Below are 72,089 nucleotides of genomic sequence, written 5' to 3'. Positions count from 1 at the left end.
CATTCAGAAGATGAAGTAAAACTAAAAGATAACGTTGCTGAGTATCAGAAATCCGGAAGTTTTAGTAGCACAGAATATGAAATCATCGGTGCTGAAGAAATATCAGATAGAAGCCGATTAGCAGCAAATGAAAATACAAAAGAGAAAGTAAATCATCAAGATAAATTCTCTGCCCATGAAGTGAAACCGGGAGAAGTAGAATTTTCAGTCACGGACAAAAAACATTATGGCGAAGCAACTAAGGTCGTTGTAGAGGAACATGAAGAAGTAAGAAAGGAACCGAAAATTTCCCAGTTACGAAAGATTCAAACCAAATTATGTAATAGGGGAAATGAATATTGTTGTATCTGTAATGGAGAACGGAGTGATTGCCATCGATGCTCCTGGAAACACCTAGGCAACTCTATAAATGAGAGAAACAAGGAAAGAAAGCTTGCCATATTGGAGAGTCGATATAGAGTAGGAAAATTTTATAAAGTGCGGGAAAAGAGAATTGACAGAATCCATGTCAAATTTAAAACTGAAGTGACTCTCTTTGTCTGGAAGAGAAAAAGAAAGAAATATAATGTAAAACTGTCCAATGGAAGACATTACAATGGACGGAGCTTGAAAAGGAAACAACTCTGCTTACACTGGAAAGAAGTGAGGAAGAAAACTGTTGTAGGAAAGGCAAATGCGGAAGTCCGAAGAAGGAAGACATACGGCGGGAAGAAGATCAAAAGTCATCGTAAAACTACGAGAAGAAAAGAAATGAGGAATTTTCAAACAAAAGCACGATATGTACCATGGACAAATCGAAGAAGGAATTTGGTGCATGATTGTAGATTTAACAAAAAGAAGAGAGAAAAGGAAAAAAGATTCCGCGACACAGGCTAATCGGAATTGGAAATTCAGCGGAACTTAATTCCATATTTCGTTTTGTTCGTTCTAATTGTTTCTGTTCAAGTTTATTCTCTGTTACTATTGGAACTTTGTTAATAGAGAAATCAGCTTATTATTCGTTATTTGTTATTACCATGTTCAAAAATATTAAAATAACACATTTTAAGAATTCTGAAAACAATTACGGAAAGTTAAAAAAAACTTATTTGGACCTTATATAGTAACAAAGGTCAACCGAAATTGTGTGGTGTAAAATATTAATGTTTATGAAAAGTTATCTTCAAAATTTTATCTTGCGATAAAATTTTTAGTCACCACCGGTAAATTGTAATGCCCCACGTTTCGTGATGGCATTACAAAACTCCTAGATAGCAGTATGATTATTCAACATATTTTATTTGTTTACAATAATAATGACTAAATTATGTTCTTAATTTTATTCTAAAATTTCAACGTAATCTCAAAACTACATAAATTCTATGTATTGACGAAAAGTGCACAAATCTGCACCCGAAAATTTTAGCACAAAAGAAGAAAATAATAAGACTTCGAAAAAGGTAGATGTTCTAGAGTTTTCGACAATCAACAAACAAATATAAAGAAGCAGTTTTAATTTGCAATATCGAAGCAGAATATTGAATTGTTTAAAGTAATTATTTGTGAATTTTAGACAGTCAATTGGAAGAAGTAAGCTTCAAACAAAAAGTAAAACTGAAAAGTATTTATATTTTGATGTTGGTTATGTTATTATTAAAGTGAAATGGCATTTGAAGGTATGGAACACTAATAAGTGAACCCGCTCCGGGTTCTCGTCAGCAATATTCCGATGATCAGCTAATTGTATTAATTTCTAAATCTTGATCAAAATTCTCAGTAAACAAATCTATTATCTATGTATGTGGTATCGGATGACGTAACATTTGGAAGTATCTGCTGTTTTAACAGGCATCTATTGGTATTCTACCAGGATATGCTGCATATATTTTGTAATATCATACTTATTAGAAAACCATAGGATGTGCTTGAGCGTGCTGTCGATTAAAATTTAGTGACATGGGCGTATATCATCAGGTATGTTTAGTTACGAATAATGTGGAAGAAGTAAAATGAAAGATACTCAAAGAATTAATTAGATTTTTATTAGTAATGTCGACGAGAATGTATGAGGGTAAAATACTACATGTTTTAATAAATATAATTATAAAGATAAATACAAATATAATGAGACAGTTATGAAGAAAGAGTAATCTACGAACTACTATTCATAAACCTGATTAGATATTAAGAAGTGTTGCTAATTAAACTCAATCAACGCACAATAATAACACATAAACAAAATAGGCAGCCATGGAATAAAACAAATATGCTAGCATATATCTAGATCCATAATTACATTTAAATATACTATAGTTACTGAAAGTAAAATAAAACGATACCATAGGATGAAGATAGTCCCAGGCATATCATGAATGGAAGACAGGATGGATCATTGAAAAACAACTACAATCCGGAAGAAATGGGAAATAAGAATAATATGTAAATTACAGATAATAAGTTTGAATGTGAATTTATACATGTATTATGTATATTCTGCGTTAATTTGTGTCAGACCTGTTTGTAATAATAATTTGAATTGTTTTTGGTCATATTAATCTTATTATTGTATCAAGTTTTTTTTCCAGCTTTTTATGTTCGATTCCTTGGGTACAGACTCTCCCCATTCCGTATCTGGAAGCGTTTGTTTGTGTTTTCTTGCTTGGGATGTCATCCTAAGCTGGCGACTCGGGCCGTTCACGTCGCCTTCGTGAGTGCTTAAACGTTCACGCAGTGTGACGTGTTCTATTTCTTCCGTTGCGTATTACATACTTACCCTACTCTTCGTCTTCTGCTGCTTTGAAGAAAGTCCACTGATAATGATTATAGAAGATGCATCGAAAGAAGATCACGTGACTACATCGCAGTGATGACGACGAGAGAGGAGCGTGTCACTCTATAACTCGAAGTTTTATTCATTCAATCTCTATAACTCGAAGTTTTATTCATTCAATCTCTATAACTCGAAGTTTTATTCCTTCAACCTCCATAACTCGAAGTTTTATTCATTCAACCTCTATAACTCGAAGTTTTATAGATTCAACCTCTATAACTCAAAGGTTTATTCGTTCAACCTCTATAACTCGAAGTTTTATTCATTCAACCTCTATAACTCGAAGTTTTATACATTCAACCTCTGTAACTCTCAAGTTGTGAACGTTCCTTAAGTTAAATAAGATGATTAATAAAAAATAAAGTACTAGACATGAGTAAAACACAATTTACAGTACACATTAGCAACAATGACAGGATTAGCAACAATGACAATTACGTAAAAGCATAGAGCTATAGCTTTGAGTTATCGAGGTCACATCAAGAGAAATTCGAATCATAGAGGTAAACTTCGACTCGTACAGGTTCTCAGATACAAAAGTTTGAGTTACTGAGGTTTTCAAATATAATTATGAAACTCTTAAAATTTGACTCATTGATATTATAATGTTTAAACATTCGATTTACAGAGGTTATTTTAACATTGAATGTTATGGAGAGTCTAAGAGAATGTGAAAAAAAATTCGAGTTATCGATATCCAACTGTATAACATACATAATTTGGAAACGCTACCGTGTATATATATTCTTTATTTGTGCTATTCATACTGTGTAGTATCACATGTAACTTTAGTGTGACATGTACTCAAATTTGTGAAAATAAGCAAAAATATATTTTTTAAATAAATAAACAAATAAATATTTTACAATATATTTTTTTTTAACAGGTGGCGCTGTTGAATGTTACGTGTGCAGTTGGCATCCGTCTGATAACAAGACAGATGTGTGCACAAAAGAGAAATTTAACGCTGATAAGGTTCCCCGAGAAGATTGTGAGAAAGGTTGTGAGGTTGTAGCTATGTGGGACGCCAATGGTTAGTAACGTACAATAATGAACAAGGAATAGTACTGTCATACCATATAAAAAAATTGAACTCAATTGTTTATGATTTTACTATGACTAACTATAAATTTATTTTCAATCACGCATTTATATGTTCCTAACGCTTTACTTCCATTAAACTTTCCAGGATATAACTTGGCCCATTTTTAAGTTCAGAGATGTAACGCCCCTTTCCAGAGCTTGAAACAGCTACAGGCTTTCCAATGCTCCTATATTTCCTATTTTCCCTATATATTTGCGTCTCTTCCTATAAACTACTATATTTCCTACATTTTAACGAAACCTCCTAATATTTTTGTGGCATTGCTACTTCCACTTGTAAAAATAACATAAGGAAATAAGGTGTGGATGGTTGGGGGACCTTTTGTCTCCACAGTAAGGTGGTTGAATGGAGACTTTTCTGTGTTTCGTCCTTTCTTGCTTATTGTCTAAAGATAATTACACCAAACAATATACAGTTAGTGCAAAAAGTATTCCTACACCTACAAAATAGAACAAAAAAATAAACTAGTTTCATCATATTCATTAAAAAGTTCTATGGAGTAGTGATTTTAAAGACTTATAAATAATTTATTTAGGTGTATCAATACTTTTTGAGCTAATTGTAGGCAAATAATTGTAGAATATGTTACACATAGTCAAATCTTACCTTAAAAGTGCCAGCTGCAGAATGTTTACATTTTACATTTTATTTTACATTTGAGAAATGGTATTTCTGCGTCCTCCCCTTAGCGCTTTTAGTATTCCATTGTCATTCCTGTTCTGATATCCAATTTTCTGTTTCAGTGATATCTATTTAGCGTATATCTATATATATTTTTTTACTTCCATCTATTGGATAATTGAAATGTTCCTTTTTCACATCTTCACGAAACTTCCTATATTTTTTCGTCGTGATTTCCTATACTTTTTTCATTAGCATTGGAAACCCTGCAACTATAAACGAAACCAAAACCACTTGGCATAACAGCTCATTTGAGAGCCTGAGCCTCTACAACGCCATCTGTCAGCAACTGGCTGAACCACGTCCAGCCTAGCGACCAGCACGTGGTCTTCTATCGGGATCTTTCTTGACCTAGTGGCCGTCACGTCTTTCATTCACGTGACCCCAGTTTGCCTCACGACGCTGGGTGGACGCCGAAAATTGGGAAGCACCGGCCGAGAATCGAACTCGGGACCAACCCTCTAGCCACTAGACTACGGTGTGCCCTGGAACAACTATAAAAAAAAAGAAAAAATAGGGCAGGAAAGAGGGTACTACTAAAGTTCCGTGCTTTTCGTAATGATCAAGTTTCCGAAAAGTAAGCTGGGATCGTGCGTCTCGAAACCCACTGAAGCGTTTTATTCCCAGATACAATAAAGTGTGGAATAAGGAAGCTCTCTTTGTTCTCAATTATACGGCCAGTCTCCAGTAATAGCGTGTTGTCCACAGTGGATTGATTTGTGCCATTGAAAACTTCGTGAAAGGGAAACGCATGGTTCTCGAGGGGACATTTGTAAACTAAGTTTCAACTAAATGTTAAATCGAAAGTGAACTATTCCACCATGAAGAAAAGTCAATCATATACTTCCTTTTGTCAAAAATAGCTCACTTCAGTAATAAATTGTGATCATAGATGCATCGTATTTTTCTATCCAACGTTTTGTTTGCATTGCATTTCTATGAACTTGTTTAGTACCAAACTACGATCCGATTCCCACATTTTCAGTATATATGTAAATTAACAAGGGATATGTATGTGAGGTTACCAATGCTTAACTAAAAGTAGAATGAGCGTCTGGCAATGTCTATAGCGCATGGGGGACAAGAGAAAATTATACACACTGAAACGGCAAATAGAGCGATTGTGTCCAAACTGCTTTTACTGAGTCCCTGGACTAGAACACTGTAGGAAAGCAAGAAAGACATCAAAAACAGAATAATCGGTTAAACTTACTGAAATTAAAATAATAAAAATTTCGTTATCTGCATATAAGACGCACCCATTTTTGAAGTTGTTTTCATAAAACAAACTACGTCTTATGATGTTTACTTGTTTCCTCAGTGCTGCTGATTCCAATTGTTGCAGAGCGAACTGCATGAGAAATGTGTGCTTGGATTTTTGCTGATAATGGACCCCAGCCATTTAAAGACATAGTAATGGTTCTTAGAAATTAATAGAAGTAAAAACAATGTTTCAGTGCTATAATAGTTGGCAATAATGAAAGGGTAATTTTCGTTTCCTTCTTAATTTTTTCCTCCTTTTCTGATGATACATTTAGCGAAAGTACTTATAATTTGCTTTCATTTGTGCTGTGTGATTAAGGGTACCCACAGGTGAATTTTAGGACACAGGCTGCTTCCACGAAATTTTTTGGAGGTCTATTTTCCATTGCAAATGACACGATCAAACTTTAGTTATGTCACAATGATGGTTCTAAGAACGCTAACTATAAAGGAGAACTTAGCATAAATAACATTTTAAAATAATTACTTGCCATAGGAAAGAATACTTACATCCACTTATGATTGAAAGAACAAAATTGTGGCCTGAGGCATAAGCGACGGGCACGTACTACCAAGGGAAGTAACATCCTATGTATTTGACATGCTAAATCAGTGTTTGAACTCATTATGTGTTTTGCCGGTAGGGTGCAGAAAGTAAATTTCGGGGGGGGGGGGGATTGCGCCCAAGCATGTGATAGCCTCTTTACACTATATATATGAGAAACCTGTTAGCTTGGAACTTGGATGCATTTCCTGCGCTATTAACGTTAAAAATACTTCTGCATAATGTTGGACACCTATATGAACTTAATTTGTTAAAAACCCTTTGAGAACATCTTGTACTGGCATGTATATAGAAGGTCAATAAATCCACGGGGAAAAAAAAAAAACTTTTCCCAAAATGCAGCAGGGGCTGATACTGTTTATCATGTTTATGTCCTTTGTCGACGAGAATATGAAAAAATTGATGCCACTAAAGCTTCCCATGTTCTACACTGGAAAGTATTTGGTATCCAGATAGATTTATTGAGCTGTGGATGTCCTTTGTTTTTTATTAAGAATGGGCAAAACCGGTTTTTATAAAAACCGGAAATCGGTTTCTAGAAAAACCGAAATTCGAAAAACCTACATTTCAGTTTCCTCCAAAACCGATTCGGTTTTTCCACCGAAACCGGTTTCGGTTTTCTCCAAAAATCGGTTCGTTTTTTTTTTTTTTACCGAAACAAGTTTTCGATTTTCTTCAAAGCCGGTTCAGTTTTCACCGAAACTAGTGTTGGTGAAAACTTTTGGAAAACACATAAAACTATTTCTGCGGAAATGGAATCGGTTTCTGGAGAACAACGAAACACTATTCTGGTCAGAAATAAAACCAATTTTGGAAAAGAACCGGCACAGGTTTTGAAGAACACCGAAACTTGATTCGGTGAAAAACCGAACCGGTTTTGGAGAAAACAGTTTTTTTACAATTCTTAAAAACCGGTTTTGGAGAAAACAGTTTTTTTACAATTCTTAAAAACCGGTTTTGGTTTTCCTCAAAAACGAAACCGAAAAACCTGTTTTTGTGCCCACCACTAGTTTTTATCATAAGTTCGAATCCATTTCCGTTTGAAGAACTTGCAAAAAACAATGACGATTACATTCATGTAGTTGCAAAGTCCCAAAAAGAAAGAAAAGCAAGATATCAGGACAAGTCTTTTTATTTCGTTCCTCTGCTTGCTTGTCAACACACGTTAACAGCTGTTTCCAAATTCACAACATGGTCACTTTTGGTATTTCACTACTAAGAAAGGAGATATAATATGGATGTCCTGAATATTTCCTGAAACTGGTGATCTTATATGGGTCTATCGTCACAGGTGGAGGAGCGAGAAGAAAAGAATATAGTGTAGTTTTTTGTGGCTAATGAGTATATCGAAACCACAATATTTAAAACATAGTATGCGAATAACAAATTAATATTCATGTTTATTACATAAGGTGTTCTTATATTGTATAAATGATTTTTACTATATATATCCTATTTATAATATAAGAATAGATCAGTCTATGTGAAATGTTAATATCCTGGTGTGTAATGTTGGTTTGTAGAAAGACAAAGAGGCACTATGTAAATTCATTATAATATACGGCAATCGTCTTAATGCATCACGATAATTCCTAGTAAAGAGTCACGTTAATAGATGACGCTGCGTGTGCTATCACTTACGTGCCTGAAGCTAATTGTTTTACGGGTAGTATCACTTGCGTGCCTGAAGCTATTTGATGTTACAGGTAGTATCACTTGCCTGCCTGAAGCTAATGGATGTTGCGGGTAGTATCACTTGCGTGCCTGAAGCTAATAGATGTTACAGGTTGTATCACTTGCCTGCCTGAAACTAATTGATGATACAGGTAGTATCACTTGCCTGCCTGAAACTAATTGATGATACAGGTAGTATCATTTGCCTGCCTGAAACTAATTGATGATACAGGTAGTATCACTTGCCTGCCTGAAGCTAATGGATGTTACAGGTAGTATCACTTGTCTGCCTGAAACTAATTGATGTTACAGGTAGTATCACTTGCCTGCCTGAAACTAACTGATGTTACAGGTAGTATCACTTGCATGCCTGAAGCTAATTGATGATACAGGTAGTATCACTTGCGTGCTTGAAGCTAATATATGTCGCTACAGGTACTATCATTTGTCTGCCTGAAGCTAATTGATGATACAGGTAGTATCACTTGCGTGCTTGAAGCTACTTGCCTGCCTGAAGCTAATAGATGTCGCTACAGGTACTATCATTTGCCTGCCTGAAGCTAGGTAAAATAGGAAGAATAATAAATCAATCAATCGGCTTCAATCAATAATGAATAGAAGGTATCAATCAATTAATCAGCGTTAGAATTGGTTAATGACGAGTTAATCTCAATTTACGGGCTTAAGTTTATATGATAGACATTATTTGTAGTTTGCCGTGACGTTATTGGAAACCTTAAATACATCTTTTTTTTTCTAACATTGAAATGAAGAGTAAAGGTTTTTGTGCAGAATGAACAATGATGAAAATGGTCTATTACTTAGAAGTTATCACTTTGACAAAAATTATATTATCAATGATTTTTTTTCAAATATTTAAGATTCATCAACTTTGAACATACTAATTAATTCATATTACGTATAAATCCGTGGGCGTGATAGTGAATTAGTTAGTCATAATGGTTAATCGATAAGATCTACATGGGTTATATTCTGTTGTACAAATTGGAAGTTTCTGAAGTAAAGTTGCAACTGTAAAGTATGACGTTCCACAAGGAACAGTTCTACGCCCAGTTCTATTTCTTATTAATGATTTACGTAACCTAAAATAGATAGGGATTTTTTTTCTTTCAATAAAATTTCAAATTAAAAAAAAAAATAAAACTACATGGGTTATATTCTGTGAAATGACGGTTTGATAGTGGGTAAACTACAAGTTGAATTTTGGTGATTCAGTTATTGTGATATTTTTGCAGTATGTTGGTTAACATGTCATAATTTACGTTTTATTTTGTGTTAATTAAATACCTATAAATATGTGAGTTTAGTATATTGATCGTTGTTTGTACTTCGAGCAAGTGAGAATGAAAGCAGCAGCGTTTTTCGAAAATATTCTAGACTGCAATAAATACATTGACACTGTAAAGTTAATCATAACATTTAGTTAATAACTCTTCTCTTTCTTTCTAGGGGAACTGGAAATGTTTTTCAGAAACTGTCTCACAAAAGCAGGATCTACACACAAATACGAGAACATAAGTTCAAAACTGAATATGAAGTCTGCATATGCTTGTGATACCAGTTTGTGTAACAAAAGCACACGTATCAGCGTTCACACGGGGACATTAATCCTCCCTTTGTTGTTGGGAACCTATGTGTTCAAACGTGGATTGATGGAGTGAAAAATAACTATATATAAATAAAAAAATAAAAGTATCTTTCATAATTGTTAAGACAATGATACGGAAATGGGAACAGTTTGCTAGTGCACTAACATACACACAAAGTGTGTTAGTGTCAATGTGCCTATAGAAAGTATTAATTCCTAGAAGCCTGGTGTGTTCCTTCACTAACATTTGTGCAGCTATGGCTAATTCGTATTTTCAAAGTAAAAGAAGAGAAAGTCTTACGTGTGATACACTTCACTGGTGTTACAACTGCTGTCAAATAACTTAAAATGAAACATGTGTGCTGTGTTTAAAGAAAGTAATAATGTGCTTTACAATACTTGCAGAACTACAATACCATCACAATAAAGCTAAATTGCGCTTTGAAGTTTTGAAAGAATAAATCTTTGAACATGTGACAAAAATTACGAAGTGGCAAAATTGGGAAATAATTATGATAGAAATAATTATTTCTGAGGAAAACATGAAAACAGAACTTGAAAGTTGAACATGTTACATTTGTTTCTAACAGAAATTGCTTATATGAGTGGGTCAAGTCAATATTTATACCGGTAATAATTTACTGTATACCGGTATAAATCCCTATCATAATGTAACAGGAAAAAAAAATGTAGTTAGATATATCTTATGAACCAATAAATGTTATTTGTTAACTGTAAAGCAAGTACTGCCTTTTGATCTTAACGTACAGTAAATGTAAGATCAGATCCAGTGAAATGAATTACTATTTGATGACAGACTCGTCGGTTTCGTCTGTTAAGAACCACTAAAATTCACTGGAGTATAAAAATTATTTCTTTCAATATTTTTACATTGTCTTTATTTATATTTTCACATAACACAAAGAAAAATGTAGTTACCACTAGAATAGTATTATAGTTATTGTGCGGAATCTGTTCCAAATAAAGGCTTATAATGATATTGAATTTTATACTACTAAATATATATATATATATATATATATATATATATATATATATATATATATATATATATATATATATATATATATATATATATATATATATATATATTACTTGTACTATCGCTAGTATATTGTAAATACCAACAAATGAGAAACTAAGTTACCATACTGCCATTGCGGAAATATTTTTCCCACATTCTAAATTGTTTCTGTTATTTTCTATTATGTAAATATAATCTTTCGTCAGAGAAATTTGCACTGTGTTTTCCATTCTTTCCCTTAGAGATTAATTAATATCTGTATCTGAGACCCTTAATCCTGTACTAATAGATTAAGGGTAATTTGTAGTATGTCGCCCTTTTGCTTAAATGAAATTCTATTATGTTCGCAAAAAATATTTTGTACTAATACTGTCAAGTAGGTTTTTTTTTTTTTTTTTTTTCAGCAATGGTGACTTTACAAAGTGTTACTTATTACACATTGTTACACAGTGCTGACTATCTTTGAATTGATAAGCTTTTTTTTTTTTTTAAGTAGAATATTCCTTTACTATATCATACAAATGTTAACTGTGAAATGAAACAATTCGTAATTGAATGTTACTATCTAAAATATTTTCCAGAATCTGTGTAAATTTACCCCAGCAGTATAAAATTACCTCAGTTGACGTACTTTTTTCTTTTTTTTTTCTTTCTTTCTTATATTTTCAGTAACTTTTTAACGAATGACCAGTTTGTGTACGGTTTCCGGCAGCTTTCTAAAAGTTACGTTATTTTTGTGCCAAAGAAACATGTACTGAAATCGGCACATTCATTTCGAAGTTACGAAAGGAAATGTATACTTGTATAATAACAAGTATACTTGTTGCTGGTTTTGCACAATCGTGGATAACAATTGAAAAGATTTTTTAAAGCCATTATTTTAAAGTTTATAAGAAATCAGTTTTAAGTGAAATAGCGTATTAATTCATTAATGCTTAATTTTTATCCATCAGTATTAGTGTACGAGTAATAATTCATGATGCGCCAGATGAAATTTATTGTGCTTTTTTTAATGTTGAAAGTAAATAATGCATTGTTTGTGTTTTGTAAATTGATGCAACTACTTATATCTGTAGTATGACATTGAATTGTGTTATTTTTTAAAAAAAAATATTAATATCTGTTCATGCATACAAATAAGCTACATTTCTGCTGTAAATATTTACATTATAGTTATGCTGAAATTAAAAGGAGATGTTAATTTACAAAAGCAAACGTGTGTGGTAAAAGAAAAAAAAATGCACAATCGTGGATAACAATTGAGAAGATTTTTAATACCGTTATTTTAAAGTTTTGAAAAAATCAGTTTTAAGTGAAATAACGTATTAATGCTTAATTTTTATCAATCAGTATTAATGTGTGAGTAATATTTCATGATGCGCCAGATGAAATTTATTGTGCTTCTTTTAATGTTGAAACTAAATAATGTATGAGTTTCTGCTTTGTAAATTGATGCAAACTATTTATATTTGTATTATGACTATTTCTAAACTACGGATGTTGAATTGTATTGTTTTTAAAACTTATTGATATATGTTCACGCATACAAATAAGTTGCATTTGTTTGCTGTAAATATTTGCAATTCAGTTATGTCGAAATTAAAAAAGTAATGTTATTTTACAAAAGCAAACGTGTGACAAAAGGATCAATACATTAAAGTATTAACTGGCATATAATGCATTCTGGCACACGATGGATTCTATAATATAAACTTTATCCCTTTCGGAAGAAAAAGAAACTTGTTATTGCCTATATATTCATTACGCAAGCTTATCATCGTAAACTTATATGAGTTATAAAGAACTTTACGTTTGAATTTAGTAAAAATAAGGATATCAAGCTTCATTTGTTTTAAAAAAACAGCGTCTTATATTTTAGTGTTATTCCTCATTCTGTTCGCACTAGGTATGGATTCACACTTCAAAAAGTAAAGTTGCCAGTTCATGAGGAGTGTTGGTGCCTAAACTTAATTCTGTAAATAAATGTTGACTTTTGGTGTATTACAGAGCTATAAGCTAATTTGAAAAGGAAAATGAAAGAACTGAATAAATTTTGGAATTCATTTCATGCATAACCTTCTTCGTATAAATTGGCAACATTAGATTTTACAATTTGACTTTGAAGCGATGAATAGTAGAACAAAGAATCATTGAAGTACTATTTATAAACAAATTTAGGAATAAAGTCCTTACTAAATTCTTACATATAAGATCCGTGTCTTATTCGACTGACAATGGTAATCACGTCTAATGAAAAATGATACTTTTAGTTTAACATAGGCGAACGGAAACGGATGATTAATGAAAGCGAATGATGATGAAAGTTAATTTTTATGCTCCCCCCACCAGGAATCGAACCAGGTACCACGTGCACCAGAGGCATACATGCTAGCCGCTAGACCAGCAGGGAAGGCTAGCCATGGCTAATGAACACATGATAAATACAGGTAGTTTGTTATAAAAAGAGGTAAGCTTAATGTTGTAACTGCTGTCCTATTAAAAATTAAGCAATTCAGAACGACCACAATTTAGTTCAATGACCTTTCACTGCCGAAATACTCTCAGACGTGCATACAGTTTTCACAATAAGTTTTTTTTTTTTTTATGTATGTATGTATGTATGTATGTATAGCCTATAGTTTCGAAGTATTGAACTCAGGCATTGCTATTATGAATAAATAGAACAGGATGATACTGATGAATCCGAAACTGCCATTGAAATGGATGTTATGTAATCAGATCATAAATGTTGTTGATTTTCGAGAACGCTTTGTATTGTGGTACAATAGCTCATTGTACTAATGTACCTCAATTCAGTGTTGCTGATTTAAGAATTGTGTGTTGCCTCCCGTATATTGTAATTACCCACATTTGCCCCAAAGATTAAGAAAAATTGTAGTTTGAGATACATTTCTATTTTCATACAATTGTTATGCCCAGAATAATTCAAAATTTAAAATGAGGTCTTCTATATTGACCTTAAAGTTGATTGTGTTATTAAATCCCAGTTCTGTATTATATATTAAAAAAGTCAAATTTCTCGGACAAGCGAATAAACATAATATTTCTTTTATTTGTGAAAAGAGGTTTAAATTTTGTCTCTGGAAAGGATTATCTGTAATCAATAGAAACATAACTTTTTAAATGAACATGAGTTTCCATGGATACAATATACCTATGAAAGTAAATTATTAATAACATGAAATAACTAAGTTTGTTTCATTAAAATAATTCAAGCGTTTATATAAGTACTGTGCGAATAAAGTTTTCGGGTAAAACGACATACAGATAGTAGTAACCTACAGGTAATAGTAAATTATAGTGTTTCTTAAATCCCTAATTTTTATATGAATTAATTTAATGTTTTTCACAAATTTTGTAAATTTAATAATGCCAATCTAATGAGATCAAGCTACTTTAATTTTTCATTAAAAGTTTCAATGGAAGGTCATTTATTTCTGAAAAAAATAGTTATCTTATGAAAAGATTTATTTTCACTCAATATTAAAACACTTCGGCAATAAATAAGACCGGTATTGTTTACTAAAAAATCTCAATGAAAAGGCGAATTGACTGAAATTTAAGTATTAAAAACTGTTTTTATTAAATAATATTAGGCAAAATACTGGCATTGAATATTATTTTTATTAAAAATACTAGATAAAATACTGCGTTGATTAGAACGCTACAAAATACTATTTGAATTACCAAATATTACAATATTTCTTAAGTTGTACGTAATTCTTGTACCGTTAAATCTTAAAAATTTATCATTTTATTGGATAACCAAATATAAAATAAAATCGTAAAGGTATATAAATCATACTTCATATTCTTTTAATTACCATAATAACTACCATGCTGTGTGTGTGTCTGAACAGTGAAGAATAAAGTCAGAAATATAGATATAATGTCACGATATGAATAGCTCATGTTTTGTATTACATCCCGTTTATAGCATAAGGTATGAAGCAAAGATACATTGTTAAGAAAATTCAACATTTTCAGTGGACTAAAAAGTCAGAAGATGAACCAGTATTTGACACTGATTATTAAAATGACCTTTTCACTCATGAGGGTAGCGTATCTCCTTTCTACAGGAGACTCTAGAACCATGACATAAATTTCTTACGTAACAAAGTATAAGCAATAAATCAAGTTACTTAATTAATGTATCAATAAGAAACGATAATTTAAATTTGATCATTATTATTGAGTTGAATTAATCGAGAGATTCCTTGTGTTTATAACTTCAAATAGTACAATAAGAATAATAGTTAAATTTAATGTTTCAATCCGTTCCCAAAAAGTTTACCTTCTTATTGTTATAGCCTTGAAAAATGGTAACTTCAAATATTATTTGTGATTTTTGCATTATACTTGTTCAGGGAATACATTGTAACGACAACTTGTAGAAATGTATATGTTATTAAGGATAATGGTCTGTATCTTATAATGTCATTTCCTATGGCCTGTATCGTATAGTATCATTTCCTTTTCGTTGTCAATCCTTTCCAATTTCGTGTTTAATTGTTCGGTTACCTGCTGGGTCATGCATTTAATTTGTGTATCCACCTGCTCAGCTACTTGATGAGTTACTTGTTCAATTCGTGTATCCATCTGCTGAGTCATTATATTCATTCGATGTGTTATTGAGTATATTTGCTGTTCTAATTGGTGAAACATATCAATTTCACGAGACATGGATTCGTTGGTTGTCGTGTTAATTTCTTCAATATGATTTCCAGGATTATCACCATTATTTGTTACACTCGCCATGACAAAGCTATACACTTTCTTATTTCGAAGTATCATAAAATATAATTTTAATTTCAAATATGAGACTGACTTACTTTACTTCAACTAGTCTCAAAAAAAAAGTCCCAGTTTTCGGCACCAATTTATTATATAACGTTTTAGGTTATATAATAGCCCTGAGTTCGTTATATTAAAATTTTGGAAATATTTAAAAAATAATTCATACCCAACTGTTCAAATGATAACATAAGAAATAGAATTTACTTGAACTGCTGTACTTTTCGCGAATTTTCTGCATTAAACTTATTACTTTTATAATTGATTTTCTTTGTAAACGAACTTACGTACATCCACTATGGCTTCTTCTCATACTATATATATATATATATAGAACTGACCAGAAAAAACAAGTTTCTACATGTTTGGCCATAAAAAAAAGAAAATGATACCATACGATACAGACCATAGGAAATGATATCATAAGATAATTATCCTTAATAGCATATACATATTTCTACAAGTTATCGGTACAACATTTGGTCAAAATATGATTACGCTTATCATATGAACTCCAGCAATTTTAACACTACTTTAATTCTGCAAAATAAAATGTTTATTCATACGAATTTTTGAATTCATTGTATATCATAAAAAGAGAAATTGTGAAAAAAATTAATACAATGATTTTGTAGAAAATTATTATTTTATTTATCTATTTTTCACAATATCACGCACAGTGCTTAAGTCTACATTTTCAAAGACTGACTCTAAACAGCACCATTGTCCTATCCTTGTACGGCATTTATTGAAAATTGTTTCTTCTTTTATGTCTTGAGATTACTATTTGATTTGTTGAATATCTTAAAAGAACTCTTCAAGATCAGTAAACTCATATAGCATACATATATGTTAATCTGTAATACAAATTGCTAATACTTTAGTGCCATTTTTCTGTCAAGCCTTCTGTTTTCTGCATTTTATATGTTGTAAACTATGTATGAACACAAAATGTATGGAATGGTCATTAATGTGAAATGATTGAAATTGAAAAATTAAGTGTTATTTATTATTGTTCTACGTCACTTAATATGTACATTTCTTGATGAAATGCATTTAAGTTATATACTCGTAAATTGAAAACAATTTTTTATTATTATTATTATTTTTCTTTCTAAAAAAAAAAAAATTAAAGCAATTTGGTATATTACAAAATATAAAAGGCCTATCCGGTTGCAATGATCTGAACAGACTTTGGGAGAGATGGCTGAAATTCAGCTCAAATGTAGAAGAGACTATGCAGATTCTATATACGAAAAGGAAATTGTCCTAAAATGAATGGAACATAAACAAAAAAGCACGAAACATTAATATTAATGTCAATGGAAAATCAGGGAAAAGAAATGATTTCTCCACTTATCTCAAAAAACTATAATAAGAAGATGGCTAATTGAAAACTTATTGGAAAGACATAATAAAGAGCCTACAAACGATGTATAGCACGTAAGGTAAATATGGATAGAACATTGTCAAAAGTCAAGTTAGGTTGAGTAAAATCAATAATAATGATAAAGCATACACTTCTTCTTCGAATCTTCTTCAAATTAAAGTATACACATCTTCTCCGGGGCGCCCCACGCGGAGGTTACATGCTTGAAATCAGTGGTCGAAGTGGGACGGTATGCGATGGTATGCCATACCGTCTCTGTTTTTGTTGTGATGAAGGCATACCGTATCTGTTTTTTCAATGATTAAAACATACCGTCACTGGAAAGTAGATGCTAAATACCTTTAATTAATCCATTTTTATACACAGTAATTAACGAATCGCTTTGCATGTAAAAATATTTTATTTCTTATATAGAAATAATTTCTAAGTTGACAACACCGACGTTTTTGTTATCTTTTTCCAACCTTATGTTTTTAAATGAATTATCTTCAAAGAAGTTCACCTAGTTTATATTTTGGTGTGCCATATTGAATCGTTTCTTTGTCAGGTTGTGTGTCTTCTTGCCTTAATGCATATAAATGCCGTATTTTGAGCATGGGCGGATTTAAGAGTTGCCTGATGATGGGGCGGACCTTCCGCAGGTTTTGAATACCCCACAGTCGAGTGGGGACCAGGAATTTTCCCGCAGGATATTGTTAATATCCTCATTCGGTTTTTGAGCATTTTCGTGTATAATTCCCTATAATAAAACACATGGGGATTTTTTTTTCAGATAGTTGTTAACGGGGGATCAAAGTCTCTTCATATCCCCGCCCCGTTACTACAGAGAAACTCTCCAATGGTTTTCAGTCATTATCTAAATAGAGGTGCAATCTTACAGGCAACATATCGTCATTTTATGTCAACATTTAGATAGCTGGTATGTCGAGTCAAAATCGCAATAAAACATACCGCCTCTGCTTTTTTTTCCACTTCGAACACTGCTTGAAATATTATACATCTGGATTGGGAATCTCCAGACTTGATTTGACACGCAACGTGACTTTTGACCTGATCACGTGACACAGTCTGGTGCTTATGACAAACCGGATAGGGCTTTTTTTTTTCAAACTTTGTTTTGAAAGTATTCCTTGGAGGTGATATTTATAATTTCTTATCAATTTACATGGAAAATGTAACGTATTATTTTTTAAAAAATACTTCAGCAACAAAGCTTTTTGTTTTATTATTATTTAAGCAAACAGTTTTATAAGAAATAATAGGTAATCATTTAAGCACAAGAAAAAATAATTTACGCTTGAAAATGATCCTATTATTATTATTATTATTATTATTCACCCATATTATTATTATTAACCCTTAATAAATCTTTGTTCTCTATTATAGTTTTACATCAGCCCTAATTTTATCACTTGAACTCTTAGCCTAATAAAAAAGTATATATATGTGTCGTATTGAGGTTGAAAACTAAATAGTTTTGCGTATAAGAATGTTTCGTGGCCATCTTGTAGAATAATATACGTATATAATATTTTATAGAGATAATAATAAACAAAGTACAACTATTTTCTTGTAGTTGTAGATATTACTCGATGTTTTAAACATTGAAATACAAATGTACATATTTATAATTATTTTGCACTGTTAAGATATAGGTTTTAAAACCATATACTAAATTGTATTTTAAGGTATTATTATTATTATTATTAATTCTATTTTCAAACTATGTACAGTTACAGTAGTATAACTGTTTACTATAAAAACAAAGTAACTCCCGTCCAGTTTATGTTATATCACATAGTTTAAAAAAAATGTGTTCCTTTCTGTACAAAGTAGAGGAATATTTTTGATTGAAGAATGATAAGAGAAACACGAACTGTTACAAATATGCCAGTCTTTCAACAAGAATGAATTCTCTATTTCATAATTTGTAAATGATGAACATATACAATGATAATAGTTAATATAAGATGTATTTAGATATTGTTACGGAAAAGAAAGTGCACAACGAAAGTTCAGATATGAAAGGAAAGTATAGTTGAAAAAAAAAAAAATAATAAAATAAACAGAAAACGGAATCGACATTTTTACTATTTAATACTTTTCGTGCCGTAAGCCGTAAACTTTGTAGTTGTTCTGATTTGTAAGTAGTTATTCTGTTTTGCTTTAAAATAATATACAAAGTATATAAGAATCGTACTGGATATAGTTATAAAACATACTAAATCATGATGATAAATATAGGAAGATATAAAGATATTGAGTTAAAACAGTAATAGTCCATTAAAATCAATTTTGTAAGAAAGCAAAAATTATTTCCTGTACACTTTTTTTAAAAAACTTCATTTTTAGTATTTCCCTACTATTTCAGGTAATACGTCCTGTGTTTTAATTCTAAACCGATGATTATTTCGCTGATCTTATTGCCAACCTCTTCAGGTACAAAACTAGGTACTGGTATTTATGTGTGGTTGCTGCTGTTTACTGTACTCTGATTGGCTTGGTTTGTCGGTCACTCAAACAGTGGTATTTGAAGCCCAACCAATCAGAGAGAAGCAGTGAATACCATATATAAATAACAGTACCTAGTTTTCTACCTTCATTCTATTCTGAGAAGATTGACAATAAGATCAGCACAACGATCGTCGGTTTTGAATTAAAACAACACAACGTATTCCTGAAACCCATAAAGTTGAACTCTCGTTCTTAAAGCTCAAAGCGTTTTTTGTAGTTAGTAAACTCTGTTCTTATGAATCCGTATCAGAAATATGAAATTACTCCCACTAGATTGCATTTACAACTGATAGTCGGTCAGAAATGGACTACTCTTTTTTTCGCGTAACTAACTTATAATATTTCGCATTTTTTCTGAAGGGTGGGTGCGAAATAAGTCCTGTTTATGAACAATGAATAGTTTCATTAAAATAACCAATTGCATAAAGTAAGAAAACTTCTTTAAATTAAGAAATAAACTATAGATGCCATTCCTTAATTTGAGATCAAGCCTATGTATAAGTTAAATGAAATTAAAGTTATGAAACATTTGAAAGGATGCATCAATGGCTGTCATTGTGAGAAAGAATTGTATTAAGTTTGCGGCATGGAAAGTATTAAATGTGTTACAGAAGAGATAATAGTTTTATTTTTCATATATTATATCTCATATATAGTCTTTATTACTATTTACAACATAAAAATTTGCTTCTGTATAAGTGTGCTTCTAATAAAAAAGAATGTTAGGTTTTCTAATTTTTAATTTTTAAACACAAATGAATTAGAGCTAAATTAATTGGAAATGATGTTCCTCTTGGATATAAAACTGATGTTACACTGAACACTAATTTGCTGAAAAATAAATTGTATGTTTGGTTTTTAGATAGAATTAGTAAATAGAAAGGAAAGTACATCTCTTTGAAAAAAGTTTTCTTAAAATGTACGTAAGATTTTTCCATTACTACGTGAATGTACTTTTATGTGATTTTTTTTTTTAACACTGTCAATTATCATTCCTTAAAATTTATATTTGCAAAAATGTCAAAAATAAATTTCAAGTATTTGTCGTGTATTAATACTTTTTATTTCTTCATGTTCAATGTTCTTTGCTAAAATCTATTTGACCATTAAATTTATAGGACAGGTTTATGGTTAATATTTTTGTCTTAAATCCCCCCCCCCCCAAAAAAAAATAAAAAATAAAATAAAATAAAGATGAAGAATAACACAGCCACACACACACATAAAATATTGTAACGGTCCTGGGTTCGTTCCAGCTGTTCGGACATACATTCGGGTTAAAGTTTAGGAGTTAGTATGAGTCATTTCCCAGATAGTCTCATATTTACATTCCTTACCAAAGTGTGGTTAGAACAGACAAAAGATTTTACACTTCCCATTCACTTACCGTAACTTGCCTGCTCGGAGTATATCTGTGCCCACTGCATATCAATTCTGGGATTCGAACCACAGTACTCACTTGGTGAATCACGTTTTCGACTACGTGACTTCAGAATACAGGGCATGCGAGTGTCAGTATAAAGGATAATTACTTAACCTTACTTCTGACACACACATTTATATTATTAACTCAACTATGCTCATATTAATAAAATATTATATCTATTATTAATCGTATTTTAGGATGAACAAAAAAAATTAAATATATTTATTTTCTCATATATTTCAGACTATATGGTTGCTTTAACAGCACAATATAATACTTACTGCGAATATTATTGTGCAAGATATAATAATAATAGCTTCACTTGCCAAAAATTATAACGTGAATCGAAACTTTGTCGACACAACTTTTTTGTTAACTTTTAGATCAACCTAATTTTGAATAATTGTAATAGTAATAATAATAGTTGAACAACGTGCCGGCATGAGATTCTCTAGTAAAAATTAATTTAGACACGCACTTTTATTTTAATTTCACATTTCGCATTAGATCTTGGCGCTGCACACACTTTCACACGTAATTAAGGGTTGGGGAGGAGGGTTATTTAGTAGACTCCTGCATCTTCTCTCCCAAACTCAGAGTTTGCTTCCAATGTTAATTGTCATATTGAGGGACATTTCCATTAATTATGCGTTGAAATGTCTCAACCTTTTATTTTTCGTGACAAGCATGACCGCATGGTTTAGCACTTATAAGCAAGGTTTCACATAGCTATGTTTTATACAGGGGCGGATCCAGAACAGACTTCTTGGGGGGGGCGGTGAGTTGTAATACTGCTACTTAGAGCAACTTTTAAAGAGTTTCAAACTCTGGGGTGGGTTTTATTAAATTATATAAAATTTATATAATATAAAATTAAAAAAACTTCCCTCCTCTGGGGGGGACGACCACCCCGATCGCCCCCTTCCCTGGACCCCCTTCCCTGGACATTATATTCACCAATTTGACACGATGACTTCGAAATTTTGGGCGAAATTTAATGTCACAGCCTTCTAAAACAATATTAAAATATATGTTTCAACAGATTTACGACTAGTTAAGTATTATTAACTCAATTCTTTTCGGTGTCTCAGTTAACTTCGTCTTTATTCCATGGTGGCGGCAGTCACATGTTCTTCCTCTCGCCGGCAAGTCACTAATGTCTGTATACTTCTGCCAGTACTGAAACATGTTTATTCATTTTATATAATAAAGGAAAATCTTTATATAGCTTAATACATGTATTGTCAAGTTTTATAATTGTTTTTCATTAATCTGACGAAGTTTTACTACACAAAACACTAAAAAATGCGTACGGATGGTTATTGGTTATTTCGAACTATATTTTCCCACTGTATACACCATCGTCCTCTCTTTGTTCTGAGAGCGTAAGGAAACCACACCCATTGCAGTTCGTTTGCAGGAACCGCAATCCATCAAAGACTTTCCGCACAACAGTATCAGTGTCTTGTCGCAACAAAGAGTCTACGAATGGATTGAAAAATTCAAAAAATGGTCACACAAGTGGTACGCACGAGGAAGAAGCAGGACAACTACATACGGTCACAAATGATGACAATATTAAGTGTGCACGTGGCATGGTTCTGTTAGATAGACGAGTGACTGTTGATGAATTGGCATATCGTCTAGCTCCTGATACAGCTCCCGACCTCAAAAACCGGCTCACTGCTCGTTGTTCCTCTTTGGTGCAAACTTTTAATGGAACGGCCATGATCTATCTGCAACAAAAGGAAGACAAATTGAGGAATTAGGATCAAACTTTCACAGCATGACCACAATAGCATAAAAATAAAATAAATGAGGATAGAGGTCAGTATGAACAATGTAAGAAGAGATAAAAATAAAATAAAATAAAATTAGGCTAGAGGTCAGCATGAACAATGTAAGAAGAGATAAAAATAAAATAAATGAGGCTAGAGGTCAGCATGAACAATGTAAGAAGAGATAAAAATAAAATAAATGAGGCTAGAGGTCAGCATGAACAATGTAAGAAGAGATAAAAATAAAATAAATGAAGATAGAGGTCAGCATGAACAATGTAAGAAGAGATAAAAATAAAATAAATGAGGATAGAGATCAGTATGAATAATGTAAGAAGAGATAAAAATAAAATAAAATGAGGCTAGAGGTCAGCATGAACAATGTAAGAAGTGATAAAAATAAAATAAATGAGGATAGAGGTCAGCATGAACAATGTAAGAAGAGATAAAAATAAAATAAATGAGGATACAGGTCAGCATGAACAATGTAAGAAGAGATAAAAATAAAATAAATGAGGATAGAGGTCATCATGAACAATGTAAGAAGAGATAAAAATAAAATAAATGAGGATAGAGGTCAGCATGAACAATGTTAAAAGAATTGTGTCAAAATTGAGGATAATTTTTGAATTACCCACGTACAAGGAGATATTGTTTGACATACTCTACAATACTACCCAACTAACAGGTTTCCAACATAAATTTATAATTTTTAAAATAGCATCACGTCAAGTTATTATATGCTTTAAATCTACATATTAAATTAAAACTTACATTACCATTTATTATTCAGTACTACAAACTAAGAACGCTTCAGTATCACAAACGTCTATAAACATCCTAACTTTGTAGTCCTCTACAATAGTAATAACACAAATGAGGTGGAGGTCTCAATTTGCCGACCTGTGCAATGGCATCATTTCCTGTTCCTTTATCCAGAAACTACAAATCTTAAAAGGCACGATTTTAAGTGTGGTATCCCATTATGAACAATGAAGCGGAGGTAAAGTTCACTCGCATTCAGAAAGGCCTAAATACTACAAATACAATGTCGTTGCTTCTGTTTCTTTCTTTAAATAATAGTCTATTGTGTTAGCGAAATATAAAGCAAACATACCTGCAGAGGAAAGATGGTAATCCTTTTATAGAATTCAATATCGAGCTTTAATCTCAATGTATCAGTTTGCAATTCCAGTGCAACTACCTCTTTTATCTTTATTTCTTGAATTTCCTTCTATATCGGTTAAAAATTTATTTTTTAAAAAACTGTTTCCACCTTCAATGATAAGGGACTTGTTTCTGACAAAGACAAGACTAGTTTTCATACCAAAACTGTGATAACTAACTAAACGGAACAGGTGTTCGCTACTGTTCGAGAATTTAGTTCTTGTATTTGACAACAATCAAGCAATTCATGCTGGTATTTTTTTGACCATTTGCTTTAGTACTGCCCATTGACCTTAAACTAACATGATTTATGAATGTAGTATTCAAATAGAAAGTCAGCTTAGTAAATTTAACTACCATCATCATGAAGTCTGTTTTTAACAAGAAATATTTATTTTAAATTATATGGTTATGACATGTTTTTACCGCCCCGTGCAAATGCACGTGTTGCACATATGGTAAAGCCAGCCCTATTAACACTAAAGTTTCTTGATATAACATACTATGAGCATGATATGACGAATCTCTAACAAGTATGAACTAGGATTGAAAATTTTACTTTCGTCAAATAGTTTATCACATCTAATCACGTAGGTGATTTCCAATGAGCATAAAGATCATAGTGCTGTTTACAGCAATTTGATATCAAAATCCATTTTTGGAGATATGAAGAACATTAGTTAAGTTTGCAACACTGTGTAAATTTATGAAATTCTGGAGTCAGGTTGGTATGGATTTAATGACTTCAAATCGTTATAAACTGATACAACAAATTATATAATACTTTTGTCTATTCGATGATCGTAACGTCGATTTCCCATCTGCGCATCATGATAGCTAAGATAAAATCATTTTCAAAAATTGGGCAAGAGAGTACATTTGAAATCATTATATCTGTGTGCCATGCTTTTAATAAATTGGTATTCAATGGAACACGGTGGTAAAAGTATATGAGGCACAATATTCATATAGTACTTTTGTTAACTCTTGTTAGTTTACATTCTTCTTCAAATTTATCTAAAAATAAACTTGTAGGAATATTATTAATACGACTGCTATATATAGTCAAGATTTAATATTACTAAATTTCACCTAACGTATTTTGCGCTTGACACATTCTTCCTGTAATACGTTCTCGCTGTCTGTACTTTAATGCCTATTTTCAATAGTGGTAGGGAAAGGTGTCAATGTTGTCTCTCCAGTACTTCATGGTTCATTCTCGTTGATCCGAGCCACATTACCGAACCCTAGTCGTATGCTAACTATACAGCCAGGAGGCAACTCTGTGTCGACATCGAGTGTATAAAAGCCAATATTGATAGTATATGAGAAGTATATTGATAGTATACAAAAGTGCAAAAGTTGGCGATACCTATCTGTGACATAATAACCTTAGTCACGTCGAACTTGTTTGTCTGGCATTAGCGTCTTTGTAGCAACTAATGACTTATGTATTCGAGCAAGTGTTTACCAGTCCTATCCCAGAAAAGAAACAGCAATATTATAATGTATTTGTGTAACTTTCTAGAGAACACTAACTACTACTTTAGTCTTCCCATTTGATATAGTGGCTAGCGCATGAGTCTTTGATGCATGTGGTCTCGGGTTCGATTCCGGTGGAAGAGCATAAAAATTTAATTTCGCAATCATTCATTCGTCCCCTCTAGCCTAAAGGGCATAATCGTGCGATATTAAACTGAAAGTTCATTACACAAATTATTTCTTAGTAAATTAATCAATGATTTTAGGATGGAGATGTTCTCGCACAGCATTTAACCTCATTTACCCCGCCCACATCCACCCACCCACCCACAAGAAACACACACATCAAATCTTTTGAGAAGAATGTCACTAAATTTAAGAATTATTACACTGACCTCAAAATCAGGAGTTTATGAGATAAAGTGCAGTTGCCTGGATGGTTATAGCCAAGATGAAAAGAAACTTAAAAAATGCAAATTGAAGAACATCTCAGACAGGGGCGTCATTTCAGGTTCGCTTGAGGGGGGGCAAGAGCAACATCAAGATAAGGCTTTCACATTTTGTACTAGTATATTAGTAGAGAATCGATTAAAGTATATGTATTCCTCAAGCTCTTGGGGGGGAGGGGAAGTTACCCCCTCCTGCCCCCATAAATGACGCCCCTGATCTCAGAGATGCTAAAAGAACTTCCAGTTTCAGCTCTTTCGAAACATCTAAGGGGATACGGTGGTAAGGGGATCTAAGGAGATACGGTGGTAAGGGAATCTAAGGAGATACGATGGTAAGGGGATCTAAGGAGATACGGTGGTAAGGGGATCTAAGGAGATACGGTGGTAAGGGGATCTAAGGGGTAGAGCGCTTGCATGTGGTGCGTGGGATCTCTGGTCCGATCCCCGGAAAGTTTGTGATGGACAACATCATTTCCGTGGGTTTTCTCGGGAGTACTCCCGTTTCTTCTTATTTTCTCATTCCATCATTTTTTTATCGTCATTCACTTTCTTTAATTATGGTCTCCTTTAGCATAAAGGATACAATCGTGGAACATTAAACTGAAAGCTTCCATTTCATTTTTCATTTTGAAATATCTAAAAGAAATACAACATGGTATTGCTGATTCAAGAATTTTATTTAGACTCAAGAATAAAATAGAAAGACTTGTTTTTGAAAACTTGTTTATTTTTCTTTTAAAAAAAAAATTCAAGCTTAACATAGATAAGAGTTGGGTAAGCAAGGAATGGAAACTAGTAATTATAAAACACATACAATATTGGCACAAAAACAAAAGCATCAACATGAACTGGTACCCTTCCCTTCCAGAACAAAAGGACACACGAATTGAGCTCCTATTGCGTAGTGTGCTTCCCAACCATCCGACGCTTGACTGGCAGCTAAGACAAGGTGTTCTTCACACGCTGTACCCCGAGTTAGTCCGTTCCTTTTATTTTTTATTTTATTTTATTTATTTATTTGTTTTTGTTATTTTTCCTCCTAGTTTTATTCTCCGTGAACAAGACTTCAGGGGGAGACGAAAGCTAGTTTTTTTTTTTTTAATCACAATTACATGTAGTAAAATGAGCATTTACAATGCCTATTAAAATTACATATATGATCTTTTCCTATCTATCTATTATTGATACTATTTTTAATTTTTTTTCGATAATCATTAACTAAGTTTCAAAGTGTATAAGAGTGAAAGTGTCTATGCTATTACTTTTACAAGTTAAATAATTACTTTCCCTAAACTAGGCTACTTTTTATTTACTGGTACAGATACATGCACACAACACTGCAAACTACTTCATTTATACTAATTGTTATCTTCATGCTGAGAAATATTATTGTCCCTGCTTTCCCTTGCAATTCATGTAACATGCGCACTTCTATTCCTCCAACTCCTGCTCACAAACTGTCCACTCATGCCACAGACTATTTACTGTACTATAACATTCTTCACAAACTATTCACCAGCCAAACGCCACAGACTATTTCCTATCATACTCTTCACAGACTAATCACCATACTATAACATTCTTCACAAATTATTCACCAGACTATAACATTCTTCACAGACTATTCACTACTACAATCTACCTATCAGTTGTGAAATAGTAGTATTCGCTACATGAAAGTTGATACATTTTTAAAATAATAAGGATTTTAAAAAAAAGTTCTCCCTCTAAAGAAGAACGAAAATGGAATATAATTTTGAAGTTAGGGAAATGCCATAGTTTTTTTTATATATTTATTTATTTTTTTTATACACTTTAGCTTTAAAACATATCAAGTTTAACTATACGTACAATGCAGTATTACTGGTTTACAATTCTTTACAATTTCAGTATTGCTCTACTAGAACATATTTTCTATATAAAAAATGGAGGGGCACATCTTCCCTGTTCTCCCTACTCCCGCCTGAGACGCCGTGCCTTGTGGTTAAAATGTTTAATCCAATAATTGTAAGAGAGGCACAGTTTTTTCGTTCACTTTTTTTTTTTAAAAAAAAAAAGAAGGAAGTTCCTATTTCCTTCCAGCAGAAAAGAAAGAAATAAACACGTTGGGTGGCTGTTTCCTGAAAAAATTAACGAATTCCGAACACTGATGGATACATGAATAAAACTACCCTGACTACACAAAAGTGAGTGTATTGCATACTCATGGTGGATTGATGCAGACGTCAATCTCGAAACATTAATTCTCAATTTGTCGCTCCTTTTAAGAAAATAGAAACCGTATGTGGTCGGTGGTAGAGCGTTCACTTCTGGTGTGAGGGCCCTTTTGTTCGATCCTAGTTCGTGGTGGTGGCTTTGTGGTGGACAAGCACCGGGTGCGTGATTTTTCTCCGAGTTCTTCCGTTTCATCCCGCTTTCTTCATTTCACCATTTCATTCATTTTCATCATCATCTACATTATCGTGAGGCGTAAAACTGAAAGATTTCATTTGAAAGATTTCTGAAAATAACTACTTTCACCTCAAGGAGATGTTCGTGGAAACGTACATGATTCCACTCAAGGCATCTTTTTAGGACTGCTTGAAGCAACAATTTCTCAACTTTTTCTGCTGAAACTTACTATGGCTAAGATTCATAGATGATACTTTTGTGGAATAGTATGTAAAAATATTCTAATATGGAATAGTTGTTACAATCTCTAAGCAGTAAGTTCTCCTGTCAAATTTACCTGGTTTTCCTGTCTTCTCCAGTGCCTCGAACGTGATTTTCAAGCTTCAAGACGGAGGCTGGAGTACTGATTTGCACAACAAACTTTATCAGCAACATTCAGTATCTTCACTTCAACAAATTCCCAGCCTTACCATATAAAACGCTCTACTCCTTACGCCCTGGACGTCATGGAACATACACCTACTCTGGTGCATCTGGTCCGTAGAAAATTACTTTAAAATTCTTAAGTCAGTATAATCTATTATTTATTTATTTATTTATTTATTTATTTATTTATTTATTTATTTATTTCGGAAAAACAACAGGCAAATGCCTAATTACAGTTTTCCCTTATTGTAAAGTGTATTTAATACACTTTAAAATACATATATAATAACATACTAATATGACACAATTCAATTATAATACACTCTAAAATACACATATAATAAAATAATAATATGAAAGTAAAATATACGTTAAAATACAAATAGCACGATATACAGGATACAACAAATTTATGTAGAGTGAAAATTTTGTTTGTAACTAAAAACATCTATATCTGGGTGTTCTTGTGACGTCTTATTATACAATATACACATTTTTCTGATAGGCGATACATCTAATGCATTAGTCCTATGCGCGATGGAATATGTCATTATGGGGTCTCGTTGTTCTATGTGGGACGCGAATTTTGATTTCTGATAACAAATATTCTGAATCTATTGCACCATGAATTATTTTATGTAAGAAAGATAATATGAAATGACTTCTTCTGCTTTCAAAAGATTGTAATAAATATTTGTTTCGAAGACCTTCGTAGTTCTCAAATTTGGGATATATACCTGTTTCTTTATATGTCAAAAAGCGCACAAATTTATTTTGAATGTTTTCGATTTTATTTATATATTTCTTACTATTAGAACCCCATATTATCGCTGCATATTCCACCTTAGACCGCACATAGGCAGTGTATAATGTTTTGAGAGCATTAGTATTAGAAAAATCACCTCCTAATCTCATGACAAAGCCAAGATTCCTAAAGGCCTCACCAATTACTCTGTTGACATGAATATCGAATGATAGGTTTGACTGCAGAGTGACTCCAAGATCAGTAACATAATCCACTCTCTCAATTGGCGTTTGATTAATAGTATACGCATTGCGTACATAGTTTATTTTCCTGGTGTATGACACTACTTTACATTTTCTAATATTTAGTAGCAACTTATTTGATTCACACCATTGGGAAATAGCATTAATGTCATTTTGCAAAGAAATTGCGTCTAATTCCGTGGAGATACTGCGATAGATTTTTAGATCGTCAGCAAACAAAAGTTTGTGGGAAGATGTTATTACAGGTGGTAAATCGTTAACAAATAGTATAAATAACAGAGGTCCTAAGTTCGATCCCTGAGGCACACCAGAGTCTACGACATATTCCTTAGTTAAAATATTCTTGTATGGATGTCTCGTAAATGTCGTCCATAAAAAACTGGCCCATGCAAATACACATTGAGTGCTTACTGAATTGCGACTACCTATCTAATACTTTGTTGCTCCACCTTTTGCTCAGAGGACGGCGTGTCATGGATTCTGGTATGGATCTGACACTATATATTCCTTATGGTATCCCACAGATGTCGGTGCAGGAGTTATGGCGCAAAGAGTTCGTTCCACGATATCTCATAAATGCTCTATAGGATTAAGATCCGATGAGTTAGGAGACCAATTCATACGCTACAGCTTCGTGGAATGTTCCTAAAGCCAATCAAATATGGTCTTGGCTTGGTAGCACCGTGCATTGTCGTCCTGGAAAATGTAGTCTTCGTGTGGGTAGAAGTGTTACACGTGATCCTCTAACACATGCAGCTACACAACGGATTCTCGCTGTGATTCATGCACACCAACGGTCCCAGTCCATGCTAACAGAAGCATCCCTAAACCATAGAGCCACCCTACCTGCCTGTACAGTACGCACCATGCATGAAAGGTCCATAGCTTCGTGCTGTTGGCGTCCTACATGCACACACCTGTCAGACAGGAGTAGCACAAACCGTGATTTATCGGACCAGCACACTCTTTTCCAGTCATCCATGGTCCAATTAGCGTGTTCCAGTGCTCTATCGCAACGAAATCGGTGGTGACCAGTCGTAAGGAGTGGGTGATGTGTGTATCACCTGCTGCAGAACTGCATGCGTGCCAGTGTATTCCGTATAGTTGTGTGGGATATGGGTGTTGTGCATACACCATTGTGTTGGTCACGTAATTCTAGGACACTGACTGCCGTGTCGTGACAAAACGCCGTAACTTTGGCGCAGAAGTTTTGTGAAAATGAGCCGTAAAGTTTTCATCCGAAAATGTGATCTGTATCGTGTAGAACCAGTGTAACTAGGCAATAATGGTCAACCAATCAATTTTCACCAAATTTAGTCACACAACATGCATTTACGTAACATTACATGTAACCACGTGTTTCCAAAGTCAAGTTACATTGGTTCTACACGATACAGATCACATTTTCTGATGAAAACTTTACGGCTCTTTTTCGCAAAACTGCTCCGCCAAAGTTACAGCGTTTTGTCACGACACGGCAGCTGATGATTCGTTTGTCTGTCGCGAGCTGTTTGACGTGACGCTCATCCTACGTTTTGAACTTCGTACGCTACCGTAGTTTCATTTCTTGGAGACCGTTACCCCATTTAATTCCCACTCCTTGTACACCTTCTGCGGTTCATAGCCCTGTATATATATATATATATATATATATATATATATATATATATATATATATATATATATATATATATATATTAATTCACCCCATCCAATTCTTTAAAACCAGATTTTTTAAAAACGCTGGGACATATGCCGCTTATGTCTTAATAAGGATTTTGTATACAGAGTTTCATTTCTTTAGCTTGAAGGTCTCCTCAGACACTGTATTCTATGCATAAGTTTTGCACTTTCTTTTTGCCCCATAGGATAGTCATTTTAATGAAAGTGACACTATAAAAAAAAAACCAGTTCAAGGTAGATGCTCAAAAATTCATTTCAAACGCTTCAATCTCGTTTCTCCATTATGATCCAACAGATATAATCAATTACTTTTATGTAGTAGGCCTATATCATCATCATAGGTATTCTGCCATTATTGGCAGATCACTTGCCGCAGCTGAAAAGCTTTCATGCTCCACGGTCTTCCGCTGACCTCTTCGTCTTCACGTACGATTTTTCTGTTTCTATATCGTCCATCTCCATTGCCCTCTCCCTCTTTTTCCTGCCACCAAATTCTCTAGCAATTCCTTCATGATATAGTTCCTTCTTAGCCAATGTTCCAACTAGTTTCTTTTCATCTTCTTAATAATATCTATAATTGTTCTTTTCTCCCCACCATTTCTAACAGCCTCTCATTTGTTTTCCGCTCAACCCAGCTAATTCGCTCTATTCTTCTCCATACCTACATTTTAAACACTTCCAATCGTTTTTCATCATTTTTTGCGTAATGTTCATGTTTCTGCTCCATACACTACAATACTCCACATGAAGCACTTTAGGAGTCTTTTCTTCACCTCTTTATTCAAGATCCTGCAAAATAGATAGGGTTTTTCTTCCTCCTAAGGGCTTCTTTTGCCATTCCTATCCTTGCTTCTATTTCACGTTCACATTTCATATCATCACTAATAATACTACCCAGGCATTGAAAACTAGTCACCTGTTCTATCTTCTCCCTTCCTGCTTCTATATTTGACACAAACCGCTTTGCTCCAATCACCATCACTTTTGTCTTTCTAACATTGATTTTCATCCCATATTCTTCACAGTTCTTCTTCAAGTTTTCTAACATTTTATTGATCTTCTCTTCAGATTTCGCAACAAGCGCCATATCATTTGCAAATCGTATACACCTAATCATTCTACCTCCTACTGAAATGTCGTCTTCATTATGTAGGTTCTTTTTCACTATCTCTTCTAGATAGACTAGATATTAAATCTTGTTGGCGAGAGACAGCATTCCTGTCGCCAAGGGCGCTCATGTTTGGTTTCCAAGGGGGGGGGACAAATATAAGCGAGGTTTCAAATATAGTTTCAAATTTTGCTATAACTAATGTAAAAATTCTATTGGGATTTCGATATCCCCAAGTACGATTTACTCTTAGGGGAGGGAGAGCGCCCCACCTTGCCCTCCTGATGGGCGCTAATTGCTCTCTTCTGTATATAGTATATAGATTATTATTATTATTATTATTATTATTATTATTATTATTATTATTATTATTATTATTATTATTATTATTATTATTATTATTGAATTTTATACAAGTAAACTGCTAAAGTTAATCATAGTCTGCATCTTTAAAAGAACAGTATAAAAAAGTTGATCTTGTTTAAATAAATATCATATGGCAACCCTGCGTCGAATGAGACAAAAGCAGAACTCTTCTTGCGAATCAACTATATAACATTTCTTTTCATTCCTTTGCAACTTGGTAGGTTCTGTGGATACTAGAGAACAGTTTTATTTGTTTGGTTATTTATTATTAATTGAATTTTCTTTTTTAAAGTCATAATTCATTGAAGGAATTGATGTTAAATGAATCGATCTTCAATACATGTTATGTTCTTTTAACAATGTTGTTGAACTCAAAACAACTGACCAAGTGCATCGGAAGAAAGGTGCAACAGATATTGAGAACAACAAACCAACGCTTGCTAAAAGACGGGTCACGAATTAGCATCCAACATCTTTGTAGCGAGCAAATGAAAGTATAAATTCAAAGATGTTTTGGTTCACAGGTGAAAGTGGACAAGTGAAAGAAATTGGAAGAAAACAAGGTTTGCTTATCGTTGTATTTTTGTAGACAATAGTTATATATGCTTCAAGACTCTTGAGCGAAACGTGGCAGTGTAATATCTCCTAAACATACATAAAAGTGCATCAGTAAAGAAACCTTTTTTTTTTTTTTTTTCAAATTAAGGAAGACTTATAACACTTTTTTACATTCATTTTAACTTTTTGAACGCTGAGTGAAGGTAGTGACGGATCTACAAGGGGCAGCCAGAATGATACGTATATCATGAGTTTATTATAAAGTTTCAAAAATATATAAATATAATACCTTAAATTATTTTTGTTACTCAAAAAACTGGGGGGCCGCGGTGGCTCAGTGGTAGAGGGCTCACCTCTGGTGTATGGGATCCTTGGTTCGATTCCAGCTTATGTCAAGTGAACTTTGTGCTGGACAAACACCGTGTGTGTGTGGGTTTTCTCGGAGTTCTCCCAGTTTCTTCATTCCACCATTTCATTCATTTCTCACCATCAGCGTCTCATTTAGCCTAGCCGGCATAACTGTGGTACGTAAAACAAAAATTTCATTTCATTCTCAAAAAACGGGGCCTAGGCCCCCCGGCCCAGGGTTAAATCCACCACTGAGTAACGCCTCTTTTTATTCTGGCAAACGGCAGTAACTATTAAGATTCATTTACACCTGAATACATGCATAGACCTTGCGAGATTCAGAAGGACCGCGGGACAGACTACTCAAATGAAATGAAATCAGTTTGACGTCTTACGTTATGCCCTGTAGGCTAAAGGAGACGGATGATATAAGAAAAGATCATCCATCATTATAGATATTCTGCCATTATTGACAGATCACTTGCTGCAACTGAGAAGCTTCCATGCTCCACGGTCTTCCGCTAACCTCTTCGTTTTCACTACGACTTCTCTGTTTTGATATCGTCCATTAATTCTAGTATCCTTCGTCCTCTCCCACTTTTTCCTGTCATCATACCCTTTAGCACGTCTCTCATGGTACAGTTTCTTTTTATCCAATATCCCAAGCAGTTTCTCTTCCTCTTCGTAATAATATCTAAAATTGTTCTTTTCTCCCCTACCATTTCTAAGACCCTCTCATTCGTTTTGCACTCAACCCAACTAACTCTTTACATTCTTCTTCACACCCACATTTTGAAAGCTTCCAGTCGTTTCTCATCATTTTTGCGTAATGTCCACACGAAGCATTGGTTGCAAATTAATTGGTGGAATGAGAATGTAATAAAAAACAGGAGAACATCTGAGGAATAAAGCTCTGTATATTTGGTGTCTGAGCTCAGCTTGACTTATGTATATGGTACTTTATCTCTCGGTAACTACTATACTAATGCCACATTGACTTGATCTCTAGTCTTCCGTTGCAAGCGCTGCTATCGGCTGAAGGAATTCCACTCGCTTTTTCTCGCTTAGTAACAATTGAAATCTTATTGGCTCAACGCGTGGGTGTGTGAGGGTGTGAGCTTTAGTTCGCATTTTTGCCACAGCTCAAGACATTTTGGCAGCACAATAGCCGGATGTGAACGAAATTTGATGGGCAAGTAGCCCATCGTCTGAGGGATAAAAAAAGATTGCTATAGCTATATGGTGGCTGACCTTGGAGAGAGACAGGCTCAGCTCAGCAAGATATGCTATGTTCCCCTGTTTTGCATGCTGGGAGTTTCTGAGTTTGGTTCACCTCGACTTGTAACTGTTGGTTATATTATACTGACTGCAAGTACGATTTTCCTTTAAATGCGGAAGTACAAGATTATTAACTAAGTAATAATGAATGGGGGTTCTTTGCAGGCGAGTTCGAGGGAAAAAGTGTTGTAATAAGTCGTATATGCCGTTTCGTGTTTGTTGCTATAAAAATAGCCTGTAAAAACACTTTAAGAATGTTGATTGTAGGATCCAAACCACATGAACTCCCCACTGGGAATCGAACCCAGACCCGCACTGAACGCGTGTTCGCTAACTACACTGTCATGCGGGAGCACCGCGCAGGAGCGTCATTTCAGATTTTGCTTGGGGGGGGGGCAAGACCCCTTGATATAAGTAAAATTTTGCGTTTTTCACTGATTTACTATTATTCTATTGATAAAATCTATATACATCTCAAACTCAGGGGGCAAATGCCCCTCCCTGCCCCCCTAAATGACGCCCCTGGCACCGCGATTATCGAGGCGTTCCAGTATAATAAGAAGAAACAAGATTAGATCAATTAGATTAGGTAGGATTTAGCGTTCCTCTGAAGATCAAGACTATAATATATTATGAGACGTAAACCTACGGCTTAACATGGAATCCGAACCACATAAGCTCCTGTAGGAATCGATCCCGGATCTCCCGTGCCAAAGACGCGTAGCTCTAACGCTAATATAGACCAAAAGGGAGCTAAGGAAGAATTAGAACTAGATCTAAATACTGTGTCGCTATTCTGTTAAAATATCGTATTTTACTTTCATGTGGTCTGCAGTATTTTCACCAAGCAACTTATAGTATTTTAAAGGATGAATTGTATGTAGGTAGCACTGTGCTACTAAAATGTGAGGAGAAAAAACAAAGTATTTAAAAGCTCTCTCTGGCAACACTGGAAGAGGCTTTTTGTTTTCACTTTGTGAAGATGAAGCGAGAGCGACCCTTTCACGTAACAGAAAGAATGATGAACTTAAAGCGATGGGAACGGAAGAGCAACACTGAACGATAATTCCTACGATTTTTCTGACAGGAAAAGAAAAAAAAAAAAAAAATAGCGTTGGTTGGTGATTATTTTCAGGTAGTGTGCGTATGTGTATAAAAGAGCGTGTGCGTGTGTGGCCTTCAATAACTAATGTAAAATGTCTTTAGCAATTATTTTCCAAGTTTTAATTCTGATATGGCGTATTGTGTATATGGTTGTGTTGCCAATAATAATTTTGTGGATAGTGTACTTCAGATACAGCAAACGACGTTTGTGGGGTCTCGCAGCGAAAATTCCAGGACCGAAAACATTGCCCTTTGTAGGAAATGGATTGCTCTTCAGAGGGAACACTAGAGGTAAGAGGAAATTTGATTGCAACAATCGAACAGTGGCGGATCTAGCCTGGGGCCGGGGAAGCCTAAGCTCCCCAGTTTCTTAGTGACAAAAATAATTTAAGCTGTTATTTATATATTTTTGGAAATTTATAGAAATATCATGATATAGTACCTATCATAGTCTGGATTCGGGCTTCCCCTCCTAGATCCGCCTCTACAATCTAATTATAGAGCCTATCTTATGCCTATGACAAGGTGACCAGAGGTCCCGTTTTAGCCGGGACAGTCCTTTTTTTTCAACCGTTGTCCCCCTTTTATCTGATTCTCAAACGGGACGCCTAAATCTCCCGTTTTTAAGCAAAAATGACCCAGGTGTCCCGTAATTATTATTCAAAATATAAATGGTCAATGCAAATTCTACACTCTTCCGTACCAACACTCATTGGGAAGGTTGAGCCGTGTCTGGAATTTCTGAATGTTCAAATGAGAATTGAGTGTTCTGTGTTCAAGTGGGAATTGAGTTCGATTTCTGAGTAGTTTAAAATAAAAGTATTGTTGGGTAGTACTTAAGTTAGAGACGCTGTGTTATCATTCTTACTTATGTATTTTGTAAACTGAAAACACTGTTGAGTCCCAAAATACAATCTGAAAGTCACATATTTACTCCCCCCCCCCCGCGTCGCCGATTCGTATGTGTCCCGTTTTTGCAAGTAAAAATTCTGGTCACCTTGCCCTATGAATAGAAATAATATATTATTTTATTTGTAGTTACTATGATAGAATGCCCCAGTGGATTATGACGGTTTTTGATATATCACTGTTCGAATATCAATGTAGGTCAGTGAGATAACCCGTGGAAATTTTCCTTGAGTTGCGAAATCCCTCTGTGTGGCAAATATCCGATCGTGCTGAGTAAAAGTTTACCAGTATTTTAGCAGAACTACTTTAACTCCTGGTATATTGAAATTCCCCCGGGGGAAATCGTACGAAATCTTCACTGAATACAGTGGTGAGGCGGCATTTCCTGCAATTTTAGTAACCATGAGTTTTTGACCAGTGGAACAATCCGAGGTCCGTTACTTTTTGTGGGGGGGGGGGAGAGAAAATGACCGTATAGTTGCGGGTTTGAAAAATCTGTATAACTCTTACCTAGCGTGGCCTGGTTTATTGCTCTGATTTCTTGGGTAACCTCCTGTAAATCGTGTTGGTGGAACCATGGGCGGAGATATGTGGGGCATGGGGCATTGCCCCCCAACTTTTTTGACAAAAAATAAAAATACCACCCATAAGATGGCCACCTACCAAGACCGATCACCGAGATTCGAGCTGCTCCCAGCAGACAATTCTTAACTCTCCCCATGGTTGGAACCATAAATAAGTCATTTTCCATTTTCATTCGTCGCAATTCAGCTGGTAAACTACAAATTGAGTCGTCTCTAAATATCGTCTGGAAGTTTCAGCTCAAAGTGAATATTGAATTTTGAGCCTCAATTTTCCCACCACTCAGGGCTGAATTAAGGTTAGTGTAAAGGGACAAGTTTTGCCTATAGATGTCTTCGTATCTCTCCCATGTATTTTTTACTTTTCACGAAAATTTTCAATTTCTCTTATAAATTTCAACCTAGAGACTTCAAATTTTTAGAGTAGGAACTTCATAACCTATTAAAGGGAACAATCCGTGCCATTTTTTATTTAGAATTTTCTTCACTGTTGAAACAGTTCCATTGTTAAAGGTTTGGATATCCATTTCAACAATGAAGAAAATTCTAAATAAAAAATCGGCACGGATTGTTCTCTTTAATAGGTTATGAAGTTCCTTTTCTAAAAATTTGAAGTCTCTAGATTGAAATTTGTAAGAGAAATTGTTAATTTTCGTGAAAGGTAAAAAAAAAAATACATGAGAGAGATACGAAGACTGTAGTGTCATCTATCGGCAAAACTTGTCCCTTTAAACCAACCTTAAGGAAGGGGCTTAGGGGAGCTATAGTCCCGGGTCACCAGTTGGACAGGAGCCTTCACTCTGATCAAAATGTCAATTAGCTATCTAAAAAAAGAATCATAAAGATGCAATCATCATCATAAAATAAAATATGACCAGAAATATAAAATATATTCCCTTAACTTTCCTACCATACTTTCACAGAAATGTATTAGGTGAAGTCAGTAGGCGCCACATATTTTTTTTTTTCAGCCCCGGGACTCCGGATGGGTTAATCCCGCCCTGCCACCACTACATTGAAGTTCACACAGTTACGTATCAAAAACCACCGCAACTTCAGGAACATCCTGTATTATCACTTCGATCATAACATTAGGACATAAAGGTAAACAGATCCTTGTTCAATTCCCGACGAGAGCTCAAATGATTTGGATCCCACACAAAGCTGAAGGTCCACACCTTGCTGCTGAAAGAGGCGCTAAACTAAAATAAAATTTAAGAAATTGAGTGTGAAGCGTAAAAAGTAGCAAGAATAGCAGGGGGTCGCGTCCCCCCAATATTTTGAAGTACAAAATATTAAATATGTTGGGCTAGGTAGCACAATTTTAATCACTTTCTTTGATGTCCCCCCCACCCCCAAATTTTACATGCCAGAGACGCCAGTGAAGAATAAGATTGGTGAAAGTAACATTTAATTAGAAGAAAAGTCTATTTTGTTGGTTCTTGAATAGAGTTACGACCGTTATGGGGAAGAAAACCATAGATATTACGCAGAAGCGATGAAAAAAGATTGGAAGCTTCTGAAATATGACTGTCGGGATTTTCTGTCCTTGAAGGAACCGGAATGAAGGGGAAGGGGAAGGGCAATCAAAACGTGAAAAGATGCACTGAAACGTTATTTGCTGCACAAGAGTGACATTACACAATATGTTCCGATAATACATATGGTTTGAATATTGTTATATCACAATCTTAATGGGGCTCTCATGACGCAGAACGAGTTAAAAGGGAGTATTTTTCAGATTTCGATAAGCTGTGTCCAATGGCACCACTTTTGATTTCTGGAACCGACCGCTTCAAGATCAAATTAGGGGTCAAAAATTAAAACTGAGACCAAGACAGACCAGTGACCGACTGGGACGAAATGGGTGTCGCAACTGTCTCTCCTCGCTGTATTTGTTTTAGATTACATCTACTGCATCTGGTTAGTACACAGCGCGCCAGTTGAAAATGAAATGAAATATTTAAGTTTAGCGTCCCACGATTATGCCCTTTTAGGCTAAGGGAGATGGATGATTAAGACGAGTAAATGATGATGGAAGAATTGATGGAATGATAAATGTGGGAAGAAACAGTACCACAAGAAAACCCACGGACACAATGTTGTATATCACAAACTTATTCAACCCTGGAGGGTATGAACCAGGGACCTCATGCATCAGAGTTAAGCCCTCTACCACAAAAGATAGTAGTGAACGTGAAATAAAAGCAAGAATAGGAATGGCAAAAGAAGTCTTTAGGAGGAAGAAAACACTATTTTGTGGGACTTTGAATAAAGAGTTTATAAAATGCTTCGTGTGGAGCATTGTCCTGTGTGGGTCAGAAACATGGACATTATGCAAAAATGATGAAAAACAACTGGAAGCTTCCGAAATGTAGGTATGGAGAAGAAGGCAGTGAATTAGCTAGGTAGAGCGGAAAACGAATGAGAGTCTTAGAAATGGTGGGGTAGAAAGTAACAATTTTAGCCATTATTAAGAAGAGAAAGACAAACTGGTTGGGACATTGGCTACGAAACATTGGCGTAGCCATAGGGTAGGCAGGGCGCAACGGCATTTCCTACGGGCGCAAGGCATTTCGGTGTATTAAGGGGTGCCACAGTTTTTTAATAAAAAAAAGCAAATTATATAAATGGAGCCCCAAGTTTTTGCGATCTTCATTTCCGAACATGGTAAGAACAAAAATTCCTGCTCATTTCGCTCGCAGTTTATTACATTTGCGTATCAAATTATTGGCATTACTGTAAACTCGTCGAGGTTATAACATTGTATAATTAAGAAATTAATCTTCCTGTATTAATACTATATCAGTCATATATAACATCTACTTAATTATAACATGTACTTAGCTTACTAACTTTAAATAAAATTTCCCTGCGGAACGGGATTTCAACAATAGGGCCTAATGACAAATTTTATGACCTATAAAATCCGGATTAGAACGAGTTAAAGAGTGTTGCAATGATTATGAGGCGCATCACAATTGCCACGTACCACGGCTACACAGAACTAAGCACAAGCACCAAAGATCGGGTAAACCGAGCAACTGTCCGGGGCGCCAACGTCAGGGGGCACCCAAACGTGCACCCCAAAATAAATTTTTGAACGTACTTTTTCATATCAGTGTAATAAAATGTAAAAATATAGGCCAAAGCTATGTTGGGGGGTTGCCAAAATGTCACGTTTTCTTCATTTCCCACAGTTCGAAATTGTAGAAAGCTTCCTTGGGTTTTATGATATGGACAAACACTGTGCAGAAAATTATGAAGATTTAATAATAAAAGTCCTATTAGAACATGGGATTGACATTAAAAAATGCAGAGGGCAAGGCTACGATGGACCAGCAGTAATGAGAAGTCGTATTTCTGGCTTGCAAATGCGGATTCAAAAACATGCCAAAAATGACCTATCTGTTCACTGTGCAGCACATGATCTCAATCTTCTTTATCAGATGCTGCAAAAGTTAATACAGAAGCTGTTAATTTCTTTGCCACTCTATGCAACGTCTTTGGTAGCAGCGGGAAAAGCTGGAAGGTCTTATAAGACTGTATTCCCAAGGGTAAATCTCCGGAAAATAAAACGACACTAAAAGAAACTCTCTCAAACACGCTGGGATTCAAGTCATAATGCCGTGTTCGCACTAAGAAAGAGATATGTGGAATGCATGAAATGTCGTGTGCCTTACTGGAACAGAAAAAAAAAAAAAAAAAAAGCAGCTCGTTATAAACGAAAAATGGAAAGGTTCGATTCTTGTATTGTAAGAAAAAGTTCTAAGAATCATTAATGCTGTCAAAAAAAGCTGCAGAGCCATAGTATGTGCTTGTCCAAGTATTAACGAGAACTGAAAAAATGCTGTACAGTATCCAGTGCTTGTGCGCTCAAATTTGGTGTTTCAAGTTAGAAGAAAGAAGGAAACCAGTACCGGAAATATTTTTTGATGAATTGGCATAAGATACGCGATTTACCATCTTCCGTTATCGGTAAAAGGAACTGTGAAAAGGAAGTTGTAGTATAGGGATACTCCTTTAAGTACTAATGGTGCGTTCGTTTCGCTGGTACCGGTCAATTCTGAAACATGGATATTTAGATAGAGCGTATACCAGTTCCTGTGTAATTCCTTAAATCGCTTGGGATAGATCTTATAGTTTCTAAGTTAGGGAGTTTTGAAAAATGATTTTCCGAATTTTCAATGGATCATAACTCTGAAAGGAGGCATTTTTCAGCCCATGTTTATTAGAACTTTTTTCTTTCATTTCTTATAAGGAATCGCTTCGCAAAGTTTGTCGGTGGAGTTACTACCACCCTGTATATATATGGGGTGTTTCAAAACAACAACGTTTGGGAGATGATTCCTGACACCAAGATAGAATAAAAAGTGTAGACCAACCTGGGTGCATAAATGCTTCCTTTCGGAGTTATAGGCTGCCGAAAAAAATTAAAATATAAATTTTAGAGGTCTATAGCTCCAATGCTATGGGAAGACCTACCGTAGTCGGGTCAAGACTTCACTTAGAAACTAGTATGCAACCTATCCAAATATCCAACTATCAGAATCCTGCGGTACTTCCGTATCAATTTTTATAGAGGCAGTTGGTAAGTACTTTAAATTAGAAATTCGCAGCCAAAATCCCTCTATAAAAATTGTTTTGTGAGTACCTTAGGATTCTGAAACATGGATTTTTGGATTTTTGTTAGTTCCTAAATGAAGTCTTGACCCGATTACGTAGGTCTCTTAGTATTGGAGCTATAGACCTTTAAAATTTATGTTTTCACGTTTTCGGCACGTTATAGACTGGAATAGTGGTGACGTCATATCCTCTCCGTTACCATGGTGATCGCCATTTTGTTTTCTATATAAACGTGAGTGTGTAAATGAGATGTTGAGTAAACAATGGCTGTGAAATTATTTAGAATTTTTAAATACTTTGATAACGAAGTAAAGTTGGTGGAAAAAGGCGAAAATGCTCTTGAATCAAATCACGTGTCTTCCGTAATGTATGATGGCGAATTTAAATATTTAAAAGGCAGAGTGGAGGCAGACATGAAGAACTGAAGTTGAGGTAATTTTGTATCCATTATTTGTTAATATAAATGCCTCGATGTATTGCACAGAAGGGGAACAAATCTTATGTAAAGATCGTGTTGATTTGTCTGTATCATGTAATATTACAATTGTGTGTTCTGATCGAATCATATTTGCTCATTTATTTTGCCTTAGTAATTTTAAGTTTACGATTAAGAATTTTATGTTGCCTACAGAATATCGAAAATCTTTAGTAAAGAATTCTAGATATTGCTTGTTCCATTTCTGCTCAATTACATTAATGCTTACAATGAAATACATAACATATCACCATTTATGCGTTATTTCTCAGCCTTCGCTTGTGTTTGTATAGAAAATAAAATGGCGATCACCATGGCAACGAAAAGGATGTGACGTCACACTATTTCAGTCTATTTATGGCCATGCATAGGGCCTATTCAATGGGTGAGGGGGGCGACACTAGGAATTTTGCCTAGGGGCGCAGAAGGCCATTGTTACGCCACTGCTGCGAAAGAACTATATCATGAGGGACGTGCTAAAGGGTACGATGGCAGGAAGGAGAAGAAGGGGGCGAAAGAGACTACGATTAATGGAATATATTCAAATAGAAAAGTCATGCGCGAAAATGAAGAGGTTAACGGAGGAGCTTGGAGCATGGAAACTTCTTAGTTGCGGCAAGTGACCTGCCAATAGTGGCAGAATACCTATTATTATTATTATTATTATTATTATTATTATTATTATTATTATTATTATTATTATTATTATTATTATTATTATTATTATTATTATTATTATTATCTCTAGGGAGCTAATATTCAAAATTGGAGACATATTAAAAATTAATATGAAAACTTTTATACTATATTTTCCATTTTCATTTAAATAACTTCTGATTGATTTCGCTAAAGCCAAGAAATAAAGTACAGAGATGTGTCTATAAGTGAATTGAAGTAGCAACGAAATAGAAGTACCGAAGTTTTGCAAAATGCAAGAAATCTCTCGCCGTGCACATACGTCGTAGTGGATACCATTACTTTTACCTTGACTTCCATATGTAAAGTCAAGGTCTTGAATTCATATGAGCGTGAAGAATGTGAAAAAAAGCTGAGAATTGAATGTTTCCTCTTAATATCACTTTTCATGTTGCGTAGTTTATTTTAAAAATAAGCCAAATTAAAAAAGGAAAAAACTTAATAATATTATCATATCTTCAGGAGTTAGTGGTTAAATAGAGGGGTACTCACTGCTGGTCTTATGACTAGTGCGGGATCCTAGGTTCGACTTTTGCGTTAGGAGCACTATAGTGCAAATCCCGGCGGATTTGGAGGCCATGTCCCCTCTAATCTTGAAACTGGGGGACTGTTCCCCCAATAATCCAATTTGAAAGTTTTTTTGGGGGGGGAGGGAGAAATGTGATGATTTGTGTCCGATTGCCACCACAAAGGAAAGTGAGATGAAATTGATGTCCCCTCAGAATAAGCCTCAAACTTGCCCGCTCTCCCAATATTGAAGATATCTCTACTTTTTGATCGACCACAGCATTGGTTTTCAACTTCATAAAAATTTTAAAGATCGCTTAATAATAATAATAATAATAAAGCTTATGTTAACGGTCTTACAATGTTGAAGACAGATTTGCTCCGCTGGTTGAGAGAGTCTTGAAATTTTAACGTATTACAGTGATTCGGATACCACTTAAAATTGTAGTCCCATGTTTCATATAGCCTCGATACTGAAGGGGACGCTGAAATGAAATTCAACCAAACTAAACCTGCAACAAAATGTTCAACATCTTCCAGCGATCTCAAAAGAAAAGGTTTCCTCAAATAAACTACTACTAAAACTACAGAGATTTCTGTTTGATTTTTTATGTTGAGTCCTGTCCTCATACATCATAAACGTTATCAAAAATAGAACCTACAACCTACCTATTATTAACATGGACTCCGAACTATGACAGGGGCGTACTCATGGGGGGTCCACCACGTCCGGACCTCTTCCCCCAAAATTTCCGAACTCAACATACATTTGTACACTTTCCTTATAAAACTCTACTTGTTTAACAGGGAAATGATTGATGTAGCATGAAAATTTGATCTTATATTTCATATGTACTCTTTCTCTTATAAAAACAATCTCGTTCTATCATTTTTTCTGAAAATATAGGTGAAAGTGTTTTACAATTACTTATCGTCTTGTCGGGTGCAAAAGAATACCCGTTCAATGCTACACAGACATAATGGCTTGTAGTTTTGGACCTCTCCCCTTGCCAAAGGTTGGATACCTCCTAACTAAGAATTACTGGGTGCAATCCCGTCGGGGCTTGGCGAATACACAGATCATTATCGTGCCAAGATCTTTGAAATTAAATAAAATCGTTCATGTTTTACAGTTATTCCGGTTAGGCTAAAGGAAACGGTGATGATGAGAAATAAATGCAATAGTGGAATGAATAAAGTGGGAGGAAACGGGAGAATCCTCGAGAAAACCCATGAACACGGTGTTTGTCCACCATAAAGCCCACTTAGTGCGAGCAGGAATCGAAGCAGAGGCCCCAGAGGCGAACTATCTACCACTGAACTACCGTACCCATATCATGGCATAACTTCGCCTCCAAAACGAACTGGATTACAGGACCATGCAAGCATTCTCGGTACTAAACCAACAAGCTAATCAGCAAAAACGAATATATATAAACAAAGTATTGTTATAAACAAAGTATATAACAAATATAGATAATAATTCTGTATCCTGAACTGTGTAGAGTAACTACTCCAAATTTATGTTTTATAGCACGGCCAACAAGAGATGGTCTCTGACGTTTCTTACCACATGCGGTGGGACATTGCAGCCCCTATTTTGATACCAGTGTTGCCAACCACGATCACTCTGTCTTATACCATTAATTAAATTGCCACTACAGTTGCACTGAAAAAAAAAAAAACGACACGCGAGTAGTGGCAATGTCATTGCGAGATGTCAGAGACGTTCTCTTACTGGACGCACTATAGCTCATTTGATTTGTATGGAAAATATTTTTTCCGTTTGCTTAAAGAAAAGTTGAATTTTAAGGAGATCGCTTTACCAAAATTCCTTCATATCGCTCTATTCCTTTAGATCGCTTTATATTGTCTGTGTGTCCATCCGGTAGACAAAGAATCTCAAGAACTAATTGATGGACCATCTCCAAATTTAGTCACAGTGTAGAGGATCAAAAGTTACGAGCTAAACACTAAGTTCGTTTTTGAAGATAATATATTCAAACCGGAAGTGGTAGAAATCCGGTTTTTACGTTGATCAGTATCGAGCGAAAACGATAATAACTAACTAATTCTATGGCCTATGGGTGTCTTTCCACTTGCGACAGTCCTATTAGCGACAGGAACTGTTAACTGTCCTATGAGCGACCGATTCCATCTGTTAACTGCGCTTTGAGTCACCGATTCGTTCATACTAAGATAATGGAAGAAGATAAGGTTCTCTCTTCTTTAACTTGTTTCATGCTAATGTGATTTAGAACCGAACTAAATGTACTATGAAAAATTTCGCTCTACCTGAATTTAATACGTGAGAATGCTCTCATTACATTAACAATCTTTTATACGTTTTTTCTAATATTATATTTTTGAATTAATTTCTATGAATACATTGACTATTAAGGGGAAAACTAACTAAATATTTAGAGTAGCTCCGCCTTTATCCATGATTCTAATAAACGTAATTAAAATTTTCATGTTAAAATGATATGGAACATAAGTTTAGATTGAATATGTTTAGACATAAGAAAGAAATCAGAAAGACGTAGGGGCGCCCGAAGAAAATTTTCTAGGGAGGCGCATCTCCATGATTGCTGTATCACGTCTGGTATATATGGTATTTAATATACGTGGTTTGCTATATTACGTAAATTTTTGTGAGCCAGGAGGGCGATCCCTGCCTTCCCATCGGGCGCCAATGGAAAAAAGGTGTTCACCATTTGATTATATCAAAGAAATCTAAAAACACGGTGTATTCGAAGAAATTATTACACAAGTTGCAAATCTCTCGCAGGACTTAACATTTTGTCTAGTTATAAGGGATTATTTCAGATTGCTACACGACATTCTTTTATGTATAAGTCAAAACAAGGGAGGAAGGCAAATTAAGCAATTAGTTTACGTTTTAGTAGCTTACAATAGGGGGGAAGGTAGTTTAAAGAGTGTGTTTACCTTTTGGATTGTTTAGAGTGAACTGCATTGTAATTGGTGGGATTGGTTGAGAATAGCCAATTAGATGTAAGGGATCTCAAAAGCTGTCTTCTATCATTGACATTTTTTTTTTTTTTTTAATTTTATTCATAGTCTTAGGAAGTCTAAAAAGTATATAGTTGGCGAAACTGTTACACGTTTAAGTTTTTCAAAATAAAATATATTACTGTGCTTAGTGAGTAATTAAATTTGAATCAAATTAAGTACAGAAAACAGAGCTTTTGAAGAAAGGGGATATTACAACTGGATTTTCAATAATTACATAGGAATATGCTTTTCATGGAAAATCCCTGTTGTCTCGTTAAGTTATTTGATATGTTTTATATCAAACCTAACTCAAAGTTAAAATAAGTTTTATTTGCGCTCACAGTACAGGAAAAATATATTTGACGAACAGTATCACTGGCACGTACATATTTCATACCAAGGTTGTTCCGGCGCTAATAACGCCAGAGGCAAACATATTTTAGGAGAAGGAATCATATCATCTTCCATCATCTCAATGTAAATGAATCGGTCGCTAATAGGACAAATAATAGTTCCTGTCGCTAATAGGACTGTCGCGTCTGGGACTAATTCGGCCTATGGAACCCGGAGGTTCAATGCCGCGTTCACAAAAGCTCTCCATTGACTTCTATCCTTAGCTAACTGCATCCAGTTTCTACTTTGTATTCGAATCTATGCGAGATCCATCTTAATATTGTTCTCCCATTCGTACCTAGGTCTGCCTAATGGTCGTTTCCAATTGGTCTTCCAGTCAAGACTTTGAAAGCGCTTCTACTTTCTTCCATTCTAGCTACATGGCCCGCCCACCTAAGTCTCCTAGACTTGACGACCCTAACAATGTTGGTAAACCATACTAGGAATGCAATGTATATACCCGATTGCAATGAAATGAGCTGAGCGAGCTTAAACTACGTAATCAGGAAGCGTTTTTCGGTGATTATTCCTCGATGGTACATCGGATTTTTGATTTCGACCTATGTTCTCACTCAGCACGACATACTCTATCAGCGTGCTAAGTTTGGTTGAGATCGGCCAAACGGTCTAGGAGGAAGCGTTTTTCGGTGATTATTCCTCGATGGTACATCGGATTTTTGATTTCGACCTATGTTGTCACTCAGCACAACATACTCTATCAGCGTGCTAAGTTTGGTTGAGATCGGCCAAACGGTCTAGGAGGAAGCGTTTTTAGGTGATTATTCCTCGATGGTACATCGGATTTTTTATTTCGACCTATGTTGTCACTCAGCACGACATACTCTATCAGCGTGCTAAGTTTGGTTGAGATCGGCCAAACGGTCTAAGAGGAGTTCGCGGACAACCAAACGGCTAACCCGAGTATAAGAGCTTCGCTTCGCTCAGCTCAATAAATTATGTAGTTTCTCGTTATGAAGTCGAAAACGATAATACTGTAGAGAATTTTTTTTCAATTGATTAAGTGTCTTAAGGATATTTCATTTCCAAAAAATAATAGAAGGGACAGAATTAGTATTGATAAAGTCAAGATAAAGTAACTTACTTTGTAGAGTAAATTTGATTCAATTTTGGAACTTCTTCGGTTCTTGAAAGCGTCGTTATGGTGTACTTAAAGTTCGATTGTGCCATTTTCAATGGTAAAAAATATACGTATACATCCTATACACCGCAAAAACATTCATGGGCGCTACCTGCACTAAAACACGCTTGTAGGCAGATTTGATCAATTTTGAACAATGCTAGGGCAAATACAAGAAAGAATGCAGAATTTCGTGCACTGGGCTTCCAGCCGGGCCGGTAGCCAGCTCAAAAATGTAGGGGGGGGCTGAAGTTAGGGGGCCCGATCCAACCATATTATAGTTTATCACCATATTATAGTTCATTTGCAAGCCTACCGTGAAAACCCGGCCCCCCAGACCCCCTGGATAGGGGCCTGCTTCCAGCTTCCAAGCTGATGTCATTTTGGATGTTTGCATACGTATTTTAATACAACAAATATTTATTTTTCCATAATATCTTGTCCAAGGAGGAAGAGAATCCCGGAAACTCCCCTTGAACACGCCATTGGCTGAATAGTTAAGAGACAACATTTTATAATGAATACGTACATATTTTTATTTTATAATTATTTTTTGTGACAGCATAGTATGAATAATAACAAAAAAATAATAGTAATAGTAGTAATAAGCATGTCCTGAAATTTCATGTTGAAGAATTGGTAACTTTAGTAGAAAGGGAAATTACAAAATTTGACCACAACAGACACAATAGAGAAGCCAAATCACACTTTTAAAAATCTTATATGAAGAAGTTATTTTGATATAATGTAGGCTTTCATATCATAGCATCAGTTAAAATGCAAATTAAGAGTTTTATCTTTGATCATGAATTTCATTGTAGCTTTGTCATGCAACAGATGCTTGCATAGATTCGAATCGATAACGATTGTGTGGTCCGTAACGGAATGAATACACAAATAGGGATATCCGACAAAACGAATGTCAAGGTCTTGAACAAGAACGTATTCACCTCCAACCGACAGGGTGCAGCACGCGCATGCGGAATACGAAATGACTTTTATCTCTTAACAAAAGACCACTGACATGTGGCACAAAAGTGAAAGCGAAGTGAAAGCAATGTTGCCACTTGCCTTTTTCTTCTTTCTGTTCCGTTCGTTGAACTTTCTAAAACACCAGCATCTACTGTTACTGCTTAATTTGTAATTAGAGAAGAGACTTCGTGAAAGTTTCGTATTCTGAATGCAACAGTGCTGCTAGAACATTTTAGGAGGTCTAACTTCCTTCCTTAGTGCAATGTTTCTCAAAATGTAGTCTGCGGACCATAAGTGATTCTCTTAGATTGAATATTGAAAAAAAGACAGAGAAAAAAATTCAGGCGAATTCCGCATCACACACTACAGCTGAGAATCTCAAACAGGAATATACATGGGCGACGATTAGGGGGGGGGGCAAAGGGCAGCAGTTGCCGCACTTTTTTGAAGTAACCCATTAATGTATATAGTTTAATTTGGAAATGTAAAGTTTTTATATGTATTACTGGTTCATAGAAAAAATGATGCCATATAATATTTGTCGTTGAGTGAGTACGTATTGGTTGTCTTCCCGTGGAGTAAAGGAAACTACAGAAATTGCATTTTAATTGCCACAGAAAATAACTCCAAAATCAACCTATTGGAGCACAACAAATCCAGCATACTTTCACTTCTAACAAGGGCTCGATATGTTAGGCGTTTGAAACTTAATTGAGAGAACATTTCGCAAAATAAATAAATAAATAAATAAATAAATAAATAAATAAATAAAAAATAAAAAATAAAATAAATAAATAAATAAAAATAAATAAATAAATAAATAAATAAAAATAAATAAATAAATAAATAAAATAAAAGAAGTATTTCACAAGTTATTCTTTAATTGCACAAAAATTTAGTTCCTAAAATGTCTTTTCTTCTTTCAAAAGTAAGGAATATTGATTAAAAAGAGCCTAATAAGAAATAACTCCTACCTTTTCCATTGTTTTGTAAATATACGAGTGAAGTGGTGTGTTTAGGGATGTACGAGTGTATATATAATTAAATTTAGTGAATTCAACATAATTCTAGATTTTAGGATTATTTTGTATAACTGGAGTGTGAAGTGAGTCTAAGTATTGTTGTGTTTTGGTCCTAATGGCAACGAACATGTTTCGGGAAGTTGCAAAAGCAATTATTTCTTTAAATATCGCAGCATATAGTTGTAGTATTTACTGTCTTTCATTTTCTGATAGTTATAAGATACATTTAATAACATGTCTGGAATTAAAAATATAAGTTGTTTATTAATCCCCAGTTTCATTATTCCCCATTTATTAATCCCCAGTTTACAAAACAAGCCTCATTCATTACTATGATTAATATTATCCTTTTTATTTATTTGTTTTGCAAATTTGTTATTAAATAATCTGATCACACAATTTTCCAAACATAATTTTAAGGTGTTCATGAGCAAGGAATCAAATCTCTTCTTACACTTTCGTTGTTTAAGAGTACAAAGGGCTAGTACTTACTTGCTTTGCTCTTGTCAATGTACTTAATAAAATATGAAATACGATGTACGATATTTTAACTGAAAAAGATAGTATCCTATTAGTTATACAACCTTTCGTCAAAGTGTTAGAAACAACCAGAAAACTAAAAGTTATAAACAAGTATTCAGATCATGTTGTGCGCCCCCCCACTTTTAACGTCCAACCGCCGCCACTGGGTATATATTATATAAATGCAGTAAAATCTGTTATCTTGACCACCGCCCTAAGTTTATCTCTTTCCAATGGAACCTGCATTTTCCCATCATACATTACTTACTACTCTATATAAGTATTCCGATCTCAGCTCGCGCCGTGTGAACTTTGTGGTGGACAAACACCGTGCTCGTGGTTTTTTTCCGTTTTCTCTCACTTTCTTCATTCCACCATTTCACTCATTTCTCACTATCACCGTCTCCTTTAGCCTAGCGGCATAACCGTGGGACATTAAACTTAACCCTTTTAAATTATGATGGCACAACACCTGTGCCATGGCTTCGACCTTCGGAATTTGCTTTATAAGTCTCTAGTAAAGCTTTTTAGACCGGGTTTTTTGCATTCATTCAAATATCGAAGCATCATAGAACATATTTTATGAGCATTTAGCAGCCTCGCGTGCTCTAGCTGGGGGCTGTGACGTCACAAACATGGACGATGGGTTTGAAAAAAGGGTATATTTGAGAAGTTTTTTCAAAAAATCCCCGACACATTACTATTTACCCTAGAATCATGGTTTGTACCTCGTTGGTTTCATTATGAGACAGGCTTTCGAAATGTATAACTCAAATTTCCCTATCGTGTATCAGAAGCGGGAATATCTCGTCCGGGGAAAAAGGGATTTTTTGACAAAAATTTCCCTTTTTCGAGAATGTTTTCCACTAATGGTATATACATGCTAGAGACATGCAAGTGGTACCGTTTGAAAGACTGGTTCATGGCAAAGGAAACGAGGTACAATTCATGTTCCCACAATGAACAGTCTTGATGATGATGATGATAGTATAGAAATTCACTAGAAAGGTATTATCAAGGGAAAATATTAAATCGGCTGTAGCATCAAAACTATTCATCCCAGGGCCACTCTTTGTATCTCATTCTCTTCACCATAAAACAAAGTTTTTTTTTTTAGTAGCATTCGCATGATCGTATCCTATGCCAAAGGGGAGATATTCGAGATAAAAGAAAAGGATTTTTAAAAAAGAAAATCCCTTTTTCCCACTTTGAGCGGAAATTTCCCACATTTGGTACACTTTAGGGAAATTTTACGGACGCAGTTGGAAACACTGCTTTACTAGAAACAAAACGGGGTATGAACCATGATCCTACGATAAATAGTCTTGACGCAATAGATGATTGAGTGAAAGTCTACAAAATACCTCAAAAAAGCCATAATTTAAAAGGGTCAAAGATTTCATTTCATTTCTGTAAGTGTGTGTCTGTGTTGGAACTTGGCCGCATGAAAGCAACGTTGCTTCTATGCTGTTAATGTTAAATTCGTCTCTGTATGTTGAATATCTACGTCGTGTTGATTTCTCAGAACATATTTTACTGTAGTGTGTTTCAAGAGCTCAATAAAGCGAAGGGAGAAATCGTAGAAGCTTATCCATTTAGAGCAGGCCTGTCCATGAATTGGCTCCCGGAGCCAAAGCGTGAGCGGGCACGAGCGAAGATAAGAACAGGTGAGCACAGGTGCTGCTAGCTTCGCTTCTTCCACTGCATGCGATAAGTGTTGCCAACCACACATGATGGCAAAAAACCTATGGCCAAGCCTGGCCAGAAATTCGCACGATGATAAGCATTGAGCAGACGCAAGCGTGAAATGTGCAGGTGTTCTCTCCCCCTCCCCATTTCGAAAGCAGTGACGCGAAAACACTGCAGGAAATAAAATTGGTACGTTTTTTGTTTGAGGAAGACGCATGATAGAGGTTACAGTTAGCGTTGAAATAACTAACAAATGAACAAGAAAGAAAGAAAGAAAGAAACTAATATTAAACATGTCATCTTACAGACGTAAAAACGACTGAAAAAATCGGAAACGAATTGTTTCAGACCTTTTTAGCTTGCTTACACAATTCGTGACGTTGTATTACATTAGCACTCGGTCTGTAATTTGTCATTCGCTTCACGTTTGCTAAGTTGTAAACGCCTTTCGTTGCTAGATTGATAGGAGAACGACGGGAGGTTGAAAATAATAATAATAATAATAATAATAATAATAATAATAATAATAATAATAATAATAATAATAATAATACGCATTATTATTATTATTATTATTATTATTATTATTATTATTATTATTATTATTATTATTATTATTATTATTATTATTCGGACCAAAGAGGGATGAAAATGGGGATTGAAGGAAATTCATAACTAGGAATTGCATAGTTTATACCGCTCACCTACCGTTATGAAGTGTAGAAGGCTCAGGTGGGCAGGCCATGTAGCCAGAATGGAAGAAATTAGAAACGCTTTCATAATTTTAACTGAAAACCCAATTGGAAGAAGACCACTAGGAAGACCTAGGCGTAGATGGGAAGACAATATTAAGATGGATCTTGCAGAAATAAGAGTACAGAGTAGAAACTGGATCCAGCTGGCTAAGGACATAAGTTAGTGGAAATATTTTGTAAACGCGGCATTGAACCTTCGGGTTCCATAGACCATAGAGTTAGTTAGTTATTATTATCTAAAAGAAATGTTCAAATGTTGTTAAGAGACAATTACACAGAAGAACCGAGTTTCGACCAAACACTAATTTGCCGGAAGGAAATTCCAGTGCAGTCCAGCCTACTTTAAGCGTTATCCGTGCAACCCACGTTTCATGTTCAAGACATTGGGAATAATTGTTCGTATCATTCAGTTGGAACGTTTCCTTTCGAATTTACGCTATTACAGTAGACCTACGCTATTACAGTAGGCCTACGCTATTACAGTAGGCCTACGCTATTACAGTAGGCCTACAACATTGTGACTTTCAAAATCAGTCAGTAACTATCGAAGAAAGACGAGCGTGTAGCTTCAGTCGTTGAAATGATTTAACATTCTTTTTCACTTTTAACAAGCCACCGGCAAGCAACCAGCCAGGGACAATACATTTTTCCTTATTAAAAAGACACTCCTTGTTTAAAAAAAAAAAAAAAAAAAAAAAAAACTAATTGCAGTCACTAACGGTCACACTTAAAAATGGAAAATCTCTTTGGCTCTCTTAATATTTTGTTTGATTCTTTGCGATCAAAGTAACTTTAAAAGTGGAGTAAGAAATACTATTCTTCCTATTGACAGTGTAATAGTGGCTTCTAATCTCCACAACCAACCCCTTGCTAAGCCTATTCGTACACACATACATGCATAAGCTAATTTTCTGGAGATATACTTAGATAATTACAAACAAGTGCTACAGTTTTTTTTTCTTATCAACAGATTATCTCTTTTCCTAAAAAGCGAAACAACATAATATAACAAACCCACACTCGGATATAACAAACCCACATCCCTCTTTAACAAAAGGAAAGAAAAAAGAAGAAAAGGAACGTACATAGTTTATCATTTGATTGCTGTTACAAGTTTGTATTGTCTATAGTTAACGGTTACCACATTGTAAAAAAACACTTTACACTAAATGGCAATCAGTTACCATACATACTTTTTTTTTTTTTTTTTGGTAAGCTAGTGATTACCGCCAAGGTTGACAACACTTCCGCTCCTCTAAGGACAAAACCCGAAGATCCACGAAGCACGAACAATGGTATTTGCTCGTAGAATGCTCGTGAGCGTTCACGAGGAGGGTTTCCACTATCTGCTCGCCGTGGGCAGGGCTGATTTAGAGTATCTTTTCCAAAAATACAGCAAAAACCTAATGGATAATTTGCAATAATGCATATATTTTTTTAAACCTATATATGTGTATTAAACTAGCCTGAATCATTTATTTCTACACTTGATCCAGCTTTAAAGCTTTTTATTGTTAAGATCTTGATTCATAATTAGATAGTTAGCCTACTTTTTGTATCACTCATACCGGATTTATTATTAAAATTAGTGATGAGCGCAAGAGTCTCGGTTTTGCAGTTTGTGCAAGAGTCTTGCATGCAAGATCGAAACCAAGACCAAGGGATGCAAGACCAAGATCAAGACCAAGAGTCTTGCACAAGTACTGGTACTACTTGAATATTTTTATAGAATGTAAAAGGGAAGGGAAAAAATCATTATATCTTTCACTTGAATTTCTTAGCTTCAGTAAATATGCCGCTAGAGTGAATGTGTTCCCAGGAGTTTATGCAATCCGCGTGAGTCGATCTGCCCCTGTAGCATATAGCTACAGTATGTGATTTTCTGAATCGGTTGTCCGCGTTTTCTGTAGATATTGCTCGTTTTCAAGCCTTTTAATCAAAGCTTGTTGCACATAAAGAAATGTGTGATTGGTGTTGGATTACGATACGTTCCTGCGTGTTTTTTTTTTTTTTTTTTTTTAAACAATGAGAATTACTTATCAGCAGAGACACGATTTTTTGGTGACACGCGAAAAATACGAAATGTATCAGTTTTGTATGAAACTGTTGTGTATCTAAAAATATATGTTTTCTCACTGTTTGTTAGGCCATATAACGCTCGCGATTAAACGCGAAATTCTGCCGACTTAGCGAAATTCGCAACAAGTATCGATATTCCACAAAATTTACGCAAAAGCGACAACATGCTTCGAAAATTCTATCATCCTTTTGGCCCATAAAGTTATTCCATTAGTAAGTGAGCTGATATCCGAATATAAACTTGTGGCACAACTTATATTTAAGGGGGAAAAAAAAAAGTTGACTGGACAGAGAAAGAAGAGTGCCGGAAAGAAGTTCAAGGAAGTTGGGGTAACATGCAGCAACAAACTGGTTGACATGCTTAAAACAGGATCCAGCTGGCAAGGGCGCCGATCCTGGGGGGGGGGCAACCCCCCAAAGCTCATGTGGACACCCGCATTGTATTTATGAATATACAATATTTGGCATAATTTGAATGCAATTTGTCTTAAAATCCTCATATATATATATATGACTTCTGCATCTGAATGCCCCCCCCCACACACACACACAAATTTACAGAGAAATCGGCGCCCTTGCCAGCTAGTGAAATCTTTCAGACGTTGACACCATTATTTCATCTTCCCTAGCTCAAACTTGCAAAACCTGATGATAAGTTTTCTAGCAATGTGATGAAAATTCCCATTTTTTGAGAAAATAGACCACCATGAAATTTTGAAATTTTACATGCAGTTACAAAATGAGCTCCAAACGGTGTCTACTATTGAAGTGGATATTGTGTAAGCAGTGTTGCGCGATATGTTAGATGAGCATTCAGAAATCGCTGGAAAGTGCCTCCAACTAATGTACATATCAGTTTCAAATGTTGGTGTGGAGAGGGCTCTTTCTTCTTACAATGACACACAGACAAAAGAACAAATTTCAAATCAGAAAACATTGAAACAATGCATACGTGTTATTTGCGTAAGTAAACTGTGAATACTATAATTATTTTTTCTATTAATTTCTCTATATGTGTGTGTTTTTTCTTTAAATTATACTTTTATTCAATGAAGATGCTTAGTTTTTTTTTTTTTTTTTTTTTTTTTTAAGAAAACTAAAATATTGTTTAATATAGTCATGCATGAGCTCATATCATGATGATTGATGAGTAGAAATTAAGGTGAAATAAAAGTAACTAATTGTAATTGCCAAAGAAAATAGAGTTCTTAAATTGAATTTTTATTCACCGATTTTTATCCCGCTTTACGCGTGCTTTTATAAACGAAATTGGGAATTTTTATTTACCACAAAATCGTGTCTCTACTTATCGGGAAATCAGACACTATTCTACAGGTGTGTATTATTTGGAGTAAATTTAAACCTTTGATCTTCGAGCTGGTAAAGTTTGTCGGCTCGACCTGGGATAAATATAGCAAAAGAGGGATTTGTTTCTCACCCTTTAGTTGCTTCAGGCAGTCTGCTGACGAAACGCTGCAAACATCCATATACAGGGATATACTTACAATCAAAACAAGTTTCTTTAGAGTAAGATGCAACAGATGTAGGTATTGATCACGGAAACGCTTCGAATTCAGAAGATTTACATTGATACATTCGTTCTACAGCAAAGTATTGATCCACAGTCTCGAAAGTAATTCCAATTTCGATCACTTGTTTCTGCCTTTAGAACTCTTTTAAGTCATGATTAGTCTATCGTTGGTTGTCTGGGATTGTGAGCACGAGTTCTCCTTAGTAAAAGCAACAAGAGTAAATGTTAGTCCAATGCAAACTCCGCGTATCTTTGGTCTTTTGTGGCACTTACTGGAGCACGGAAAATGACAAAGAATTAGAACAGTGTTTAGAAGACGATGGAGAACATAATTCTATGAATTGTTACAAGGTACAAGAACTTCAGTGTCTGATCTACTTTGGTCATCATTTGATTAATTTACGACAGCCCATGATTGGCTTGTGGGAAATCGTACGAAGAATAGTTGTGTCCATAACAAGCAGATAAGCGAAAAATAAACTGAAACATGTTATGGCAGCGGTGGCTTAGTGGTAGGGTCTTCACCTCTGGTGCATGGGGTCCCTGGTTCGATCCCAGATTGCGCCATGTGAGCTCTTTCGGCGGACAAACACCGTGTGCTTGAGTTTTCTAGGGGTTTTCCCGTTTCCTCCTACTTTCTTCATTCAACCATTTCGTTAATTTCTCATCATCATCGCCTCCCTTAGCCTCGATGCATAATCGTGGGACATTAAAGTAGATATTTCATTTCAAAACATATTAGTACTGGTAGTATTCTTCTTCCAAAACTAAAGAGAAATGTAGTATTGAACATTGGTAATTCCGTACACCATAGGTGCCGACTACATGGGTATGGCTTTGGCTCCGAGGCTCAAGCATCCGGTGGAAATTTTAAATGTGTACTCATAAAATTAATATCGAAATAACTTTTTCATGACATGGACAAAAACTTAAGTGTATGTGACTGCAAGTTTGATTTCATGGGCGGATGCTTTTACGTTGAATAATTGTTTATCAACATAACTTTTAGCCTCGGGTATACGGCACATCGAGCGAGGATTGAGCGATATAACATTATACAACAATAAATAATCCATATTCACAAGTGAGAGTGATTTTGTACAGTTATTTCAAATAACTTGGAGTTTGATGGCGTTATTTTGTATTTCTAATATAGGTCAAAAATATTTATATAAATTGAGTTTACACAAAATATATATACAGTTGAGTCGTTTTCAGTTTTTACTGAAATTATTCTAAAATATTAAGAGGTTTGATTATAACCATTATTATTTTAATTTTTCTATGTCTTTTTTGGCCAATATTGCTAAAAATATCATCATCATAGCTATTCTGACATTATTGGCAGGTCACTTGCTGCAGCTGAGAAGCTTCGATGTAGACCTACGGTAGTCCTCAGCTAGTCTCTTCGTCTCGACGTAGCAATTTTCTGTTTTAATACGTTCCTTCAACTACAGTCTCCTTTTCCCCTCCCTCTCTTTCCTTCCACCATACCCTCCAGCATGTCCCTCATAATACAGTTCCTCCTCAGCCAACGTCCCGACCAGTTCCTCTTCCTCCTCTTAATTACATCTAAAATTCTACTTTTCTCCCCTGCTGCTACTATTTCTAACACCGTCTTATTCGTTTTCCGTTCAACACAGCTAATTCTCTCTTTTTTCTCCATGCCCACGTTTCGAAAGCCTCCATTTTTTTTTTTCCATCGCTTTTGCGTAATGTCCATGTTTCTGCTCCATAGAATATATATTGGAATCAGTATAACAAAATCTCAATATTTAATTGGAATATTGTTCGATACAAAGATTAACTAATCGTGGTTGAAAAGAAAAAATCTGACGCCTTTAGAGTGTAAAAGTAATTTTGCTATTCATGGTATTTCAGTAATCTATGCCGTCTTGATTTTCTTTGATGCGTCTCAGGGGTAGCCTCCACAGTTTGGGAGCCAGTGGAGTATTGGATCTGTTAAAAAATATAAAAATATTACGAAACATTGTGATTTATGTTATAAGTAGTGAAGCGAGGGCACCCATTGAAGAAAAATAAAGGTTATCACCTATGTTGTAAACTATCATCATACTTACACGAAGGTAAACTATATTACATTTAGAAACATACAGTGTATTTCTGTTACTATTGGCGCATTATATAATTTATTATCCCTTATATCCAGAGTAAAATTTACCTATGAAAAGCATGATTTCTTAAAAACAAGACTTGCAAGATTCTTGCAAGCAAGACCAAGACCAAGGGTTCTAGTGCAAGACAAAGACCAAGCCGAATACCACCCGCGTCTTGGTCTTGGTCTTGCATGTGCTCATCACTAATTAAAATTTGTAATTGAGGGGAGGGGTTCGGGAAAACATAATTGTATGTCGTATTTTCTAACTTTCAAGTAAACTGGGAAAAAAGGTTCAACATTCCCATGCATTTCAATGTAAGGACACATACCACTCAAGCTTTCCCTACCATCTGCAGATATATTTCCCAAATTAAATACCTATACACTGTTCTGTGGTTCGATCCCAATCCATTCCACCTATAACTCAATTTCTTCGGATGTAGCACGCACTATTATGTTCACCACTCACTCATAAAGTGGTTTTTACGTATATATCTGAAAGTATCATTATTCAAGAAAATACTGTACATATATATTGTAATGTTTTATTCTGTAGAGTCTAATAAAAGTCCGGAATATAAAGAAGCCCTTTACCTATTTTATTTACGAAATAAATATCTATAACAGTTTTGCAAAGGTTCTTTGTGAATCACTAAATGTTTTTTAGAGTTTAAAGATTCCATATGACTTTGGGTTATGACGGAAACTCCTTCGCTTACTGCAACCTCCGGAGTAGGTAAAGGAAGTCTCCTTCGCTCACTGCAGCCTCAGGAGACTATTATAGGATTTCTCCGTAGTTCATTGCAACCCCAGGAGAAAGATGATTAGAGGATATCTCCTTTGCTCATTGCAGCCTCCAGAGATAGGGTTTAAAAGAACTTCATTGCCCATTCAGGCCATAGGTGTTGGTAGGTTATTGATCAGCTGTGGACTGATACCTCTGTTCTCTCCTAGTCTTCTTTTATAGACGTCTTCTTGGGGAGGTCGGCCATCTTCGGTTTTCTTCCGATCCATCTTCGTATATGTGTTTCATCGTCTGCTATGTTTATGTTTTGAGTACAATGACATGTGTTAGTGATTGAAGCATGTGTTTATAGCAGTTGCTTACACGTGAGGGTATGGAACCTTACAATGTGCATGAGCAAAGGAACGGACCTACCCAAAATTAAAATCCTAAAGCCGCCCCTGCGTTTATATTACTATTATATTACCCTGCGTTTTATTAGGATTTTGACTCGACATACCGGCTATCTAAATGTTGAATTACAGTGAGGATATGTTGCGTAAAAGATTGCATTTCTCTAAAGATTGAAAACCATTGGAGAGCTTCTCTGTAGTTCCGAGGGGGGGGGGAATGAAAAGATTTTGATTCCCCATAAACAACTTTCTGGAAAAAATTAACGGGCCCGCGGGCCGCATGCGGCCAGCGAGAAGATAACTTATATTTGATTGTGTCAGAAATATAGTTAAAATGCAATGATTTGGAGTAATACGTTAATATCAACTTATTAATGTAATTTTTCCTATGTCGGTGTTTTGGTTATCGATTGTTTAATAGATACCCGATAACAGAATAATTTATTTCTGGCTAGGGAGTAATAAGTGTATAGTATAAACGTAAAGAAAAGTATCATATGAATTTGCGACCCTCGCCACATGAAATTTCTATGATGCGACCCCTTAGTTTAAAGACGTTGGCCATCACTGGTATAGGGAATTATACACGAAAATGCTCAAAACCCGAGTTTTATATTAACAATTTACTGTGGGACTCCCGGACTCTTCATTCGACTGAGGAGTAATTCAAACTCCCGGAAATCCGACCACCACAGCAGACAACCCCTAAATCCGCCCGTGCTCAAAACACGATATTTATACCCGTTAAGGCAAAACGACAAAGATAGAAAATTAAATATGGCATATCAAAATGTAAACTAAATGAATTTCTTTGAAGACACCTCATTTTAAAACAAAGGTAGAAAAATGATAACGAAAGTGTCTGGGATGTCAACTTAGAAATTATTTCTATATAAAAAATCAAACTTTTTACTTGCACAGTTTCTTGTCAATTAATATGTTTAAAAATGGATTTATTAAAGGTATTTAGCATTTATTCTCCAGTGACGCTATGTCTTGATCGCAGAAAACCAGAGGCGGTATGCCTTCGTCACTGAAAAACCAGAGGCGGTATGGCATAGCACCGCATACCGTCTCATTTCGACCACTGTTGTTGACACCTTAAAAATAAATATTATCTTCTCATACGGATGTAAGTAGAATAAAAGCGCTGTATTCCTATTGTCTGTAAGATTTGTTGGTTGTTAAGATGGTCGTTCACATTGCCTAGCTTAGCTTTTGGAGGACCTCGAAGCAGAATAAGATATATTGATAAAATAAAACGAAACTAAAGCTATGGAATGAAACAATAAAAGAGTTTAGTCAGTGGTCGAAGTGAGACGGTATGCGGTGGTATGCCATACCGCCTCTGGTTTTTCAGTAATGAGAACATACCGTCTCTGGTTTCTCAGTGATCAAGACAATATTTAAATAACAGGTATGTTGAGTCAAAATCATAATAAAACATACCGCCTCTGCTTTTTTTCCACTTCGAACACTGGTTTAGTGAGAAATACGAAATACCAGCTCATCGGGAACCACATCCTTGGTTCCCGCATCAAAGACAAAAACCTTAAATATCAAGTCACGAAGAAGCTTGCATATACAGTATACATATTAAGATTCTTTTGTTTCTTGGTACAATATACAAACGTTAATTTAAATTTTACTTTGTTTCTTTTCAGCAATCTTCAAGCGAATGGTCCAGTTATGCCATAGATATGGAAATAAAGCAGGTGGAGTTTTTGGATTGTGGTTTGGCCCTAAACTTCACATCATCATCACGTCATCATCTGTTTTAGACGTAAGTAGATATACAAATCAAACATACAAAGACTAATAAAAATGACCACCTTACTATTACTACTTCTACTACTACTACTAATAATAATAATAATAGTACAGAATCTCCTTAACTGGCGAACTTAAATGGGAACAAACCCTATATACTATTCGACACAGTAATTGGTCCATGATAAGTAATAAAATTATTTGAAATTGTCTAATGGGCTATAGGCGCAGTTCTTACATTTTATAAACAACATTACTACCTAACTACTCGTAATTATTCATATCTAACTTGTATTGTATACAAAAACATAGCATTGGACTCATTACAAATGCTTCTACAGCACACGTTCCTAGACACAGACTATGACTATTGACAATGTTATCAACTACATAAACAATAAATAAAAAATTTCATATATTCACTATCGTGTTTTATAATACTCCTTCCCAATTTAACATATTTTGATAACAGATAATGTTAAATAGCTAAATAGTTAACATTACATACAAATTTTTACTTACTAATAAAAATATAAATAATTGTTTCACGAAATACTCAGACTGTTCTTTTAACAAGCTTTTTGTCATTATAGCTGCAAAGTTATTATTTGTCTTTACATATTCTATATCTAATACATTTCTGTTACGTTGATTTATGAAAAGCACTCTGACATCAGTGTATTTTTTTTTTTTAACTCTTTGTTGTACAAATTACTTCTTAATTATCTACCAATAACCTTGTTATTTCACATTGCCGTAAATGTTCTCTAATTACTTTTAAATTTATCAATTTTTGAATTACTATATGTTCTGATTCAGTTGAAGACATTATCACACAATTTGTTTCTTCGAATAACAAACTTATTGGATTCTTTCTATGAAGCATTATAGCTCTACTGTACTAACAGTTTTCCTGTCTCCTGCCGAATAGCTATCTCTTACAAGAGACTGGTCTAATTTTGACATTTGTTCGAAGCTCTGACCTGTCCTCGAGATCTGTTCTCAATACTTCAATCTGACACTGATATTGTTTCAATTTGTAATTCAAATTGGGCTTTTCTTAGCTCTTCTTCCAATTTCGATTCTTTTTCTTGAGCAGCGTGTTTTTCTATCTTCCTCAAGTTTTCCATTGTGTTCAGAGAATTTCTTCTATCTTCCAATTTCAATCCTAATAGTGATTTTTGTGTATTTTTTTAAGTTTGAAAATACTAATGATACTTCCAGTTTTCGTACTTCAAGTTCCTTTTCCAACATTTTGATAATCATATTCTTACTACAGATAACCTTGTTTCTTGTGAATACACCACATAAAACTTATCGCCATTTTTAACTTGAAAGCCTCTTACCACTGATCTTTTCTTTCTCTCTCATTTTACAAATGCATTTTGTACCTGGGGCCGCGGTAGCTCAGTGGTAGAGCGTTCACCTTCGATCCAAGCTCGCGCGAAGTGAACTTTCTGATGGACAAGCACCGTATGTGTGTGTGTGGGGGGGGGGTTCTCCCATTTCCTCCCACTTTCTTTATTCCACCATTTCATTCATTTCTCATCATCACCGTCTTCTTTAGCCTAGCCAGCAGAATCGTGGGACGTAAAACTTAAAGATTTCATTGATTTTTTTTTCATTTTGTATCTATTATTTGTTTATCATTCGGTGGCATTACTTTCTCCCAAGTTTCTAATTTATTCAAAACTTCTAGTTCTTTCTTCATTACTTCTGTCCATTTATTTTCTTACATAGCTTCTTCAGAAGATGTAGGAGTTGTTGAATATAGCATTAAACAATACGCTAAATACCCTTGTTTTTCATCATCGAAATATATTACATAATCTTAATGACATTTTGGTCTCTGGTTGTTTCTTCTTTCTCTTTTTACTTCTTCCTCTTCATCTTGTTTATCGTCTGTTATTTCAGCAATAACATTGTTTTGTTTACATGTTGTTACTGTGTTTTCCTGGTTTATAAGATTGTAATTAAATATTACATTCTTGGCTGCAATATTTTTTTCTTCTCTCATAATTTATATCCACCTAAGCAGTATCCTACTATGACTATTTTCTTACTTTTTTGGTCTAATTTGTGTTGCAGTTCTTCGGTACGTAATCCTAGATTATAGTTTCAAATACTCACTTTAATTTTTCTCACATTCTGCCATCCCAAAGATCACTACAAGTTTTGTTCTTGTTTGCTGTCGGGTTTCTGTTTATTTCATTAAGTTGCGTATAATATTGTTTCTCCCCAGAATTCTTTTCTCATATTGGACTTGACTAGAATAGTGTGTACCTCGTCTACTAGATTTCTATTCATGCGTCCTGTTGACCCATTTAATTCCAGATGAGCAATACTTTTGTCATCACAATATTGTTTGAATTCTTTTGAGATGTTTTCTTCTGATTACCTGTTCTTAATTTTTAAACTGTTAATAGCTACACGTTTTGTTGTATAGTAATAATAGAATTTTTGAACTTTTCAAAAACCTAAAATTTGTTTTCAGTGAAATATATAACAACAAAATGTGTAAAATTATCAATGTCTATAACAAAATAATTATTTCTGTACCATGCTATAGGATTAATTGGCCACATTCATCACTATGCACAAGTTCTAACTGTTTTGTTGCTCTATAACTTTGTCTATTAAATGGCTGTTTGGTCATTTTTCCTGAAACACATTCCTCACTTAAAATGTTTTCAATCTTATGATTTTTGGTATCGCTCATACCATCAACAATATAATTTTGAACCGATCTTTTATTTATTTATTTCATAAGGACAACACAGCAGGGTTGATGTCCAGCTATAGTGTCTTGTACACAATTACCTAACATACTATTATACATACACAAATATACGTCGGTTAATTATGCAGAAATTATTGTCTGACAATTGTTTTGAACTTGTTTTTGAACACACTAAATACATCTACTACATGAAATCTAACCATTTCGTTATATAAAGTACACATTCTCCAAAGTGGCGACTTATGTAATATGTTAGTTCTTGCTTTTCTACAATAGAGTGTCCCAGTGTTTGCTGTTCTAGTAGAGACTGAAGCATTTTTAAAAATTTAAACTGTATATTTTCTATTGCATCAGAGTATTTAGTGAGATTTGGTATCCAAACAGTACAACAATTGTGACCTCACATACGAAAAAAAAAAAAAAAGTCAAAATTGTCTTTGCCACTACCTTACTAAATCATATTTTGTTTTCCGATGTTGAATACTTACAATATTCCGTTCTGTACTTTCAGTTTCACCGCATACAAAGATCCGATACCATCGCTTACCGTTATTAATTTTTCATTTTTCATTTTGTTAAATTATTTTACACTTCCATCGGAAAATACTACTTACATGCCATTCCTTTCCATTCTTGATACCGATAACTTTTTTTATTATTATTATTATTTAGGGACCTAGAATGCATCTTTATAGTACAATATTAAATTGTGTCATTAACATAGCTTTTTACCTCTATATTTTCTATTTCAATAGCTTCTAACACTATACCGTGTGTAGCTGCTGATATTTGCTTTGGTTTCTTTAAATCAGTGTTCTCGTAAAACACAGGGCTACTATAAATGATTCATTCGTTTTCAAAAAGCTATATTTTCAATGAAAATAACCACAAACTCACGAAGTTTTCTGCTTTATTTACATGGCAGTCCTTTTCCTTGCTCACTTCTGAAAGCGCGTTACTGTGCTATAACAACCATCTCACATATTCTAACACACAAAAACTCTTTTCTTGCTTTAACTTCATTTTGGACAGGCACTAAACTTGTGCTGCAAGCTGGTGCCATCTGGAATGCACAATACAAACTTGCTGAGTTTATGGTTATTTTCATATATCTCTCATGTCTGTACACTGATGTCCAAAATTATTGTCGCATATCTATAACTATTTTTTTGTAAGAATATAATTTGATAATGATTCTGCAGGGTACTCTTAATACTGATACTATGTGTATAATCGGGACATGTATATTTGTGGTAAATTTCATAGGAAAGTAATTATAAATACGAAAATTAGAATGAGTAAAGTAAAAGGTAGCTAAATGGACAAGAAAATTTTATTTTCGTTTTATTGTTCTTATTTACTGCTCTTTTGACATGAAATTTTCCACATACATGTCTTTGCCGATTATACACATATTAACATTATAAGAAATACCGGGCGAATCCGTTATCAAATTATATTCCTAGAAAAACATATTTATAGACATGCAACAGTAGTTTTGGACATGAGTGTACATGTAATACTTTTGAAAATATAGCCTTTCGAATACGAATGAATCATTTATACTAGCCCTGTAGTTTTTATTGTTAGTGAGATGATTAGAACAATCAAAATCTCTGCTGTACCACTAAATAATTGTTTTACTGTCTTTACTTTTTATAATTTATTTGATTCATCACACAAAAATGCAAATTTGTTAGTGTTCATCATATGCGTTTTGTTTCCTGTATTCTGAGTGTTACATTTTCTTCTCAGTTTGTTGTGTCCATGTTTACGTTCTTGTACTTTTCCGAAGAACTGATCAGCGTTACTATGTTGTCCATAGGTGGTTGTTGTGTTTATTAGTTTATTATATATATATATATATCTGACTACGCGATGACTGAATTCTTACTTTATTATTGTTAAATTCCTGGTACTGATATATTTTGTGATCTGGCTTTAGGTATGATTGTCACAAAAATGCATTACACTTTGGCATTTCACAAAATTACCTTTTCCCCTTTTTCTTCTTTCGCAAGCATACGAATTTCCACAAAACCGTACCTTAAATTTTTAACAGTTTCTAACGCTAGAACTACAGTTTTGTGTAACTTCGACAGTGATGGAAGTATGTAGTTACTTTTTTTTTCTTCTGACAGAACTCTATTTGAGTACTATAGGTCTACAAATACTTCTTCCGCTTGCACAAAATGTTCAGTCAGTATCAGTTTGACTTCACTTTCTGCGTAGAAACAATCTGTTTTTTTACAGTCTTCGTTTAGAAGTTGTCCTCTAAATTCTTATACATCAAATATGCTGTACTTTTATCTCTGAAATATTCTAAGTGACTATCAGCAACTGACCCTATTATGATAGCTTGCGCTTTTACTTCGAGTATTATATTTTTACCACTAACACTAATCATTTCTTCTTTTATTGCTCTTAATACTCTAGCTTTTTTCAAAACATTTTTCATTCTAAATGGTTGTGTACTAAAGTTTTCGTCAGCAAATGGTTTAATAATATGTTTTTCCTTACTAGCACTGATGACATTTTTGTTGTTGAGATTTCACGCTTGACTGTTTCACGAAACTTTGGGATACCAGATTCTACTTTGGGATAGAACACAACCAAAACTAACTAACTCTATGACCTATTGTACCCGGAAGTTCAATGCCGCGTTCACAAAAACTCTCCACTGACTTCTATTCTTAGCCAACTGGATACAGTTTCTACTTTCTATTCCTATCTCTCCAGATCCATCTTAATATTGCCCTTCCGTCTGCGCCTAAGTCTTCCTAATGGTCGTTTTCTGATTTGTCTTCCAGTCAAGACTTTGAAAGTGTTCCTACTTTCTTCCATCCTGGCTACATGACCTACCCACCTGAGCCTCCTAAATTTGATGATCTAACAATGTTTGGTAAACCGTACAAATTATGTAGTTCCTCGTTATGAAGTTTCCGCCATTCCCCATTCCCGTTCCTCTTGGGTCTGAATATTCGTCTCAGGATCTTGTTCTCAAATACTTTCAATCTACATTCTTTCCTCAGAGTAAGCGACCATCTTTCACAACCATACAGAACAACCGGCATGATTGTCGTTTTATATATTTAAAGTTCAAATTCCTCGACAGAATTCGCGACGACAAGAGATTTTGAACTGAATAATAACACGAATTCTCTGCTTTTAGTCGACATTTAATTTCTTCGTGAGTATAGTTTTCCTCTGTTAATATTGATCCTAGATATTTGAAAGTATCCACTTTATCAAAAGTATTATTTGATATTTTAACACATCCATAATTTGCCGTCTTACGACCCCGACGAACTTCCATGTATTTAGTTTTCTGTGCATTTACTTCTAAACCCATGTCCCTGCAAGCATTTAGTAAGACCTCTGCATGTCTTTCTATTGTTTTCCTATCATTCTCTAGTAAATTTACATCATTAACATACGCCACAACATGGTAAATACCATTCAACTCTAGGCTGTGGTTGATATCTTTGATTTTCCTTATAGCATACTCGAGGACAGAGTTAAATAATAATGGCGACAACGCATCTCTTTGTTTCAGGCTATTCTCGACGTGAAGGTTCATGGACAAAAAATATACCAGATTATAATCTAATATACCAGATATACCAAAATATACCAGATTATAATCTAATATTATTAGTTGTATTTATCTATTAGGCTATAAAAGTAGTTATATTTTATTAACAATATTCCTTCCTAAACAATTATTCTTTTCCAATACATTGCACAGAATATTATAACACTGTTTTTAAACCTCTACACCACTTTCTCGACATAGGCCACTCACTACTGACAATGTTATCAAATTATAAATATAACATAATTTTTTTCTACATTCACTAACATAGTTTCATAACAGTAAGAACAATATGTATAGGGTATGTAAAAAGTTTAATAAAAAATAACGAAGTCAAAATCTCTATCAGATAGGGACTTTTATCACACTATAAAATAGAGATATTATTGTTTTTGATAAATGTTATAATATATAGTGTTGTGTACTTAAATAAGCTAATCTGAATTTAATGATCGAAATTACAGTCCTTCATTTTATGTCTTGCAGTCCCTTCTGGGTAATATGCAACTGATAGATAAGGCGGAAGAATATCTTTACATCTCCGTGTGGATTGGTACTGGCCTTATTACTGGTTCCGGTAAGTAATTATTTAACATTCTCTGTATAAAAATAATATTTTCTCCTCTCTTCAGTGTTATACAAGTATATAAGCAGATAATCATCAGAATAATAGAAAGGCTTGAAGGAAAAGCATCTTACATGCTCAAGGGGCCACTATTTGCATGCAGAACACCTCTAATTGATTGGTTGGGTTGGAATTTAGCGTCTCTTCCAGCACCAAGACTATATGAGGTATGGGTCTTCAACTTTAGGTGAAATTCGAACTACCATCACACGTTCAAATTTCGAGGTTTTCCCACCGGTGAAACAGCAGCTCTGATCCGTTATGGAATTGAAACATATAAGTCATGAATGGCTTTCAGAAGAATATTGTACCATTCTTCATGCACTGTTGCGCTATCCCTAAACTTGACAATCTTTTTGAATGCTCTGCGATCTCTTTCTCTAGGTCTCTCGTTCTTCTATTATTACGCTTCGCCGATGTTATTTTGTCATAAGCTCTGTAGACCGTTATCGCCTTGGACACTATTCCTTGCGATACCCCTTACACATGGGCAGTCTTGGATATACTTGCACGCACTCACAACCAAATCATAAATGGGGTTCTTTACTGACAAATAAATCATTCTTTAAATAGACTGAGCCAACTGAGATGGACATTTAATTTAAATTGTCACTTATATATATGTATAGCTTTTTGTATATGACAGTTCATATTTTATGATGGATTTTTACTAATATTTTCTTTAATTTCCATTTTATTTATAGGTAAAAAATGGCAAACGCACAGAAGAATAATAACACCAACATTCCATTTCAAGATCTTAGAACAATATGTGGATGTGTTTACTAAAAATGCCGATATTCTAGTCAAGAAGCTAAGGAAAATTGGAACGAGTGGCTCCAATATATTTCCTACAATAGCATTGTGTACACTAGATATAATATGTGGCAAGTTATTCCATTTCTTTTATGTTTTAAGTTATTGATATTATGTTATTATTTGCATAAGTTATACTATTGCATTATCCAAAGTTGATATGCTTGACATACATATCGAAAATCAGTGTGATAATACCATTTCGTCCATTATCATTTTATTACTATTCACACTTCAAATAATGTCAATGTAAAATTTCGGTAAAGACTTGGATGAAGCTAAAACGTAATTAATTTATATAAATAAGAGGATTTTTACTTAACCAAATTTTCAACGACTGTCCTTCCTGTAGCCTTCGTCCGGGTTAACATATCTATTCAAGGAGAGTCCTATTCCTATTACATCTTAATATTTGCTTTTCCTTTTTCATATGTGGAAACTAATTAATATTTCAATTTACGGTATGTGAAAACTACAACAATAATATTTTTGTCTACTATCCTTAAGCGTGCTGGTCCTTTTATCACTGTTGCCAGATACCGATTCTGCCATGTTACCATAGGGTTGTACAATCAGAAACATTAATAAGTATAGGTTGGAGGTGTAAGAAATGATAGCTCCAACCTATACTTAATATTGTTGCTGACTTATAACAAAATTGCCATACGTTTTTTTAACAATGTTTTCAAATTATCCTGCTAATTCGACTTTATCCTGCTAAAGAATATAACGAAAATCTTATATACGTGCAAGGTCGAAAAATGCTGGTCTAGAATGTCACTACATTGTCCTTTTGTGACATTATAGAATAATAACTTTTTTTTTTTTTTTTTTTTTTTTTTTTTTTTTTTTTTTAAAGAAAAATTTAGGTCATACAGACACGATTTACTTTTATTCCGAGAGACTATAGTTTGAATTTACGATATGGTCCCACTGTTTGGCAAGACATCTGTTGTCTAAATTTATATCTGGTTGTTTAGTCTTATACAAGATAATAATTTTTATTTTGTACAGGATAATTTGCATAAAATAAATATATTCTTACATTGTTATTGTTACCCATAATGCTGTGATTTTTCTAGAGTGTAAACATCTTGCTATTCCGGAACACACAACAGGAGATCCTAAGAAAGAATAAACACCTTATATTTTCAGATTTTAAGTAAATAACATCCATACTAATGAAAGGGGAAAATACCAACCATACAAATAACACATAAAGAGTGAAAAAATGACTGACTGGACAGGATTTCGAACCCGCAACCTCCAGCATACCCAGTGGTGCTATTCTAATTCTCTAACATATATATATATATATATACAGGGTGTTAATGAACTATATCGACAAACTGTAAGAGATGATAGCTAGGGCTGTCCAAAATCAAGAAAAAGCCAAATTTCAACAGGTCCTATTTCAAATTCCAGAAACTGTGGATGGTGGTCCTTATCAGCGTAAAGGAAGCCACGCATACACAATCCAAAAGTGCATACTTCGTCAATTTTCAATAGGTATACAGGGTATTCCCTACAGGGTGTAATTCTCAGCTATGCTCTCAATAAAGTTTTCAGATATACCCTGATTTCATGGAGGGTCCAAAGTAGCCAGAAGGTAAGCCTTGACAACAATGGACATCCAATGTTTCGAAGGGAAGTGGGAGGTGTTAGGAACCGGCAGTTCCATGTTTTTTTGTGCTCGGAATAATGCGTGATACGATGTATTTCGTCACGGTATATTTCACGTTTTCTTCACTTATAGGTGCAAAAGAGAACATTACAGCATGAGTTTTCCTGAGTACGAGAAACGTGCTCCTGACGATCCTTAACACTTCCTAGATCACGCCAAAGGATTCTGTGTTTATTGTTACCAAGGCTTATCGTTTGCCTTTTTTGAACCAATCATAAAGTCAGAGCATATCTCAAAATTCGGTTGATGGCATGTCTGGAAATTTCACCCTGTATGAATTATTCTGTACATCCACTGAAAATTAATGAAATATGCATTTTTGGATTGCGTATGCGTGAGTTTCTTTACGTAAATAAGGACCACCATCCAGAGTTTCTGGAATTCGAAATAGGGCCTGTTGAAAATTTGGCTTTTTCGGGATTTTGGACAGCCCTAGCTCTAAAACTATGCACTTTTTCCCACATGTCCATTTGAACTTTTTCTCTTATTTTGATGTAAGAAACACCTCTTACAGTTTGTCGGTATATATATATTGAGAGAGAGAGAGAAAGAGAAAGAAATAAGTAGATAGATAAATATAACTCTTAGGAAACAAACCATTTAAGGTAGAAAAAAACTAAATCTTTTACTGCGTACCACAAGTGACAAGTG

At 34.5% G+C, this 72,089-nt stretch overlaps 2 protein-coding genes across 2 annotated transcripts in view; both read left to right on the top strand.

Moving 5' to 3' along the window:
* Positions 1-10,733, top strand: part of LOC145677360 (uncharacterized) — a gene marked incomplete at its 5' end in the record, with an annotated part of 18,687 nt that extends 7,954 nt beyond the window's left edge. Inside the window, 2 exon segments of the mRNA XM_081747877.1 lie at positions 3,696-3,842; positions 9,568-10,733. Of these exon segments, the coding sequence (XP_081604003.1) occupies positions 3,696-3,842; positions 9,568-9,779 (359 nt within the window). The 3' untranslated portion in view covers positions 9,780-10,733.
* Positions 10,734-35,886: 25,153 nt separating this feature from the next.
* Positions 35,887-69,822, top strand: LOC145677359 (cytochrome P450 4C1-like; the record flags this gene model as incomplete). The annotated part of the gene is given in 4 exon segments (XM_081747875.1): positions 35,887-36,333; positions 61,873-61,991; positions 68,800-68,890; positions 69,643-69,822. Coding segments are annotated over 4 exon segments (589 nt in total), but the record flags the coding sequence as incomplete, so codon positions are not given.
* Between the last annotated feature and the right edge of the window lie 2,267 nt (positions 69,823-72,089).

This window comes from Thermobia domestica, unplaced genomic scaffold (genome assembly GCF_964235325.1).
Source record: "Thermobia domestica unplaced genomic scaffold, izTheDome1.hap1.1 HAP1_SCAFFOLD_805, whole genome shotgun sequence".
NCBI classification, from domain to species: Eukaryota; Metazoa; Arthropoda; class Insecta; order Zygentoma; family Lepismatidae; genus Thermobia; species Thermobia domestica.
This window is presented reverse-complemented; position numbering and strand designations above follow the sequence as displayed.